Genomic DNA, 72089 nt, shown 5'->3' with positions numbered 1-72089 from the left:
ATAAATGTAGTTGATTAGGTTACATTTATCCCAGCTTACGATTACATAACTGCCCAGGTTTGACTGTAGTGCTCAACATCCGATGACTCTTATTATTGTTCTTCTTGTGATACTTTTGTTCGAGTGTTTAGGTTTTGGATGTTATTATACTTTGGTAAAATATGGTTATATTTTAAAGTATAATTCTTGGTCAGAGTGTTTTATCCCATTGCGTTTATAGGTTGTATATCTTTTATGAATTGATATACTTAGCTCACTATAAACAATGCTCTGATACCAATCTGTCACACCCCAAAACCGGAACGGCGGAAACGTTCTGGGGTGGATGATGTCATGTCAAGTATCACAACACATGCATATAATAATCAAAGTACAACAAAACATTGCATAAATAGTAATAGTTTTACATGGTTACATTACAATACACAAAAGTAATACAAGTAATACAGACAGATATATATATATATATATATATATATATATATATATATATATATATATATATATATATATATATATATATATATATATATATATATATATGTATATATGTACAGCGAGGCACCAAGCCATCTTCATCAACAGCTCCGAGATGTACCTGTCTAATGCTAACCTGAGAATACAAGTTATTTGAAAAACGAGTATCAGCATTTTTACAAATGCTGGTGAGTTCATAAGCATTTAGTGACGTTTTCATTCAAATAACTTTAATAAAAGTAGTAGTTTAAGTGTTTACTGTGTATTAGAGTTCTTTCCAGAAAATCCTATATTGTCTTTAATAGAGCAGCCTTCTACCAAGACTGGTCAGTGTTATGTGATAAAAGTAGTTTTCCCTAAGTTGCTATCATTATCAAAATACTGAATTTGATTATTGAGGAAAGCAAACGACATCAGGGAATATCATATGCCTCAGCAGTGAGGACTGCTGACTAAGGCAAGGAACCATAGACTCCAGGAAAGTATCAAACGAACGACACGCCTGGTTCAGTCTAACAAGTGGAGACACAGACCCCAGAAGGTACCAAATGAAAGGTACAACTAGTAAGGTCTAAAACAGTGAACACAGTGAATACAGTGGATTCTTTGAATACAGTGGATACAGACCCCAGACAACATCAAATGAAAGATACGTCTTGTAAGGTCAAAACAGAGGAGACAGACCCCAGACAGTATCAAATGAAAGATATGTCTTGTAAGGTCAAAACAGAGGAGACAGACCCCAGACAGTATCAAATGAAAGATACGTCTTGTAAGGTCAAAACAGAGTGATTCTGAAAATGAGTTACCAACATACAGTGTAAATTGATGGTGAAATACCATTACCTTAAAGCCAATGAATTATAAGGTAACCCGGGATACTCGTAACCATACTGAATAGAGTACCAGACGCCCTATAAGCGTCTAAGATGTGACATTTGTCACCCGTTGGCTTGGTAGGCCGAGACTGTAGCTAGCAGTCTGGGTGCGGGGTTGTCAATCCCGTATAGATCTATACACACAATGTCCACTCTCCCTACAGGAGACTCTGGTTACCAACTAGACGACGGAGGAGGCCGTGTCCTGAAGATGCATCCCAAATAGTGGGTAGAGACTTCCAACTAGTGCGTTTCTAATGTAAGTGCTGAACTAGAGGTAGAGACTCTTAACTGAATTGACTGAAGTAAACCCGTATGTCCATGCTTGTGTACATAATATATAACTAATGAATCAAACGACCTTTGGATGGACATCCGATCCCACCAGACCACATCTCAACGAAGAAAAGGAAATAGGGCGGACAAGCCTTCCTAAGTCCTTCAACCATTATTTATATGCATCTATACAAGCACATACATACATCCAAGGTTCTAAAAAGCTCGCCATGGCGCACCATGGCTCCAAGGCTTGCACCTGCCGCCAAGCTTTGCCAAAACGCCGCCGTAAATCATATATGTGTATAAAAATGAATAATAGTTGAAGATACATATAAAAATATTAATTATATAGAAAATTGCCGCCTTAAGTAACGCCTTACAGACGCTGTGACTCGCCAAGGCTCGGAAAAACTTGAGGCTTGACATTGCCGCCAAGTCACGCCTTACGTTATTTAGAACCTTGCATACATCTAACTACGCTTGAGTGGGTATCAAGTAAAAGTGATTCTCGTGAAGTAGGAGTGTCTAACAAGTGAAGTAAGAGCGGTCGCAAGTGAAGTAGGAGTGTCTAACAAGTGAAGTAAGAGCGTATCAAGTATAAGTGAAGTAAAGGCGATATCAAGTATAAGTGAAGTAGAATCATATCACTAAGTAAGAGAGTGAATAAGTATAAGCGTTCATCAGGTATAAGTGTATCACGAAAGAAATGCGTTATCAAGTAGGAGTTTACAATAAGTGAAAGCGAAGCAGCGATAACTAACAAGTATAAGTATTTGACGTGAAAGAGAAATTTGAAGAAAACCTTTATATTTAGGAAAAACCGCATTTTGTATTCTTTGGTAAAATTAGTGTGAAAACCTTTAGAAATCTTTGGAAGCTTTATAAATCGGTTTGAAATGATTTTGAATAAAACAATATAAGTAAGAGTTTGAAACAATTGAAAGCCATTATAGTGTCCTACTCAGTAAAACAGTGTACAGTGGTAAAATCTTGTGCATGCGGGTTATCAATCACATGTGATTGATATGATAACTGGAATGTTTAACTTGTATTCCCCCCTATAAAACATGTAAAAACATTGAAAAGGTTCATTCAGGGGTATGAACTCACCTGGTGTAAGTAGGTCCGACGAAGGTGCCGTTTGGGCGTTCGGTGTCACGCAAGGACTTGAACACACACAATGACCTATTTAACATATGATAACATATGTTCACATACAATTAGCATATTTAATACTAATTAAACAAATATACGTGCTCACAGGAGCGGAAAACACTTTGGTTAAGTGTTTGGGTGTCCCGGGTAGCGTTTAAGGGTGTGAATGGCTAAGGAATGGAGCTTGCTATCCAAGAGTACACTCCCAATGTTGTGTTTACGGCCCAAGGACATCTCACCATGAGTTTACGGCCGTAAACTCATGGTGATGGGTTCTAGGGTGTTTAAGGCTTCTAGCTTGTTCATGGGATTTTTCTAAGTACTTTTCATAAAAGGCATGAGTGGTTTTAAGGCTTATAAGGGAACCTTATAGGAGTTTACGACCGTAAACTCTCAATCTTAGAGTTAAGTGAAGTTTTAAGCCCCTATTACCTTTCTAGCAATTTCTAATGGAGTGTGATGCCATTTTGGGGGATTAAAACCATCATTTGGATGTGTTTTGGGGAGTTTACGGCCTAGAAACTTGCTTGGGCCGTAAACTCCTTTTTATCCCTCCATTTCTTGTGTTTAAGCCCTTAATTCAATCCTAGTATTTTATGGTCAATGTCTAAGGCCATTTGGGGGACAAAAACCAACATTTTGGCTTGGTTTGGGGAGTTTACGGCCTTGACACATGTCTGGGCCGTAAACTCCTATTAATCCTCCAATTCTTAATGTTTAAGTGATCTAAACCCAAGAGAATAAGCCCCTAATTTATGTGTTAAATCCTAGGGTGGTGTAGGAGTGTTTTGGAGGCATTTTGACTTAGTTTAGAGGTGTTTACGGCCTTGGCATATGCCTGGGCCGTAAACTCTCTTTTAGGCCTCAAAATGATTGTTTTAAATGTGCAAACACTCCTAGGCTAATTCCCATATTTAGTTCCAAGCTTTTGGGGACTTTTGGGGGTCATTTTGGCCTCATTTTAGGTGTTTACGGCCTAAGGAGGAGCTTAGGTCGTAAACTCCTTTTCAACAGCTTCTAGGTTCGATTTCTAAGCTATAAACATGAATCAATATGTTTAGAATAGGCTAGGGTAAGCGGACTTACAATTTGGAAGCGTTTGGTTGTGGATTCGAGGCGAAAACGGGTCTAGAGAGAGTATAGAGAGAGAGGGTGGAAAAGCTCCAAATGGAGTCCACTCACCCTTTTATAGGGTTTTGAGTCGGGGCTAAATGGAATTCTACCCAATACTGCCGTTAAACGGGGCTTTTGGTCGCACCCGATTTAGTGGTCGTAATAATAAAAACTAACTTTTCCAACTAAATGGAAATGTGTAATACGAGTTTTTATTTTCTTTTATCACGACTTAACGGCATGTTAAATGTAAACAAATGGAATGTTTACTAAATTGACGCCCTCTAATTAACGGAACTTTTATACAGTGGAATATTCCGTTAACGGTAACGGGGAAATGTAACGGGACAACTTGGGTTGTCACATCATCCCCCCGTTAGAGGGAATTTCGTCCCGAAATTCAAGTCTAAGCAAGGAAGTAGGTATGAATGGCCAAGTAGAGGTAAGATAGTACTTCCTATACGGTTGTCCTCGCATTCCCAAGTGAACTCCAGTCTGTGTTTGTCATTCCGACAGACCTTCACGTACGGGATGCGGATTCCGTCTAGTGTAGCTAGTGGGTTCCAACTGGTGTATCTACAAGGTTAGGGTTCTCAATGGATTATATCAAGATGAGTGAGGCATGAAGAGTGTTGTCGGGAAATCACGTATCAAGTCTAAGGAGTGGATCGATCAGGTGTGAAGCTTGCGGGGTATCCGAAGGTAGTAGCGGCCTGAAAAGGGTTGGACCAAATCTCCATAAGGATTCTCATATGGTCCTAAGCTCTCAGAATGGGTAGAGCTTTTCAGTACTAAGTACATAGTGTACTTCTATGGCAAGATCATCACTGGTGTGATCGCCATTCCGAAGTTCCTAACGTTCTCACTCGTACTGTGTGTGTAGTCCTTCAGGTTGGTTCTTAGAAATCTCAAGTGCTCTTTGGTTTCGCGTTTCCTGTCAACTGGCTGATAGAGACTTTCTAGATCGTCGAGTGGGTTGCGTGACTATGGTTATCGATTTGCTATAGAGGGTCTATCCCAAACTCGTGCAAAATGGACCTGCACTAACGATGCTTGAGATACGAAAACCCTGAGGGTCGTGGAGATAGGGTTTCACTAGACGAGTGTTGGACTATCTTGGGAGGTGGTTCTTCTATCTCAGCGTGAGATAGTATTCATGGAACACCTAATAGTTCAAGGAATCTCTAAGACTGTGGTTTATTCTAGCGTGGAAAGTGCATGTTCCAGCATAACCCTTCGACTAACACCAGGGCTGGTGTCAAGCCTATGATCTCTTTGGGATATGGGTCAAGAGGCTTAACGTAACTACTTTCGTACATGGCCAAGTATTCTTGGCTGCGAAGGTTATCCTGTGGTTCTCGGTATCCTAGTGTTCAATTCGGAAAGTGTAATTCATCGTCAACAGGGCGACGACGATTTCCTCCTTGCGAGAGGGTGGAGGATGATAAGCACCACTTGTCTATAACTGGGTGGACGAGGTGCATGAGTAGTGCGAGCATCTACTGCAACTACTCTTCCGAAGGTTCTGAGTTTTCTCGGTCTAGGTCAAAGCTAGTGGGTATAGAGTCTTCATCACTCGGAAATTTACTGGCTCAACTCGCAGTGATTCTCTTGACTCCGACTCCTATGTTATGGAATAGGGTGAGAGTGTTTTGCGAAGAGGTCCGTGGTAGAGCTCATGCTTGGCTTAACCGCCAATACTTGATGTATGCCAACAGTATACCTGGTTATAGTGGTCAGCCTTATGAGTTCTATTCTCTGGGTTCACGAACCTGATGTGCGAGGTGCGAAGGGTCTCTCGGGGGATTCTACGGAGTATGCTTCGGATGGTGGTCGTCTTCTTAGAGTATCTGCAGTTCCTTTCGCTTCGGTGTTTATCTGACTACGAGGGGTCGGTCACAGTGTACGGTACCCTCCCTTGGGTACTTCGGAAGGTTTGAGATAAGGGGAACGATTGACGGATCGCATTATGTTTGATTATTTGAGTTAGGTTTAGGTTCGGAAGAACCTTTATTTGCCGACATGGCTATGGAGAAAGTTCTTTTACACAACACTAAGAATGTACACATGGTTGCACGAAGTCAAACCATGATCAATAGAGTCGTCGAAGTTGGCACACTCCGACATGATGTAAAGTGAAGATCGATAGAGTCATGTGCCGAACAGGCACACAAGTTCTAGGCGTCTCGGGTTTCGTCCTATGTATCACTACCGCGGATACTTGGACCGATAGAGTCGACGCAGAACTACAGAGAGTCCTAAGTGTTTCCGAATAGAGTATCTTTTCATGAACGGATTCTCACGAGGCATTTCTATAATCGCCTCACATATACTAGTCATGTATATTTAAGGTGGGGAGGACTGTTGACTGAGCGACCCCGCCCTAAATCCACAACCAAACGAGGAACAGGAAATGAGGCGGCATTCGCTCACTCCAGGTCTGTCCATCTTAAATATACATGGCCGTAACGTATATGTTTAGCCATTATAGTTTTACCTAATGAATTTTAAATTTTATAACAGTGCTGCGACTTTTGCCTTACTGGGAAGAATTTACATTTGAATTAGTCTTTTATTGTTCTTAGCTTAGTTATCCGAGATTGAGAGACGTACCAAAATCTAATGAGTTCCTTGCCGCTTCTCCCTAAGCAGTAGTGTCATGCTCCTTCTGTGTCTTTGTCTTTCCCTCCGGTTGGGCAGTCCTTCTTGAAGTGTCCCACTTCACCGCATAGGTGGCAAACTGCACGTGTCGCCACATTGGTGGTTGATGTAATACGCTCCACCGGAGTTCTGCATACGCGAGCAGTATGTCCCTTCATGTTGCACCTAGCACAATAGAGTTCCCGGCAGGCACCATGATGATGGTAGCTGCACTTGCTGCAGTGGGGAAGGTCTCCTAGGTATGGTCTTCTTGAGGTCGGGAGGGAAGGATTGCATTGGCGGTGTTAGCATTCAGGTGAGCCATGACAGCTGCTACGGCTGCTGAGACTGCAGCTTGGAACGTAGCTTCATCGAATAAGAGTGTAGGTTTCTTGCTTGTGGATTGGTTACGCTTCTTCAGTGGCATGGCTTTTTTTTCTACATGGAAAGGAATAGAAGATAATGAGAGACGATGGTTAACCCTGGACATTTTTGTCCTGAACGTAGTAGGCATAAACTTTTCCCGTGCCTTGGGTACTGATCGTCTGAGTGTCGACCTACATCCCTATGATGTAGTCCTGGTAATCGAAGTGGGTGTATGAGTATCGGAAAAAGGCCATAAGATACGAGTCGTTCCTACTAAGTTACCTTTATACTGGAAAAGGTTTCACTCTCCCGCCTGGAGAGATTTGAGAACGGATCGGAACGAAACTGCGGAAAGAGAGGCTCACAAGGGCAGATGGCTAAAATTCTCTCAATAGAGATGCGGGGATCCGACCTAATCGTGTATCTAGCAACGGGAAACGACGATTTACCTAACACATAGCGTGAGTAGTGTAACCACTAACTCACTAAATTGTATCATTTTAAGGGTGAATTATCGTGACGAATACGAGGAAAAGACAATTCCCGGGTTCCATATACTGGCTCCCTCGGTCTTCCCCGTATCTTTGACTGGAACCGACGTTGGTTTCCTTCGGGTAGTTTCCTAGGGTTCTCTTCTCGTATGGACATATTGAATTTCTACTCCGCCTTCCTTCTGATTCCGACTCTGGGTGTCACCGCTTCATGATGGATGACTGGAATCTCGGAAGTTTAGGCAAATTTCTCACCAATGTCCTTAAAAGAATACGGGCACTTGGTGCATTCAATAGTCTCGACCCAGTTCATTTATTTCCGAACAGGAAATCTTCTCGATGAACCTCCTCGGGGTCGGAATCAACTCTTCTGTCAAGCACTGAAGTGGGTTTTTCTACAGGGTTCGCGCGAGAATGGAAATGTCTAAATAATCCTAAGAGATTATTAACATTTTACTGTATGATCCATATCGAGTCCTGCTACGATTACACAGGGTATACAAATCATATATAGCTTAGATCCGATAGGCCTTCGAATTTGTGATACTACTCTAGAACCACATCCCAACGAGGAAAAGGAAATAGGGCGAAACCACACATTCTTAGCCTATGGGATCCTTATTATATATAACCTTGGGAGTATACCCTCTGTAGTTGTAGGTATATCAATAAGGATCTTTTTAGTTATTCACGCAAGGTTGTTTATGTGTCCTAAAATACCCGTATGGTATTTTAATTCTTGTTTGATTCTTATCTTCTGATTATGATTCTGGGATTAGTGTGAATCTTTTAGCGTTCTAAAATACTCCTATAGTATTTTAACTTTATGTATGGCCCTAAGCCATCTTCATCAACAGCTTCAAGATTTTTTATTTGTTAATATTTAAACTTGAAAAACTTATGATTATAATTTTTAGAAACAAAATGATAATTTATTTATTTATTATATTTTTTTTTCAAAGTTACGATTTATAAATTCTAATAAGATGTTGATGGTGGGGTTTTTTAATACTATTATATTTATGATGCAGTCAGAGAATTAAAAACTTTTTTGACATATGAAATGTGTTTCTAACTTCTTGGTACATAGTCATAATTGTAAAAAAACTTCTACCGACATATGTTTAAATTGTAGGTGGATAATAATATTTGATTTTAATAATGAGTTTATAACTTATAACGATGAATGTCTGTAACGATGAATATTTATAAGAATATATATGATGATGCATGATGAACATATATTCATATGAATGAAAGATTTAATATTCAAAATAATAGTAAGAACGTTACTTAGCTCTTATACCAAATTTAAAATAACATGATGATGGATTAATTGCTCTGATACCAAATTTAACAACATGACGGAATTAAGAAAGATTAAGATAAGATTATACCTAAATGATGCGGTGGATTATATTGATGATGGATTATGTTGAATATTTGGATGATTATGTGGATAATTTGGATAGAACTCTACTATTCAGAAATAGAACAACTATTTCAACATAGAAGACAATTGAGATCAACTCAAGTCTCAAACACTCAAACTTAACTTGTTTATTTCATATATGCGAAAACCCTATTTATAGGCTCAAGAGAGCCGGTTACAATTATTGTTGCAATCGTTTGATTGCAATACGACATACATATTTACATTATAGCCCCCTAGACTATTGAGGGTTTCACACTTTATGTTACATCACAAATAATACAACCGACACTTAATAATTATCCTACCGACAAATACAAATAATTCTACCAACACTTTACATAATTAAAAATATAATAATCCCTTCCACATTGAAAAGACAGGTGTCTTCAATAATGGCTTTTTACGTCATTGATTACGTCATTAGGTGTCTTCAATAATGTCTTCAATAATGGCTTTTTACGTCATTGCTTACGTTATTCCTCCCGTTAATCTTCAATAATGGCTTTTTATGGCATTGCTTGCGTGATTCCTCCCGCCTCCAAAAAAGCAGATATTTTTTAATTCTTGTGTTAGTCTTCCATGAATAGTGTTGCTTCTTATCTGGGTTGCTTTATGATGGCTTCCATTCTCTTGTTAGTGTGTCTGCTATATGGTTGTTGGCACTTTTGATATACTTGAGGTATGGGTGAGATTGATGTAATTGTAATTGCCAAACTTAAAGTGTGTAACCCTCAATAGTCTAGGGGGCTATAATATAAATATGTATGTCGTATTGCAATCAAACGATTGCAACAATAATTGTAACCGGCTCTCTTGAGCCTATGAATCGGGCCTTTGCCCATATGAAATAAACAATTTAAGTTTGAGTGTTTAAGACTTGAGTTGATCTCAATTGTCTTCTCTGTTGAAATAGTTGTTCTATTTCTGAATAGCAGAGTTCTATCCAAATTATCCACATAACCATCCAATTATTCAACATAATCCATCATCAAGATAATCCACCGCATTATTCAGGTATAATATTCTCTTAATCTTTATTAATTCCGTCATCGCTTTAAATTTGGTATGAAAGCAATTAATCTGTCATCATGTTATTTTAAATTTGGTATCAGAGCTAAGTAACGTTCTTACTATTATTTTGAATATTAAATCTTCCGTTCATATGAATATATGTTCATCATGCATCATCATATATATTCTTATAAATATTCATCGTTACAAACATTCATCGTTATAAGTTATTATCATAAACTCATTATTAAAATCAAATACTACTATCCACCTACAATTTAAACATATGTCGGTAGAAGGTTTTTTACAATTATGACTATGTACCAAGAAGTTAGAAACACATTTCATATGTCAAAGAGGTTTTTAGTTCTCTAACTTCATCATAAATATAATAGTATTAAAAAACCCCACCATCAACATCTTATTAGAATTTATAAATCGTAACTTTGGAAGAAAAAATAAATTATCATTTTTAAAAATTATAATCATGAGTTTTTCAAGTTTAAATATTAACGAAGAAAAAATCTTGAAGACAAAATAACAAGAATAATTTATTAAATATGTCTCAAGAAATAAAATATACACCCATCATTATTAATAACGAAGAAAATGAACTGGGATACTCTTTTGATGCTCAAGAGAGCCGGTTACAATTATTGTTGCAATCGTTTGATTGCAATACGACATACATATTTACATTATAGCCCCCTAAACTATTGTGGGTTACACACATTATGTTACATCACAAATAATACAACGGACACTTAATGATTATCCTACCGAGACTTCTATTTAATTACGTAAAAATAACAATCCCTTCCACGTTGAAAGGACATGTGTCTTAAATTAAGGATTGTTATTTTTACGTAATTAAATAGAAGTGTCGGTAGGATAATTATTAAGTGTCGGTTGTATTATTTGTGATGTAACATAAAGTGTGTAACCCTCAATAGTCTAGGGGGCTATAATGTAAATATGTATGTCGTATTGCAATCAAACGATTGCAACAATAATTGTAACCGGCTCTCTTGAGCCTATAAATAGGGCCTTTGCCCATATGAAAGTGTTTAAGACTTGAGTTGATCTCAATTGTCTTCTCTGTTGAAATAGTTGTTCTATTTCTAAATAGCAGAGCCCTATCCAAATTATCCACATAATCATCCAATCATTCAACATAATCCAGCATCAATATAATCCACGACATCATTCATGTATAATCTTCTCTCAATGAGTTATATTTAAAATTATGTTTTTCAGATAGTGTAAAATTTAATTTTCTTATAGCATCTTTATTAATATTATTTTTATTAATTAGAGCATCAAAAGTGTATCCCGATTCATTTTCTTCGTTATTAATAATGATTGGTGTATGTTCTATTTCTTGAGACATATTTATAAATTATTCTTGTTATTTTATTTTCAAGATTTTTTATTTGTTAATATTTAAATTTGAAAAACTTATGATTATAATTTTTAGAAACAAAATGATAATTTATTTATTTATTATATTTTTTTTCAAAGTTACGATTTATAAATTCTAATAAGATGTTGATGGTGGGGTTTTTTAATACTATTATATTTATGATGCAGTTAGAGAATTAAAAACTTTTTTGACATATGAAATGTGTTTCTAACAGTCATAATTGTAAAAAAAACTTCTACCGACATATGTTTAAATTGTAGGTGGATAATAATATTTGATTTTAATAATGAGTTTATAACTTATAACGATGAATGTTTGTAACGATTAATATTCATATGAATGAAAGATTTAACATTCAAAATAATAGTAAGAACGTTACTTAGCTCTGATACCAAATTCAAAATAACATGATGACGGATTAATTGCTCTGATATCAAATTTAACAACATGACGGAATTAAGAAAGATTAAGATAAGATTATACCTGAATGATGCAGTGGATTATATTGATGATGGATTACGTTGAATAATTGGATGGTTATGTGGATAATTTGGATAGAACTCTGCTATTCAGAAATAGAACGACTATTTCAACAGAGAAGACAATTGAGATCAACTCAAGTCTTAAACACTCAAACTTAACTTGTTTATTTCATATGGGCAAAGACCCTATTTATAGGCTCAAGAGAGTCGGTTACAATTATTGTTGCAATCGTTTGATTGCAATACGATATACATATTTACATTATAGCCCCCTAGACTATTGAGGGTTACACACTTTGTGTTACATCAAAAATAATACAACCGACACTTAATAATTATCCTACCGACAAATACAAATAATTCTACCAACACTTTACATAATTAAAAATAAAATAATCCCTTCCACATTGAAAAGACAGGTGTCTACAATAATGGCTTTTTACTTCATTGCTTACGTCATTAGGTGTCTTCAATAATGGCTTTTTACGTCATTGCTTACGTTATTCCTCCCGTTAATCTTCAATAATGGCTTTCTATGTCATTGCTTACGTCATTCCTCCCGCCTCCGAAAAAGCAGATATTTTTTAATTCTTGTGTTAGTCTTCCATGAATAGTGTTGCTTCTTATCTGGGTTGCTTTATGATGGCTTCCATTCACTTGTTAGTGTGTCTGCTATGTGGTTGTTGGCACTTTTGATATACTTGAGGTATGGGTGAAATTGATGTAATTGTAATTGCCAAACTTAAAGTGTGTAGCCCTCAATAGTCTATGGGGCTATAATGTAAATATGTATGTCGTATTGCAATCAAACGATTACAACAATAATTGTAACCGGCTCTCTTGAGCCTATAAATAGGGCCTTTGCCCATATGAAATAAACAAGTTAAGTTTGAGTGTTTAAGACTTGAGTTGATCTCAATTGTCTTCTCTGTTGAAATAGTTGTTATATTTCTGAATAGCAGAGTTCTATCCAAATTATCCACATAACCATCCAATTATTCAACATAATCCATCATCAATATAATCCACCGCATCATTCATGTATAATCTTCTCTTAATCTTTATTAATTCCGTCATGTCTTTAAATTTGGTATGAGAGCAATTAATCCTTCATCATGTTATTTTAAATTTGGTATCAGAGCTAAGTAACGTTCTTCCTATTATTTTGAATATTAAATCTTTCGTTCATATGAATATATGTTCATCATGCATCATCATATATATATTCTTATAAATATTCATCGTTACAAACATTCATCGTTATAAGTTATTATCATAAACTCATTATTAAAATCAAATACTACTATCCACCTACAATTTAAACATATGTCGGTAGAAGGTTTTTTACAATTATGACTATGTACCAAGAAGTTAGAAACGCATTTCATATGTCAATGAGGTTTTTAATTCTCTAACTGCATCATAAATATAATAGTATTAAAAAACCCCACCATCAACATCTTATTAGAATTTATAAATCGTAACTTTGAAAGAAAAAATAAATTATCATTTTGTTTCTAAAAGTTATGATCATGAGTTTTTCAAGTTTAAATATTAACAAATAAAAAATCTTGAAGATAAATAACAAGAATAATTTATTAAATATGTCTCAAGAAATAGAAAATACGCCAATCATTATTAATAACGAAGAAAATGAAGTGGGATACACTTTTGATGCTCAAGAGAGCCGATTACAATTATTGTTGCATTCGTTTGATTGCAATACGATATACATATTTACATTATAGCCCCTAGACTATTGAGGGTTACACACTTTATGTTACATCACAAATAATACAATCGACACTTAATAATTATCCTACCGACACTTCTATTTAATTACGTAAAAATAACAATCCTTTCCACGTTGAAAGGACATGTGTCTTAAATAAAGGATTGTTATTTTTACGTAATTAAATAGAAGTGTTGGTAGGATAATTATTAAGTGTCGGTTGTATTATTTGTGATGTAACATAAAGTGTGTAACCCTCAATAGTCTAGGGGCTATAATGTACATATGTATGTCGTATTCCAATCAAATGATTGCAACAATAATTGTAACCGGCTCTCTTGAGCCTATAAATAGGGCCTTTGCCCATATGAAATAAACAAGTTAAGTTTGAATGTTTAAGACTTGAGTTGATCTCAATTGTCTTCTCTGTTGAAATAGTTGTTCTATTTCTGAATAGCAGAGCCCTATCAAAATTATTCACATAATCATCCAATCATTCAACATAATCCAGCATCAATATAATCCACCGCATCATTCATTTATAATCTTCTCTCAATGAGTTATATCTAAAATTATGTTTTTCAGATAGTATAAAATTTAATTTTCTTATAGCATCTTTATTAATAATATTTTTATTAATTAGAGCATCAAAAGTGTATCCCGATTCATTTTCTTCGTTATTAATAATGATTGGTGTGTGTTCTATTTCTTGAGACGTATTTATAAATTATTCTTGTTATTTTATTTTCAAGATTTTTTATTTGTTAATATTTAAATTTGAAAAACTTATGATTATAATTTTTAGAAACAAAATGATAAGTTTTTTTCTCAAAGTTATGATTTATAAATTCTAATAAGATGTTGATGGTGGGGTTTTTAATACTATTATATTTATGATGCAGTCAGAGAATTAAAAACTTTTTTGACATATGAAATGTATTTCTAACTTCTTGGTACGTAGTCATAATTGTAAAAAAACTTCTACCGACATATGTTTAAATTGTAGGTGGATAATAATATTTGATTTTAATAATGAGTTTATAACTTATAACGATGAATGTTTGTAACGATGAATATTTATAAGAATATATATGATGATGCATGATGAACATATATTCATATGAATGAAAGATTTAATATTCAAAATAATAGTAAGAACGTTACTTAACTCTGATACCAAATTTAAAATAACATGATGACGGATTAATTGCTCTGATACCAAATTTGAAGACATGGCAGAATTAATAAAGATTAAGAGAAGATTATACCTGAATGATGCGGTGGATTATATTGATGATAGATTATGTTGAATGATTGAATGATTATGTGGATAATTTGGATAGGGCTCTGCTATTCAGAAATAGAACAACTATTTCAACAGAGAAGACAATTGAGATCAACTCAAGTCTTAAACACTCAAACTTAACTTGTTTATTTCATATGGGCAAATGCCCTATTTATAGACTCAAGAGAGCCGGTTACAATTATTGTTGCAATCATTTGATTGCAATACGACAAACATATATTTACATTTTAGACCCCTAGACTATTGAGGGTCACACACTTTATGTTACATCACAAATAATACAACCGATACTTAATAATTATCCTACGGACACTTTACATAATTAAAAATATAATAATCCCTTCCACATTGAAAAGACAGGTGTCTTCAATAATGGCTTTTTACGTCATTGCTTACGTCATTAGGTGTCTTCAATAATGTGTTCAATCATGGCTTTTTACGTCATTGCTTACGTTATTCCTCCCGTTAATTTTCCATGAATGGTGTTTCTTCTGTGTTTTCTGAACAGTGACTGCAATGGTGTCTTGGTGCATGCATAATATGTTTACAAAGTTGTTTTTTGATATCAGCATGTAATTCAGCTAATTATTGAGAAAACTTTTCGAAAGGTTGTTCGAAGGTTTCAATTGATTTCATTGCTTCCGGAGTGATTTCACTGTCTGTTAACGAATAGATGATGAAAGTTTTACTAGCGTAATTCACTCTGATTCTTGACTTTTGATCTTTACTGTTGCCTATGCGTGATGATGCTAAATAGACACCGGCGAGTGCAAAAATTAGATGATCCTGTGTTGGTGATTCCAAATTTAAAATAACATGATGATGGATTAATTGCTCTGATACCAAATTTAAAATAACATGATGACGGATTAATTGCTCTGATACCAAATTTGAAGACATGACGGAATTAATAAAGATTAAGAGAAGATTATACCTGAATGATGCGGTGGATTATATTGATGATAAATTATGTTGAATGATTGGATGATTATGTGGATAATTTGGATAGGGCTCTGCTATTCAGAAATAGAACAACTATTTCAACAGAGAAGACAATTGAGATCAACTCAAGTCTTAAACACTCAAACTTAACTTGTTTATTTCATATGGGCAAAGGCCTTATTTATAGGCTCAAGAGAGCAGGTTACAATTATTGTTGCAATCGTTTGATTGCAATACAACATACATATTTACATTATAGGCCCCTAGACTATTGAGGGTTACACACTTTATGTTACATCATAAATAATACAACCGACACTTAATAATTATCTTACCGACACTATTTTAATACAAACGACAAATACAAATAATTCTACCGACACTTTACATAATTAAAAATATAATAATCCCTTCCACAATTAAAAGACATGTGTCTTCAATAATATCTTCAATAATGGCTTTTCACGTCATTGCTTACGTCATTAGGTGTCTTCAGTAATGTCTTAAATAATGGCTTTTTACGTCATTGCTTACGTTATTCCTCCCGTTAATCTTCCATGAATGGTGTTCCTTCTGTGTTTTCTGAACAGTGACTGCAATGGTGTCTTGGTGCATGCATAATATGTTTACAAAGTTGTTTTTTGATATCAGCAGGCAATTCAGCTAATTGATGAGAAAACTTTTCGAAAGGTTGTTCGAAGGTTTCAATTGCTTTCATTGCTTCCGTAGGGATTTCACTGTCTGTTAATGAATAGATGATGAAAGTTTTACTGGCCTAATTCACTCTGATTCTTGACTTTTGATCTTTACCGTTGCCTATGCGTGATGATGCTAAATAGACACCGGCGAGTGCAAAAATTAGATGATCCTATGTTGGTGATTCTCGTGGTAGATCATCTTTTGTTGGTTTTGAGCCGTTGCTTATTCCCATGTTTGCGAAAGTAATATTTGGGACAATTAGTTGAGAGTCTTCATCAAAAATTGGATAGCTAGAATGCATTTTAATGAATAATCCTCTTTCCTGTTTTGCAAATCGTATTTTATAATTTATGATGATAGTTTGCATAGCAGAAGGGAACTCGCCGATGCAGTGTAAATTGGTGCCTTCTAGATAGATGGTGTCGATGAATCCATGAATAAAATAATCCCATAAAGTCATAGGATCTGATAAGTCAACTAAGAAAACTGCTTTAGGACCTGGGCGTCTGGTTACTGGGTAAAAGCCCATCAAAGAATGGACTTCGGTGTATGAAATGAGGTTGTCCCATAATTCAGCAAATTTTTTGGCAGATGGTTTTTTCATTGCTTCTTTTTCTTTAGTTGATAGAATGGATTCAAGGGCAATTTTTGCATTTAATTGGTTAAGGGATATTGGGATGGATACAGGTTTTTGTGGTGTGAAGTTGGATATAGGTTTTTGTGGTGTTAGGAGAACTGTTTTTGAACATTCGACGTTATCTTTTATTACTGCTTTGTATGCTTCGTTGTATGCGCTTTCTGCTTCATTTTTCGTTCTGTAACTTTTGTGAAAGATATTTTTTTTCCAAGAATATATGAACTGGCGACTTCCCAATCGTCATATACTCCTTTGTTTTCTCCGTTGAAAAATACGTACAATTTCTTCATATTTTTATGATCTGTTGTAGTGGTGGATACTCCTCCTGGTTTGGCGTCATGGTTTGTTTTTCTGTTTCGAGTGCTATTTGTGGTTGACTTTCATCGGATGATATTTCTTGAATTTCTTCTTTTGGTTGCTTTGTTGTTGAGCTGCTGGCTGCTTCTTCTTTAGATGCTGGATAAGATGATAGAGTTTGTATTGTTTGTTGTAGTTGCTCTTTTTCACGTTTGACTACTTCAAGTTGTCTGATTAATGATGCTTCTTGCTCCTCTTTTTGTCTGAACTGGTGTTTGACTTGCTTCATGATGGCTTCCATTTCAATATTTCTGCTGAATGAATATTTGCGCATTTTGGGTACCTGAATAATTGCTGAATGATGTTTGCTTTTAATGATGATATGAGAATTTTCATATCAATGTACGCTTTGGTGATATTTTCATATCACTGTATACTTTATCATTGTTTACTTTGGATGGTATTTTCATACCAATATATGCTTTAGCAATGTATACTTTGGATAGGTTAGATATGAGGTTTCCGTCATGTTCTAAACCCAATAATGTTGTCTTCATAGGACTTATTTATCTGAATCAGAATCAGTATCAGTTGTATATGCATAAATATCTATATCTGAATCTATTCTTGAATCTTCTATAGGTTCATACCCGAGATCATATGCAATTTTTAATAAGTTTGTTTCTTTTTCTTTATTAGTCTTTTTTGGACATTCGTAGGCTTTGTGTCCGTCTTCTTGACATATCCAACATTTACAATCTTTTTTATTAAATGGACAGTAATTTGTGTTAGATTGATATTTTTTCTTATATCGTTTTCTGTCTCGAAAATATTTTCTTTCACCTTGTTTATAATATTGTTTATATTTAGGTTTATAAATTTGTTTTTTCCAATTTTTCTTTTTATATTTTTGTTTTTTATTATCTTTACAACCATATTGATTAACTTTACCGGATAAGGTATCACAGCATAAATCAATTCTTGCATCTTGTGTTGTTTTTTTCTCTAAACATTTTTTCTGCATCCATGCTTTTAATCTACTTATCCTTGCTCCTAAGGTATCTGCAATTTTATTTTGTTGTAATGCTTCTTGGAAATCTTTTATTACACTTTGACTTACTAATGATGGTAATTTTTGGTAAAACATGTCTAATGCTATCTTTTTTCTAGTAAAATCTAGATTATAATAATGTTCAGAATACTCGCATATAAATGGGTCTAAATAACACATGTTACAAATTCGTAAGTTAGTTAGATGCCATAATGATTCTAATTGAAAAGCTTCTTGAGATGTTTTATCTTCTATTTGTTTTCCTATGAATTCTTGAATAAGCCGATTTAATACATTTTTAAATGTTTCCATAGCGTCAGTGGTTGCTATCATCATCGTCTCTGTTTCATCGAGAGATGAAAGGAAACGATATGTATTGCCCTGTGTTTTATGTATAATATAATTAAGAAATTTTTTTGGATGTAGATTTCTTAATTCTTCAGTTAGTTGAATTTGAATTCCTATTTTATTACTCCATTCTTGAATTTTTGCTTCGGGATTTTGCTCACAATCAATAAAAAGAATATCTGAATTTGTTGGAAAAGTAAATAGTTTAGGTATATATTTTGGAGGTATTTTTTCCCATTTGTTTTGTTTATTTTTGACCATTCCTTGTCTATATAAAAAATTTTCTTCTAACGAAGGTGGTCCATAAATATATTGACTTTGATAATTATCTTCAACATATGATTGTTTTCGTTTTAATCCAAAATTATTTTGCGATTCTTTACATGGTTTTGAATAAGGGTTTTCATCATCGGATGAAAAATCGTATATCACTTCTGCATCGTTATTATTTTCTATTTATGTGCTATTTTCTTGAATTTCGGATGGAATTTCTAGTGCTGCGAATAATTTAGTTAATGTATCTACTTTTTCTTGTAAAGTTTCCATATTAATAAATTTTTAGTTTCTTTTTATTAGCGGAGTAGTTATTATCGGTTGAAAATTAGTTTCATTTAAAATTCTATTATTAGTCATATTTGGTGATTCAAGTGATAATAAAGGTGTAAATAGTTTATCTATATAAATTCTATCTTCTGTTTTAAATGTAATACTATGATGAGAATTTGTTAATGCATAATTTATTTGATATGTAATAGTAAATGGATGATTCCCTTTTAACATAAAATTTTGTCTTAATAATTTATATCGTACGGTAATACTATTACTTAAATTTTTATCTTTTAGACTTAATCCTAGTTGTATATTAATATCAAATTTTATTTTTCCTTCAATTAAATTTCCTTTTCCTTGTGCAATAATACTTTCTTGATTATTAATTAGACGGTCATCTCTAATTTCTAATTCTATTGGTGTGTCTAAATCGCTAAAAGTACTTTTTAAAATTATTTGAATAGTTGATATATGAATATAAGCGATTTTTGTTCTATCTGGTTCTTTAATATTAGATAATCTATTTCTAATTTGTTGTTTATTTAATATAGGTATAATAATATTTCCTTGAGTTGACTCCATAGGTATTGGTTATTCTCCTAGAATTTTTCCATAATATATAATATTTTTTCTAGAAAAGAAATTTTTCAATGAGTTATATCTAAAATTATGTTTTTCAGATAGTGTAAAATTTGATTTTCTTATAGCATCTATATTAATATTTTTATTAATTAGAGCATCAAAAGTGTATCTCGATTCATTTTCTTCGTTATTAATAGTGATTGGTGTATTTTCTATTTCTTGAGACATATTTAATAAATTATTATTGTTATTTTATCTTCAAGATTTTTTATTTGTTAATATTTAAACTTGGAAAACTCATGATTATAATTTTTAGAAACAAAATGATAATTTTTTTTTTCAAAGTTACGATTTATAAATTCTAATAAGATGTTGATGGTGGGGTTTTTTTAATACTATTATATTTATGATGCAGTCAGAGAATTAAAAACTTTTTTGACATATGAAATGTATTTCTAACTTCTTGGTACATAGTCATAATTGTAAAAAAACTTCTACCGACATATGTTTAAATTGTAGGTGGATAATAATATTTGATTTTAATAATGAGTTTATGATAATAACTTATAACGATGAATATTTATAATAATATATATGATGATGCATGATGAACATATATTCATATGAATGAAAGATTTAATGTTCAAAATAATAGTAAGAACGTTACTTAACTCTGATACCAAATTTAAAATAACATGATGACGGATTAATTGCTCTGATACCAAATTTAAAATAACATGATGATGGATTAATTGCTCTGATACCAAATTTGAAGACATGACGGAATTAATAAAGATTAAGAGAAGATTATACCTGAATGATGCGGTGGATTATATTGATGATGAATTATGTTGAATGATTGGATGATTATGTGGATAATTTGGATAGAGCTCTGCTATTCAAAAATAGAACAACTATTTCACCGGTTACAATTATTGTTGCAATCGTTTGATTGCAATACAACATACATATTTACATTATAGCCCTCTAGACTATTGAGGGTTACACACTTTATGTTACATCACAAATAATACAACCGACACTTAATAATTATCCTACCGATAAATACAAATAATTCTACCGACACATTACATAATTAAAAATATAATAATCCGGGGGGGGGGGGGGGGGGGGGGGGGGGACACATGAATAATGGTGACACAAGAAATCTAAGTAATGACACCGTAGTAAAAAAATATTAAAAAAAAAAAGCCCCTGTTTACAACTATAATTTGATCTAAACTTATTTTGGCTTGTTACTTAAGATGTCCAACTAATATACTTTACAACATCGAAACGATATGGAAAATTCCAATAAAATTAATTACGATTTATTTATCTAGAATGAAAAAGTAAAAATTGTAAAATATGTGTTACGAGACAAACTGGGCATATGTACCAAGATGAAAGATAAATCCACAATAACTTTTCATATTGTAAACGAAAATTGTTTTGAGTCTGATGTGAAATTCGTACAAAGTTTAGTGGCTATTTTGAAAATTAAACATACATGATTTAAATAAGCCTAAGGCGACCACCAGCACTTGCTCTCTTCTTCAACAGGCGGACTGCAAAAGATCTTACAAGTTATATACCCATCGGCGACGAGTTATCTCTGCGAAGAACCAACCTCCCTAATCCCTATAGACCTCATTTGTTTTGGTTGCTTTATAGGTGTAAAATCTCTGGTATGATCCCTTAAATTCATATACTTAAACGTTGCAGCTGCCCAATTCGTTTAAATGTTGTAAAATTCACTTTTAGTTCGTATAACTGTTATACACATTTCATTTGATAATCATATGAACACGGCCATCGTCTATTGTGGGTTATTCGATGGTTGTTCTTTCATGCTTTGCACTATTCGGCAGATAGAAACAGAAACCCCAAATGAACACCAGGTGTTCGATGAAATTCCCAAAAGAAACATCTTTCATTTTTTTTTTAATCCCTGTTAACAAATGTTCATTTTAAAGGAGAAAGTCGTTCTGTTTTTTGGTTTATTCAATTGCATTTCAAGAAATTGCTGTAAAATCACATGTTCATCTTAAACAGCGACGATGTTACCACAACGGATGAAGAAGGGTATCATGGATAACCCGAAGAAACTTGCAACCTTGATTGATCTTGTTAACTTGCCTTCGACACTTAGGGAATTTGTTGGACAATCTCAAAGTTCTAGATTAGGTTGTTTTCGGCGTGTTTGGTCCTACATAAAAGACAACAATCTCCAGGTATTACTTACTAATCTTCTTAATTTCCAACACTTTCTTTTGTCTTTTCCTTTTAATTTCATAAATAGTTAAATATGTCATATATGATTACAAAAACTATTACTAGATTAATGTTACTACTGTTGTTTCTTGCTATTAAAGATTGGAATTTTTTTATTTGTGTGGTTTGATTTGTAATCATTAACCAAATTGTTGAGTTAATTTTTTTTTTCTTATGATGGTATTTTTGTAATTTAGGATCCAAAGAACAAGAACATAGTCCATTGTGATGAAAAACTGAAGAGTATTCTATTGGGAAAAACTCAGGTGGAGCTAGAGGAACTTCCTATGTTGATCAAGCTGCATTTTCCTAAGAACCAAAAGTGATTAATGTACTAAAGATGATTAAAAAAATAGTACTATTAAAATAATAGTAACCAAGTTTTATAGTATATGTTTACCCCAAAACTTTTTTTAAGAAATTTTGCTACTAAAGTTTCCTTTCTGCTCAATTTTTATGAAATCGTGTTAAAACTATATAACCTGCTTGACTGATGACGAGGCAATGATATGATAATGATCAGACAAATAGTTTAAATATTATTAAGGGGGTGTTTGGGATTGCTTATTTGAAGTGCTTATTGACTTAAATAAGGAGTTTTTGACACATGAGTTTTTAGCGTTTTAGTGTTTGGATAAAAAGATTTCATAAGCATTTATTGACTTAAATAAAGAGTTAATAAATTGGTTATTATACATATAAGCTTTAAAGGATACTACTTTCTCATCAAAATCATTTATCTCATCAAAATCATTTTACAACTCAAATATTTTTTCTTAAAATCTCTTATTCATCATCTTTATCGGGCATGTTTGATGCCCTGTTTGAAACGACCATAAATGTCAATCTGGAGGCGGAACAGAAGATCGTTGAACTACGACAACAAAATGCGGATAATGCATGCCCGAGGAAGAGAAGATACATACAAAAATATCGTGAGGTGGCTAATGAATGACTCATGCATGATTACTTTGTTGAGGACGCCACGTTTCAAGGATATTATTTCAGTTGTCGGTTCTGTATGCATAAAACTCTGCTTTTGCGTATCATCAACGACATCATGGCAGCATGTCCATTTTTTCAGCAAAAACGGGATGCTAGAGGTACAATTGGTTTTTCTCCTATACAAAAATGCACCGTTGCAGCTTGTCAATTAGTGCATGCCATTTGCTCTGATGCACTAGATGAGAATCTTAGGATGTCCGAATGTACTGCATGAACTAGCCTTCACAAATTTTGCAAGTATGTAATGAGATTATATGGTCCACGATATTTACGCAAACCTACTTGTAGTGATATCCAACAGTTGTATGTTCATCATTCAAATGTGTACAACTTTCCTGGAATGTTTGGAAGCCAAGATTGCCTCCACTGGGCATAGGGTGGTTGTTCGAATGCCTATAAAGGGCAATACATCCGAGACGATCATGGTTATCCAACCATCATAATTGACGAGGTGGCCTCACAAGATTTGTGGATATGCCATGCATTCTTTGGCTCTACTGACTCCCTCAATGACATTAATATTTTTAACATGTCTTTCTTATTTGACGACATATATAAAGGGACTGCACCAGATTCTTCCTTTCAAGTATCTGGAACATCGTATAGGAACGAGTATTATCTTGTCGACATGATCTATCTGGAGCATGCTTGTTTTGTGACATCATTATCTTGTCCAAATGATCGCAAAAGGTTGAAGTTTAAGAGAGCTCAAGAGAAGGCGAGAAAGGATGTCGAGCAAACATTTGGGGCTTTAAAAAAACGTTGACATATTCTTAAATATCCCGTGCCTTATTTGGAGAAGAAAATTAGTGAGATGATGTATACTTATATCATATTGTATAATATGATTATCGAAGACGAATGAAATTCAATATGTGAGTATAACGAAAACGAGATCGTTCCACCGACACAAGCTTTTGAGGTTGGAAGCCCGGAGTACTCGGTGAGGAGAGCAATAATTCATGATGTTGAGACGCATCATGTTCTTTGTAGGGACTTGACGGAACATATTTGGAACGTCGACCATATCGATCTTAACGCGGAACCGGGCGACGATTTGGAAGGTCAATTTTCTGATGAAGATGTCCTTTAGATCTATCTAGGTTTGGTAATTTTAGTTTCTAGGTTTTTTATTTTAAACTCTTAAGTGTTTTTTTTTGTACTTTTTGTTGAATTTTAATGAAATTGTAGTTTTATATTAAGTTAGTTTAATTGATTATTTTTAATATAAATTAATTAAAAAAAATTGCAAGTGTGGCAAATATGATGTGACGCTGATGTGGACCTTGACAAGTGTGGCACCACACCCACTAATCTTATTTGAAAGGGGAACCTTAAACCCTAAACCATATGACACCTCTAGAATGTAAATAGCATAAAATTCCACCCAATTATAGCATTCTACTTGCAGTTTATTTCATGAAATTATTAGAAAGGGGAAACCTTAAACCCTAAACCATGACACCTCAAGAATGTAAATAGCACCTAATTCCACCCAATTATAGCATTCTACTTTCAATTTATTTCCTACTGAGACTATAAAAATCGACAAAATTGCTATTGTCATCGAAACAATAATATCACAAGAAGAAAAAATAAAAGTAAAATGCCATAACAAACAAACAAATAAAAATAAATTGCTATTTCTCACATTCAATAAAAATAACAATTTCATTGTTCAATTATCATCATCCCCTTCACTTTTCCTCTCAAAGCTCACACTTCTAAGACTCTTTCTATACTGAGGAGATGTTAACCTCCTTTCTAATGGCGTTTTCCTCTTACTTACAACAAACCGATTCACCCCTTTTCTCATTGGCATAATCGATGGAAAATCTTCATCAGGAATTTGACTTAATTCAGAAATATCCTTAATCTGTGCAACACGTCTGAACCACCTTTCTGCCTTAGCCTCTTCAGACATATCCAACGGATCAGATTCAATCACTGCTGACCCCTCCAAACTTCTTAACTTGTTACCTGATGAACCGGTATTATTTGTAATCGTATCTTCACTTACTAGGGTTTTGTTCCCAATTGATGACCTGGAATCCACGTCATCAGTTCCTGTTTCTTTCACACATGTGTTACTGTTATCATCTTTCTTGGCAAAATAGTTTGGTGGAAATGGGACGAAAGGAACATAGGTGCTAGAACTTGGTTGGTGTCGTTTAGGAGAAAAGGGTATTTCTGTCTTTTTGTTTTCTTCATGAGAAACAGAAGTTTTTGGGTCTGTGACATTGTGCAAAATTTTCATCTTTTTGAACCATGTTTCTACTTTTTCTTCTTTATCAGGGTCTTGAGTCTGCTTGCTCTGAAGATAATTGGAATTGTTGCTGTCTATGGTGACAGGAGAGGGAGCATTTCTGTCATTTTGTCCTCTTTCGATTGTCTTGGTATATCTTGAGTTATCAACTGGTCTGAGCTCCTCACATTCAAGGCATTTAGTATTTCTTGCAAAGTTCATGAAGTTGCATCTGCTCAAAAAGAAAAACTCTATCTGTTCACATGTGTAAATCAAGAATTCCTGTATAATGAATCAAAACATGAAGTGTAACTTACTTTGGGCATATCCAATCACCTTTCTTCATGGTAATATTTGGTCCGAGATTTCTTGGAATTTGTTCTTGATACTGCTCTGGTGATCCAACTTTACAGCTTATATTAGCCATTTCTTGTAACAAGTTTCTGACAAATGATACAGTAGCTTCCTTAATGTTTCTTTCAGGATAAATGATAGGATTGCTTGCATAACTTACTATGCACTTCATCAAGTCTACTGGTCTTGCTTGGAATGATCCCCCTGCCTTCAATTTGATATAACAAATAAGATCACAAGCAATTTGTTATGACTGAATGACGAACACGACAAACACTATCAGGAGGGAACCTGTAAGAAAGACCTAATTCTTCTCTCGGTTTCATGGGCATCTTTGAACAGAAATGGATAGCAATCAGTGATAAGCACCTCGATGTCCTCTCTTCGAAGCCACCTGAAAGATGATTCGAATGAACAATTAAGATGTCGAAATTGTTCTCGGTTTCATTTTTGCAATTTGCATGGGAGCAAATGAAGTAGAAATCTAGGGTTTATAATTCCATGAGATTGGTATGATATGATGTATAAAGATATGATATTTAAAAAAATAGAAAGAAGTTCGAATTACAAACCCTAAGATTAAAGGTCTATCACGAGCAAAGGCCAAACAGGAATTCGCAGCAGCGACAAACTCCATTGATAATTTCTCATTCGCAACAATTTCATCCTCGATGTTACTGCTCCAGTTAAAGTAACCTAAAATGGATAGAGATTCAAGTAGGCGGTGCCACTCCGGCCATGGATGAGACAGTGAGACTTGGTAGTCATTAGCGGGAATATGATTGTAATCTTGCCAGGTATTATCAGTCGCTCTGGAGTAAAAACTATGCGCGAAATTGATCGGAATAAGTGAATTGGTGCGAGAGAAATGTAGGAGGTGGTTGGGGGCAGCGTACAGGGTTGCAACCGGGAAGGCCGGAGAATGACGACGAGCCAGGCCGAAGATAGCGAAAGGGCAGTGATGAAGGAGAGATTTCGGATTGGTTAAGTGATAGAGCAGTCTTGACGAAGCTCTAACCATTTTCTCGGCGGACTGGGAACAGCCGGCGACTACCATCGATGGAAATGATGGGCCGGAGGAGAGTATCTGGTAGTTAACCTAACACAGGTCACAGACTCACAGGGTATCCACCCGGAGTACCGGAAAACCCGATATTTATTCTTTACCACCGGGTCAGAGGCCCAATTTGCTTCGTCAAAAGCCCAATAAAAGTTGTTCTTAGCCCTAATTCTATATTTATAATTATATCCGAAGTAAATTGGGAAAACGACTTAGGAGGGTAAGTACCTTTTATCTGTGTTTACATATTGACAATTTCTTTTTTTTTTTTACATAATAAAGCAACTAACTTGTTTTACCTGTTTAAATTACACCAATATTACCGGCTAATACATGTTTTAACTGGTAATTCAAAGGGAAAATGACTTTGTAACATCCGGATATCTAGGCATGGAAATTTGAATATTTTATTATGGGATATGAAGAGACTCGGCGATTTGATGCCTCAACTCGTCGAGTAGGATCGCGACTTGGTGACCTGTTTAATGAAGGGACTCGACGAGTCGGGTATCTGGACTCGCCAAGTCAGTGTTGTTAAGGAAAACCCTAATTGTCAGGGTTTGAGACCTATTTAAAGGACCTTATAGCCCTCTTGTGCGGCTACCAGTCCAGAGAGAGGTGGCCTAGAGAGCAAGAGCAAAGAGTGAGAGAAATAAAGCCATTTTAAGCATTCTTGGTGTGATTTTGCAAGGGAGAAGTCATTTCCAGCAAAGGGAGGTCAAGGGAGTTGTTGATTCCGAGTTCCTGAGCTCGTATCTTCATTTTAGAGGTATCAAATTGATTTCCCTATTCTGTTTTAGTTGGGATTGGTGATTTTAGAGTTTTTACACCTTCCTATGGCTTGTAGTGATGAGTATAGGGTCCCTTTGTGTGAGAGATCCTAGATCTAGACCCATAGAGGTCCATAGGGCCTCATTGTGTATGATTTATGTTGGTTCATTGAGAGAATGAGACTTTGATGTCATTCTTGGAGCCATTTCTCCAAGGAAAGCCTTGTGAGCTTTGCATGTATGTCAAGCCTCGACCTTTATGTGGTTATTGGTCGTAGGGAAGCCATATCTATGGATTAGAGGAACAGATCTGACCTCAGAAGGTCTTTTCAGTGTTGCCATGGAGGGAACTCGCCGAGTCCATATGGGGACTCGACGAGTCGAGTCGGGTTGCCCCGCGATTCGTGACTAGTGGTAACCCGTTGAGTGAAAGGTTAACTCGACGAGTCGAGTGAGGCTTTTGAGGATTCAGAGGACACGAATGGACTCGCCGAGTCACTCGAGTGCACGAGTCTGGTTAGAGTTGACCGTTGACTTGAGTTGACTTATGTTGGCTTTGGGGTTTTGGTCAACATAAGTAATAGAGATCGTAAAGGGATAAAATGGTCTTTTACCCACTACCCGATTGGAGAGGGAAAGAGGAGTTCTCGGTTTAATTAGAGATATTTGCCTTATGTGTTAGGCGGTGGCGAGTTCGAGATTCAAGTGTAAGGATAACTGCTTGTTGCTTTCAGGTGAGTCTTCTCACTATACTTTACCTTGAGTAGGTAACCAAAGTTATGAGACAGAGTATCTTGTATGTTATGTATGTTATGTGTTGTACTGTATTATTTCTATGTGATTTATGTTGTGCATGTTCCTGAGTTTACAGAGTTAGGACTGGAAGGTCCACAGAGTTAGGACCAGAGGGTCCACATAGTTAGGTCCAGAGGGCCCACAGAGTTATAGCCTCGAGTGGCTAGTATGTGTTATATGTGGTATTTTGGGGAACTCACTAAGCTCCGTGCTTACCGTGTTATGTGTTATGTGTTTCAGGTTTTCTCAAGATCACGGGACGGCACCGACTCGATTGTACACACCAAAGGAAGAGTTATGTTTTAGAGGATCCTGGATTATTGTTTATTTGATCTTGGAGTTATGTTTTGTAATTTAAATAAAATGAGATTTTTATGAAAAGTGTTTTAAGAATTAAGCGAATTTAAATGAAAATTTTAGTCTTGAAAATTACGGTGTTACAGACTTAGGAGGGCAACTACCTCTTATCCGTGTTCACATATTGGCAACTTCTTATTTTTTGTACATAAGAAAGCAACTAACTTGTTTTAATTGTGTAACATCCCAAAAATCATGACCAAAAGTTTCGTTTTTAATTTAATACTAAAATCATAATTGTCAAACCATTAATTTAATACTCCGACATCGGGCCTCGCCCGGCATCAGGCCCCGCCTGGCATCGAGCCCCGCTTGGTATACAAATTTGTCTGTCTTAGGCTCCGCCTGTCTCCAGGCCCCGCCTGCTAAACACATATAATCATATAACATGATAACACATAAAGAAACATACTCTAATGTATCCATGTCCTAAGAAACATACTCTGCTAATAATGAGATACGGAACTTCGTCCGTACTCAGCTAGTTCCAGCCAGGGCTTCAACAGTGCAAGGTGAGTCTCCTCACTGTGTGAAGGGGTCTAAGGCCACAATGGCAGCCCATGTAGTCTATGAGTAGGAAGACCCGGGGGTTAGCCCTAGGCATTGTATGCTAGTATGTTAATCCAGACCAAGGTTTGATGACGGGCGGGTGCCCGAGGAATGTTTGCATGTTAGATTATACTTGTTGTCTGTGTGATACTTGTATGTGCTTGGTAGAGAGGTGAGTGTGGGCGAGGTCCTGTATCTCATCACTAGCTGAGTACGGATGATGTTCCGTATCTCATTATTAGCAGAGTATGTTTCTTAGGACAGGGATACAGTAGAGTATGTTTCTTTGTGTGTTAGCATGTTATATGATTGTATGTGTTTAGCGGAGGGGGGGGGGGCGGAGACAGGCGGGGCCTAAGAGAGACAGATATGTATACCGAGCGGGGCTCGATGGCAGGCGGGGCCTGATGCAGGGCGGGGCCCGATGCTGGAGTATTAAATTAATGGTTTGACAATTATGCTTTTAGTATTAAATTAAAAACGAAATTTTTGGTCATGATTTTTGGGATGTTACACAGTTAAAACAAGTTAGTTGCTTTCTTATGTACAAAAAATAAAAAGTTGCCAATATGTGAACACGGATAAGAGGTAGTTACTCTCCTAAGTCATTTTCCTTTTGACTTACCGGTTAAAACAGGTATTAGCCGGTAATATCGGTGTAATATAAACAGTTAAAACAAGTTAGTTGCTTTATTATGTACAAAAAAGAAGAAGTTGCCAATATGTGAACACGGATAAGAGGTAGTTACCTTCCTAAGTCATTTTTCTGAAGTAAATTGGGTTAATGCTATTTTAGCCCAATGAACTATCTTGGTTTAATTTTTTTTCCTAGTAGCATAAACTTCACAATATGTTAAAAAAAAGTCTCATAACATGTGATAACCTGTTTTCGTTAAATATTTAAAACAAGACAAAATTTCATAAATGGTACTACTTCAATTTTCTTTATTTTGAATATATTCTTTATAAAACAATTTTTGCATGGATAGTTTTTTTGAGCAAATCTTGCATGAAAATGATATGATTAACTTTGTTAACAGACTATATGTGAAACTCGTATACTATACGGGTTAAAGAAAATGTTAAATATCCAGGTGAAATGCCCCTGTAAAGAAACTTATCGATTCTTCCACAAAAAGAAATCTCTTCTAGATTTTCAATTAAATAACACAATTAGAATTTGAGGAAATTGTTAAAAAATTTGATCAGTGTAGTTACTTCGATTATACGCAATTCTAAAAAACATTGGTAGCTCTAATTTAAAAGAAAAAAAACCCGTTCAAACCCGACACCCTCTAAGCTTGTCTCAAGACCTTATTTTCATTAGCTTTTATCTACAACCTAGGCATGGCAGTCGATTGAGTTCGGTTTGGCGGGTTAGAAAACATAAACTCAACCAAACCCATGTAATATATGGGTTAGTGGGTTGGCGGGTTGGAAACCTCAACCCAACTCTATATAACCCATTTAAGTATTTGAGTTTACAGGTTCACATGTTAGTGTGTCGAACCCAACCCACATAACTCATTTAATAAATAAGCAATACATTTTCCAAATGAAATTTTTTAACATAAAGTCATAAAGTGGTAGAGCGAGTGAGAATGGTCAATTTGTGTGTAAATGACTTTAATCCCTTTATGTAGGGTCGGAGCACAACACATGGGCGAGTGAGCGAGAGTGGTCGATTTGTGTGTTTTTTGACTTTTCTACCGTCGGTTGGTGGTGTGTGAGATGAGTAGCCGATGAGTCGATGACAGGTGGGATAGTAGGCGAACGGTGAATTGACAATGTGCAGGTGGCGGGGTAAGGACGTGAGGAGCGGCAGACGACTAGTGCTCTGGTGGATGCGTTCTTTGTCGTGACTCGTGCGTATGAGTTTTTTGTTTTTTGATTAGGGCACCGCAAAAAACTAACCACACAATTATACGAATACAGAAGGCAAAGGAATACAATGATACAAAATATCACAGAATGAAATAAGATTTCACTAATAATTAAATATATCTATTATTTTTAAATGTAATATATATATATATATATATATATATATATATATATATATATATATATATATATATATATATATAGGTTGGTGGGTCAAAAATCTCAACCCAAATTCATTTATTTTCCGGTTAGGTCAGCGACGTAGTTTAAAATATCTCATCACCTGATGCTCCGTTTTTTTTATCGATTTTCAACATGTACTTTCAAAACAATCCTAGAGTCGTTGTTGATGTAGAAAGTTCAACTAAACTAAAGTTCATCCGCCAACTGGTAGAGTCAATGTTTTTTATTGCGAGACTGATTATGATGAGACCGATTCTGATTATGATACCGAAGAAGACACTGAAGGATACGAGGAAGATTCTGATTAAAATAGTTTTTATGTAATGCGTATTTGTAGTATAAACTTTATTTGGATTCCTAGTTTAAATATAAATGTTTATTCCTATGTTATGTGTATTTGTAATATCCCGTCGATTTCACAGTCATCACAACCACTACCACATCCAACACAAGTAAAACAAAATTATTTAATTTCAATAAATATATGTTGATTTGGTAATTTTTGTTTGTGGTGATTATTTGCTAAAAGCTTTGGTAATCGGTTTTCTGTCCCAAGTGCAAGAAATAACAATGTACTTTTGTTTTTTTTTATTTGTCTTTTTTTAAAAAATGGTAATGTACTTTGGCATCAATAAATGCATGTTGATTTGGTAATTGTGCTTTTGTCCTAAGTACAAGAAATATCAATGTACTTTTGGTATTTCTTGTATTTTAAGTGCAAGAAAATAACAATGTACTTTGATATTTCTTGTATTTAAGGTTCTTTATCACAAATAAAGTAAATTATTTAATTTCAAAGTCTCATGTATCTATATAATGATCAATAAATGCATGCTGATTTGGTAATTGTGTTTATGTTTTAAGTCCAACAAATAAAAATGTACTTTGGTTTTTTGTCCTAGTTTAAAAATAGCAATGTACTTTGGCTTCATTTAATGCATGTTGATTTGGTAATTTTGGTTTGTGGTGATTATTTGCTAAAAGCTTTGGTAATTGAGTTTTTTTCCCCATTGCAAGAAATAGCAATGTACATTGGTTTTTTGTTTTAGTTTAAAAATAACAATGTACTTTGGCATCGATAAATGCGTGTTGATTTGGTAATTGTGTTTTTGTCCCAAGTGCAAGAAATAGCAACGTGCTTTTGGTATTTCTTGTATTTAAGTGCAAAAATAGCAATATACTTTGGTAGTTTTTGTTTATGTTTGATAATTTAACTTATAAGTTTATATATGTTGTGATTTATTATGTAGTTGAAAAATCTTTGGGCAATGCTCAACGACCCGACATGTAGTGAGGAACTTTATACGGGGAAAGATCAATGAGGAAACGATGGGAACGGAGACGATGGTTCGTTGGATAATTAATTTGTGTTTTGTATGTTATATTTGTCGTGACACTTTGCTACTTGTTAGAATTGTAAAGCTTTGGTTTTTTATTTTGGTATGAAATTAATTATAACACTATTTGGTATCTAATAAGATGTTATTATGTAATTTTTTTTTTCTGGATTTAATGCTGTTATGTATCGACTTTTTTGCACCCAATTAAAAAAATAAAAATGAAAAATGATATTACCTACGACAAATATTTTTACCGGCGACATTTTGAGCAATAGTGACAAAATAGTAACAACGACTTTTTACTGGCGATGCGTGTCGCCGCTATTAGCTTTACCGACGACTCTTCTAGGCTTTAGCGGCGACTTTTGTCGGCGCTAATTCCCTTTTTTGTTGCAGTAGGTGTCAAAAAACTATAAGTTGATTAGCTCTTTTTAGTGTTTGATAAAATGATAAAAAAAATGATTTATAGAGATGTTGGAAAGCTATAAGTTATAAAGAGTTTTGATAAGTTAGGTGTTACGTTAATGACTTATAAAAAATGACTTATCTTTAGTTCGACATCGCTATAAGCTTTTTTAAAAATTAATCTATCAAAACACTTATTTTAACTTATACCGGTATGGATCCGATAAGGCTTAACAGTGTTGTACCCTGATTACCGGTGATATCCGATGTGGCTTAATTCACCGCCAATGAACACTGATCCATGACTTTAGTTTTACCGCCGGTTAAATACCGGGGGTGGGTTTCTACCGACTGCAAAAAATTGAAATTGTGATCGTTTAGGGGAAGTGAACGTTGTCAAACGGTTGCCAACGGCTATACGCCACATTGAAAAAAAATTTACTTATATAGAATTCATTTTTCCAAAATTTAAACACACTATACACTCTCTACAAACATTTTTCATTGAAAATATCTTTCAACAATCCAAACTCTTCCAAACAAAATGCTCCAAACCAAAATGTTAACAACTCTTTCGCACTTTTCGGCTACGATCTGTCATCACCACCACCTTACCAACCACAAATGGATGGTGTTCCTAGCTATTATTCACAATTCCAAATGCCCCAACAATTCCATTTCCAATCTCAACCCCAAACCCAACCATCTCAAACCCAATTTCCATCCCAACCGCCTTTCATACCTTCAACCAAAATTGTTTCTGATTCCAAACACGAAGAACAACAATAACAACCTCAACAACAAAAGAAAGGGAAGGTCGATCCGAGAAGATGGACACAAAAAAAAAAAGTTGAGTTAGCAAAGACATAAGTTGACATATCTAAAGATGGTGGCACGAGAAAGAGTCAAAATCATGATCAATTTTGGTTACGCGGAGCAATTTTGTAAAGGAATGGGTCGAGATCTAGATTATCGGACCTCCGACCAATGTAACTTGAAATGGAATCTTATGAACACACTCGTGACATATTGGAATAGAATTTACACAAACTTTGAAAAACAATGGGTTAGCGGAGAAAGTAAAACGAGTTTGTTGAAAAAAAACACATGTTACATTCCAATATGATATGCTAAAGCGTTTTAAGTTTATTGATGTGTGGGAAGTTGTCAAAAGAAACATTAGGTGGAGGGAACTTGCAACACATGAAGAAATTGCAAATCCATCAAAAAGAAACCGAACATCTTCATATTCGAGCTTACAACAAGTCTCATTGGATGATCACGTAGGCGTTAATCTTAATGATGATAACGACGACATTGAAAAAATACGTCCGCCTCCTCCCCCTATAAGATATAGGAAGGGACAAAACAAAAGTTCGAGCAATAGAAAAAGGGAAAGCGACATCTTCAAATTCGTCAGTCGGAACCGAGCGGTCAACTAGATCGAAATAAATGATGACTCAAATGGCAAGACTGAATTCAACTTTGGAGAAGCATATGACTGATATCGTCCGACTCACATAATATTTGTTGTTAATGCAAGATGTGAGACACCTCGACCCCGAAGATGCTAAAGCGGTGAAACAGTCGATTCGAAAAAAAAAGCTAAACCGCAAATGAAATTTTGATGTTATGTTTTTTTTTCTAGTTCTTATTTTTATTTTTTAGTTCACGTTTTTTTAGTTTTTTAATATAATTTTTAATTTCATGTTATTTTTTATTTTTTGGATTTCTAAAATGTAATTTTTAATTTTAGTATGGTTTTTACAAAAGTTCTTATTTTTTATTGAAATTTAAAAAAAAAACTCGTTGGTAAACCATTTATCAAACCTAGTCTATAGGTGAAAATTGTAAAATCTATAAAAATTGATGTGGCGTATAAGTAACATGTATAAGTGACATCTTTTTACCATTGGTAAAAAGATACCATACCCCTTAGTGTAATAAGTTAAAAAACTCTTTTTTAAAAGGGTTAATGACTTAGGAGGGTAATAAAGTTTTCAGTTTGTTCGTATTAGGTCACTAAAGTTTTTTTTTTGTGCGTATTAGACCAATATGGTTGTTATTACCGTTTAGAAATAGTCATTTTATCGGTTTTAACCGGTAAAAATGACTATTTTTAAACGGTAATAACAACCATATTGGTCTAATACGCACAAAAAAAACCTTAGTGACCTAATACGGACAAACTGAAAACCTTATTACATTCCTAAGTCATTAACCCTAATTATTTAGAAAACATGCTTACTAATCAATGTGACTGATTTGTTTGACTGAAAATAGTTGCTTACATTTAAACTTATCTCACAACCCTTCCAGAACTTCTAAGTCCAAAAACTCATATGATTGACGATCTTCATTACATAAATATGCAACATTTTATCAATAACTTCTTTTTTGTCATTTAAATGTTTACATGAACACATCCATATGTACAAAAACAATCTCACTTTGATACCTCTCATCAATGTCTACATTTGATAACGAATGGAAATGTAAAACCAACAGGGACTTGTAGAGGATGTCTATTATCAATTATTTTATAAAAAAGCAAAACCACAACATGAACTAAGAAACTAAAGTTGCAAAATGATTAAAAAAATCAACACATAAACAAACACATACAGACTATATACAACACATAAACAGAAGTTTATAAAGCCTGAAACTTAATGACAGGAAAAGTAAAAAACTAAAAGGAGACTTTATAGAAAGAAATATCACCCTTACTTACCCAAATGGTTGAAGACATCAACAAGAAGATCAATCTGACCATAGAATCAACATGTTGTCTGATCATGACTTCAGTAGATGAACTACTGAAACGTAAGAATTGCAATTGAACTCTATTAGCATTTGAAAAAGGAATTAGGGTTCCACAGAAGACGACAAAGGGTTAAAAAAAATTTTGGACCATTTCTCGATTTGTGTGTGTCATCCTTGCGCAGGGGCCATGCTAATCTTCTCTGCATCGTTCCAATTTTATCGGATGTCCCCAAATGGACAACTATAGATGAAGAGTTTCGCCATATAGAGGAGTAGCAGGTTATATGGGACGACGCGAGTTCTAAACGAAGTAGTTTACTGTTGATGGTCATATATTTTCAATGTCTTTAAAATTAGGGTTAATGACTTAGGAGGGTAATAAGGTTTCCATTTTTTCCGTATTAGGTCACTAAGGTTTTTTTTGTGCGTATTAGACCAATATGGTTGTTATTACCGTTTAGAAATAGTCATTTTTACCGGTAAAACCGGTAAAAATGACTATTTCTAAACGGTAATAACAACCATATTGGTCTAATACGCACAAAAAAAAACCTTAGTGACCTAATACGGAAAACTAAAAACCTTTTTACCCTCCTAAGTCATTATCCCTTTTTAAAACTTAGCCAAAGAATGAAGTTCATATTCTAATAATAACATGATATTGTAACATGAATAATTATAGAGTCAAAAAATATCAAATAGAAACAGTTTCCGATGAGTATGTTTTAAAATTACTAAGAAAAAAAATATTTCTTACCACATAAACATAAACATGCCATGGATTTTATTTTTTTGCAGAAATATAATACTAAAATGGAATAAAGTCATTTGGAATTCTCAAAAACTATTTTCACTTCACATAACTGGATTCCCGACTTTTCAATCTCAAAACCAAATTCAATGATCAGTTTCGCCTTCCGGAAGTTATTTGTGTGGATCTTGAACCCACATCTGACATCTCCTTTGTTCTTCTTACTTGAACCTCCCATGGGCCATTGGGGTGAATCCAATTACACATTCTGTAGTGGGAGCCTTCTTCGACAGTTGCCACAGTGGAGGAAGGAAAAGAGAACTTATGCCAGGGAGATGGTTGTGGTGGGTGGCAGCTGGGAACGGAGTGGCGACAGTGATGGCCAATACTACGCTTCAACAGCATCTTATCATGAAAGAGATGATACATTTCCTGGTAGAAATAATTACGCTGCGTAATTTCCGTTACCTTTTTTACTTTTAAGCAAAGAATCTTATCCTCTTCTTTGACCAAACAAGTGGCTTTTATTTCTCCACCTGTTCCCATATCTTCTTTAACTTACACTTCGAGGGTTATTCAATTCATCACATTGATCAAGTTTTTCTGCCAACTGTTTCGTATGAATTTTCTCCAACAAGATTTAATTTTATATAAGGGAATGGCGTCTTCTTCAACTTCATGCATTCCTAAGAGCTTTAAGTATGATGTGTTTTTGAGTTTTAGAGGTGAAGACACTCGTACCAATTTCACCGATCATCTTTATTCAGCTCTTCAGCAGAAAAGCATTTATACTTACAGGGATGACGAGAGAATCAAGAAAGGGAAAAGGATCAGCGATGAGCTCCTCGGATCTATTGAAGACTCAAAATTCTATATCATTGTTTTCTCCAGGAACTATGCGTCTTCTTCTTGGTGTTTGGATGAGCTTGTGAAGATAATGGAGTGTCACAAGACGACTATACATACTGCTTATCCCGTATTTTATGATGTGGAACCCACAGAAGTCCGCAAGCAGATCGGGGCAGTTGGAGAAGCCTTTGCCAAACATGAAAAAGAAGAGGGTGCTGGGAAATGGAGAGAGGCTTTGAAAGAAGCAGCCAATCTCGCAGGGTGGGAATTAAAGAAAACCGATGATGGGTAATTAATTCCTTTCACATATCTCTACAATATTCTTTTATTTTGTTTCTTTCTAACTACGTTTTAGAAGTGTTACATGGCATCTTGTGTGTATATGGTGAAATTCTAGCACCAATACGAGTCTTGTGGAAAGATTAAACAGGAAATATGATTATATGTTATAGATCTCAAAGTAATTGTTTTCATCATAAACAATTAAATCTGGGTAAACTAATTAACTCTTATTCAAATACAGGCATGAAGCTAAACTCATCAAAAGAATTGTTGAAGAGATTTCATTAGAGTTACGTTCCATCAATTTCAGCGTTGATGAAAAACTAGTTGGCATAGAGACTCGGATCAATGAGATTACATCATCTTTAGGAACTGGTTCTGATGATGTTCGCATGATTGGGATCTGGGGTATAGGAGGTGGTGGAAAGACAACTTTGGCCAGAGCTGTTTTTAATAAAATTTATTTCGAGTTTGAATGCAAAAGCTTCATTGAGAATGTTCGGGAAGTTTCGAAAGCTTCTTTGTCCGGTTTGAAGTTGTTGCAAAAGCAAGTCCTTTCACATGTCCTAAATGATCAATGCATCAACATAAGTAGTATTTATGAAGGGAAAAACATGATGAAGAAGATGATGCGTAATAGAAAGGTTCTTCTTGTTCTAGATGATGTGGACCATATAGACCAGCTTGAGGCGTTAGCTGGTGATCTTAATTGGTTCAAGCCGGGAAGTAGAATTATCATTACAACAAGAGATAAGCAAGTGCTCGTAGCACATAGGCTGAAGTTGATTCATACTGTCAATCTGTTATCAAATAAGGAAGCGATTTGCCTCTTCAGTAGGTATGCATTTGGGAAAGAGATTCCAATTCAAGAGTACGAAGAACTATCAGGACAAGTTGTATGTTATGCTGCTGGTCTTCCCTTAACAATCAAAGTTTTGGGTTCGTTTCTCTGTGGTAAAAATAAGAGTGAATGGATAGATGCCCTAGAAAGACTAAAAACAATTCCGTTAAATGAAACTCTGAAAATATTGGAATTAAGCTATATCGGCCTAGAGGAAGATTACAAGGAAATATTTCTACATGTTGCATGCATATTAAAAGGTGAGCTGAAAGGCTATGCAATCCAAGTGCTTGAAAGTTGTGGATTTCATGCTAAAAATGGTTTAAGGGTTCTTGAGCAAAAATCTCTCATAATTATTGATGATAATTATGATGATGAGCGTGTCAGCATGCATGACCATTTTGAAGAAATGGGCAAGAATATTGTCCGTCGTTCGCACCCGGATATGCCTAACAAACATAGCAGATTGTGGGATAGCAAGGAAATTGAAGATATATTGGCTAATGACTTGGTAAGGATCAAAGTTTATTTGTAAATTGGAGAAACTAACACATTTTAATTTGTTGCAACACAAGTTTTTTGATAATTACTACTTATTGGTTATAGGGTACTGAAGCAACAAGATGTATAAAATTCCACAAGGGGGGACTCGATCCGGAAACCATTATGAAAGGTCTTAGAAAGATGAAGGAACTGAGGTTTCTTGATGTGGCTTTGCGAGATTTTTACTCGATTCAAGAAACGAATAATGAACTCATGCCAAACTTTCTAAATGCTTTAGGATTTCTGTGTTGTAATTGGAAATCTAATGAAACTCCATACTTTCCAAATGCTTTACAATATCTGCGTTGGGACGAGTACTGTTTTAGGTATTTACCCAAAACATTTCAAGCAAATGAACTTGTGTCACTTGAGATTGCTGAAAGCGATATCATACAACTCTGGGAAGGGAGAGAAAGAAAGGTAAAATTGTGGTTGATTCTTGTTTTACATGATTCTCTAAATGCTACACTACTATTGATGTGTTATTAAAACAATATTCATTTTCTTGTTTTGCTTATTATGCTAGGTTCTTGACAAGCTCAGATTCCTTGACCTTAGTTATTCTATGTTGAAGACCTTTGACCTTGGGCTTACTCCAAATCTCGAGAGGTTAACTCTTAAAGGATGCAGTCATTTGGGAGCACTTTACATGCCCGTTGAATGTGTAAAGCTTAGATATCTCAAGCTTGATGGTTCAAAGCTGAGAACACTTGACCTTGGGTTGGCTCCAAATCTTGAGTTGTTAGATCTATACGATTGTTATAATTTGGTAGAACTTCATGCACCCAATGGATTCTTAAACCTCAAATACCTCAACCTCAGAGGGTCAAAGTTGAAGACCCTTGATCTGAGATTGGCTCCGAATCTTGAGACGTTGTTTCTTTTTAGCTGCAACGATTTGGTAGAGCTTCACATGCCACGTAGGTGTCTAAATCTCAGATCCCTATTACTCAATAATTCAAAGTTGAAAACCCTTAACATTGGTCTGACTCCAAATCTCGAAGTTTTAAGTCTTACAAGCTGTTACGATTTGGAAGAACTACACATGTCAGATGCATGTCAAAAGCTCACATCTCTCTTCATTAGCCGTTCAAAGTTGAGGACTCTTAACCTAGGGTTGTCTCCGAATATCACAGCTTTGCATCTTCAGGAATGTGGTGATTTGGTAGAACTTCACATACCTCGTATTTGTCTAAATCTCAGATCGATAGTACTCTATAACTCAAAGTTGAGGACCCTTGACCTTACGCTGACTCCAAACCTCAAGTCTTTATATCTCCCAAATTGTTTTCATTTGGAACAACTTCACGCTTCCATTGGATGGCTTAAAAATGTTGTCGACTTAGAGTTAAATGGTTGTTTGGGGTTTACATCCTTTTCTTTTCACATAAAAAATCACAATTCTGGCAGAGGGAATGAATCACTTGAGGTTCGTATTGCAGCTCGGTTACATTTCACCCTAGAAAGATGCCCATTTCACCCCGACAATAAATTGCCAAAGTTTGAGTTTGCATGTTTTCGTAAAGAAGAGCTACCCTCATTGACTAGAAACCTTGAGAAGCTTATTTCTATGGGATCGTGTGCGTGCACTAAACTTGAAACTTTTTCAAGAAGCATCTGTGGGTTACAACGTTAATGGATGCTTCTATTTAAAGACAGTATTCCAGATGTGCCCAAATGAGTTTATTGTCCTCGAGTTAAAAAACCTGCCATGACGTTGCAGATCCAGAAGGTGGCATTTCTTTTCCATGCATTATACAACGTCATGTCATTAATATATGGCGTTAGGTTTGATATGAATATAATACATGTAATCATCGATGGAAGTGGAACAGAAATACACCGAGGTTCTGAAGCATGTGCATGAAAGTACTGCAAAAAATGTCAAAATCATTGGATCTATTAGTTTATTTTTGGCTGACTGTTGTGCGTGATCCATCTTGCTCTGTTTATTTTGACCAGTATACGGTTTCTCTTATTCAGATTTAATATTTACTTGTTCATGCTGTTATGAGTCTCCTATCTTCCGATCGAGCTAAGTCCTGGATGGAGATCACCATGTGAAAATCTATCCGCAATCAATTATTGTGGAGGAAGACAAGAGCCCAAGTTTATTGCTGAAGAGCACAACACTACTAGAAACATGGGTTTTAGAGACTGACAAATCCGTCGCTAAATAACGTTTGCGACGGATCAACGACAAACTTACTCTATAGTCAATTAAAGTGTGGCTAATGACTTACCGAGTGATTTAGCGACGGATAAGTTTTTTCTTGCGAATAAATTAGCAACGGAATATCCATCGCAAATTAGTCACTTTACATGGTTGTTTAGGACATTGGCGACAAAACTTAATAACAATATTCCGTCTCTTATCCCTCACAAGCCTCTATACTTGTTTTTTAATTCCGTCACTAATCCCTCACAAATTTAAGATGTGATTTTTCTTTCTTTCTGTGGCTAACCCCATGCAAATATATAATATTAGATTTTTTTTATGAATCTAAAACAAAAATAATACCAAAAACATCAAATAATTATGCAATCCCAAAACAAACATTAATATTTAAATACCAAAAACATTCAAACAATTATACAATCCAAAACCAAACATTAACATTGAAATACCAAAAACATCCCATAGTTATACAATCAAAAACCAAACATTATTGTAAAAATAGTAAAATACCAAAAACATATAACTATCTAAGTTTTACCAAAACATCCAAAAACAACAAAACATCGAAGTAAAATTAATGTATCATATTTTACATTTCCACATGCATCTTCTCCAATACTTGATATTTTGTGTCCGAAAGAAGGATCATAATGGAATTGGATTCCAATTCCTATTTAATCCCATGGAATTAAGCGAACCAAGTTCTACTTACTTTTTACTGCAATGTAAGGATACTTGGTTGCTTGATTTCTTCCTGATTTTTGCTAGATTTGGGGTCCTTGATGTCTACTCATTTGAAATCAAATGCGGGACTGGAATGGAATTGAATTCTGGTTCCGACAAAAAAGTAAATAATAATATATGAAAGAAAATACCATGTTTGCAGATTGGTCTTTAGAAATTGTCTTCTTTTCTGCGATTTGATTCTTTGAATATTTGTGTTGAGTATTACGGACCATAACCACACCAAAATTAACAACAGTTTTAGCATTTATTAAAAAAAAGGCAATAATTTTAATTAGGAAGGAAATTACAGAACTAACCTTCATGGTTTCTATATCTTGCCATAGGTCATTTTCTGATTGCATGCAATTGTCTTTATCAACACTACCACCCAAGAACTCTGAAAGTTGATATAAATTAAAATTATGCAAATATATTTAAAGCTTTTATCCATGAAAATTTTTGATTTACAAATACCACCCAACAAGATGTTTAATTATAGTGACTTTTTTTATGAAAATATTTGGGTTTTCAAAAATTACATACATAAAATTTGGTTATATTGAAAATTTTCATTCCATTCTATATGATGTTTGGAAAAAAAAATAACTCGTTTCAGGAATTCCTAAAAAGTAACAAAATGGAAGGAATCTCATTCCATCTTTGGTAAAAAAAAACAACATTTTTTCATTCTTATGGAATGAACTATTCCATTCCTTTTATGGTTCATGCATACCAAACACTACTTAAGAGAAAAGAAATTAAGTAAAGAAGTTACTTGTTCTAGTTGGCGTCGGCCTTCTCCTTAACTTCTTGTAATTTTTTTATTATTGACTTGAGCCACAAGACTTTATGACTTGATAAATATTTATTTGTAAACATGCTTTTTGGAGAGAAAATTAGCTTACATCAAGGACTTGCAACACTGTGTGTGAAAAGTGTAAAACTTTCTTCCCCTGTTAGCTTCTGTGTTGGCGGTTCTCAAAACACAAGGTGCATTACAAGTAATGGAAGGAATTGGCGTATCTCCTTTGCCAAATTACCATATTACCCTTTTTATCCCAAAACTCGAGAGATAAGATTGTGGGCTAAAATTAACCCAAAAATTAAAAAAAGCAAAATCCCAAAGGTAAATCCTTTTTTAGGATTCAAAGGAGGTGCCTCGATCTCTTGTCTATGCAAAAGGCAAAAATGCCCTCCATATTGGAAAAAATTAATAAATAAAAAGATGCAAGAAATGAATACCATTTTTCGAATTGTTGAGTCTTTGAGATCTTGAAAAAATGTCCTGTTTTTTCAATCACTTGAGGAATGTCCTATTTGGTGATAATAACTGCAATTACCTGCTGATTATTATTACAATAATAATTAAAAGAAGTTTTACCCATAATCTAAAGATAAAGTTACAATAACTTTCAAGGAATAAATGTTTACTCACTGTTATCGAGTAAGAATGTTCCTTAATCAAATATATTACACGCTCTAGCTCGTTTGCTACCAAATATTCAAGAATAGTCAAACACTGGTCAACACTTAGAGAATTCACAATTAACTTAAAGGAACATCATTTATATATGAGTTTACATATGGACCAATCTAAACTTGTACACAAGGCGCCAATTTTTCCAAGTATCATTAACACGCTTCCAAATTATAGACATTATCATCTGGTATTCATGACTGCATATACATAATGAAAGGTATGACTCTTTTGAACCAAAAAGAATTTAATTTTTCATTATTTAACAAAAAAAAAGAAGTGTTTTACTATTTTCTTGGAGTGAGTGCAATATCAGTAAGAAGAGATTCATGAGGTCCCCAAGTCTTATTATTAGTAGCATCAAGAACTAACGAAAACAAAGATTAAAATGTTAATAACGTGAGGTAAATGATTAAAAAAAACAAAAAGGGAAAAGGGAAATAAAGAAAGAAAGTTACCTTATGTTCCATTGAATGAACTTTAAGAACTTTCTTGTTAACTCTACTCTTTTACTGTATGGAATCAATTATAAGATCAAACATCATGAGGGCATAAAAAATTAATTACAATCTATTGGATTAGAAATTGAACTTACATGTCCCAGACAGTTTGATCAAAGGTCATTTTCATTGTCCCCTAGAAACATGCAAACACTCTTCAACCGAAACTATTCATGCAAATCAAAAGACAACTTATCAAAACTATTCATGGAAATTCAATAAGAAATGCAAAAACGAGTCCATTAAGAACAATTATAGAGCTCATACTCATATCATAGTGTACCACTAACCAAGCAAATTGTATTATAAATTATGATTACAATAATTTATAAGAAAAATACCAAAGAGGCATATACTATGAATGTTTGGAACATCAATATATAGCTTTATCTAACAATGATTTCTTAAAATACATAAATATTTGATACCTTTCCTTGGAATACATTTCCTCCCATTATCCACTACATGAATGCTTGATTCCATAACTACACTTATAAGTGGATCCTAAAACAAGGAACCGAACTCTTGAGATATCACACAACATGAACAAATCTCTAACTCAATAGCTATATCCTTGACATAAAACTCAAACATTGATCTTACAAAGAAGATAGGAATAGAGAATAGAAGAGCATTGGAAAAAAAATATACCGATAATAGGTATAGACGACATTATGGAAATCATGATTGTTGTCGTTTTGAAACTGAGCCCCTTGTCAAATGTCTACACCCAATACCAAATTCATATTAGTTCATATCAAAAACATAATCCATATGATAATTTATATAATCCAAAATATTACAATCATCAGGAGGTAGAAATTAGGGTTTAGATAATAATCAATATGAAAATTATCATTGACTAAACATTAAAAAAAATCATAGAAATTCATCCAGAGAGACCGAGGGCTTTAAACTCTAATAGAAAAAAAAATGTCTGTAAACAATGAGAAAACCCTAGGAAAAACAAAATTAAGGAGTTAAGGAAGGTAGAGCTTAGAAAAACGAGTTGTGATTTGTGCTAAAAATGAAAGAGAAGTATACGGAAATAAAACTTACACACTACTAGAAACCAGTATGGGAAGCTGATGAAGACTAATTTAGGTTTGCTTGACTTTACGATAGAGGATATCCAAATGATCGAATGGCGTTGGCATGGAAATGGCGAGTCATCGACGAAGGTAGACGGGCATGATAAAAGCCAATGAGGATATGATTTCTATGGTTTTCCTATACATCAAAGAGGGGTGATGCAGGTGGACGGTGGTGGAGGTGATTTTCCAAGTGGAGGAGAGATTTGAGTCGACGAAGGTTTGATTAGGGCTTGGGAGAAAATCGTGTAGAGTTTGGTCAGAGGGTAGGAAAATAAAAGCGGGGAATGAAAATAAAACGAGGGAACGAAAAAAGAAAGAAAAGCGGGGAATAAAAAAAGGTGTCTTCGATTTTTTGCGACCGATTGGCGAGGGCAACAAAAAAGAGTCGTGTAATTTTTAGAAATCGAACGTTGTTCCCTCGCTAAGAGGTTTTAATTTTGCAACGGATTATCGAGGGAAAGCTTTTTTCAATAAATTCTTACCAATCCGTCTTAGATCGCTCGGTAATACCTCTCTAAAATTCTATAAGGATTTTGGTTGAAATATTTGTGTGTTTCGTCACTGATCCCTTAGTAAGCCATTACTGAATACCTACGAATAGAATCTGTCGCTAAAGGTCAGGTTGCTAGTTGTGCAAACACTCAACTAAGGAAGCAATTTGATGTCTAAATTGCTACTCAAATTATTATGTTGAATTTCAATAGATTTTTCGTTTATTAAAAGTTCATTAAATTTATATCATTCTATTACATTTAATAATTGTAAGTTCAAAACGTTAATAACTATAAAAACCAAAGAGTTTCTAGCCCAGCAGTATCAGATTTTGCCTTCTTTTATTGAGATCGAAAGTTCAAGTCTCGTCACCAAGAGCGTGCCTTCACCAAATTGGAAGATAAGAACGATGATATAACCAAACCGAGTGAGCCATTGGTCCTTCACCAAAAGTATGTCATATTTCAATACCATTATGGGTGGCACTTGGATTACATAGGTGTTTTAGGATTTGCATCCTTGATACATGTAATTTGTTCTAAAAGTTGAGAACCATGATCATATATGGAGATCTAGGGAAGCATTGTGAAATGGTTTTAGGCTTAGAACTACAAAAGGAGTCTTGTACTATATTAAATGTACTTTGTATTTGTTAGACGTATATTTTATATATCCTTTTAGTTATGTTGTATTGGATTGATTTCTTTGTAAAGGTACATATGGCTCGTATAGTCTAGCTACCCTAACTTTCCTGTTATTTCTTGTATCTTTTATATTTATATGGTGAGAAGGCAATCAAAGTTTTTATGGGAAAATAGATTATTAACATGGTGTTAGACCTTTTGTTCTAAACCCTACCCCTACCGATCCTTCTGGCTTTTCTCTTCCGGTAGATATCTTCCCCTATCTCTCTTCTTCTATTATTTTCTTCTCAATAGCCAATGACAAGATATATGGAATCACCAACATCAAATCCTATTTTCCCCTTATTTTGGATTCACAAAATTGCAAAAATGGTCCTTGTGGTATGCAAATTTTTGGGGTTTTAGTCCAAACAGTGACTTTTTTGGTTTCGTAGTCCTTTTGGGCTACTTTCATTTTAGAATTGGTCCATGATAATCTTGAAAAGACTATTTTGCCCTTTTAATTTGTTTTTTCCATTTACTTAAATATTTTTTCTTTTATTTAATTATAAATGTTAAATCAAATCAAAAATGGGACCCACCTGCCCCCTCTCTCTCTCTCTCTCTCTCTCGTGAAATCAAGAACATACCATTTATTATTGCATCTTCACATCCCCACCACTCATCTCCCCTTCTTCGCTCATCTGCTCATCTTCTCTGATTTCCAGTAGGGAAGACACCCAAATCACCGATGATACTACACGCAAATCTTGATTTACGGTGGTGCTACAAACAGAATGAAAGCTTCATCCCTACTGACTCACGATTCCACCCTTCTTGCTTCCACCGCCGCTCCTACTACCGCTGACCGGCCATACTCCTTTCGTTCATTTGGTGCAGGAGAATGAAAGCAAACGACACCACCACCATCATTTTTGTCTTTGTTGTTTCTCCTAATCTATTGGTATCGCCGGAATCAATTGAAGTCACAAACAAATTAGAGGCTTTCAGAGGATTTCATCATTTGTGCTTAGATGTTTCTCCTTCCCCCATTAAAACTCGGGAGGAAAAGGAAGCTAGATATGATTTCTTCTCCTCTCTACTGATTAGTTTTATATCCTTTCTTCTTCCAGTGTTTATTTTTTTCTTTATTTTTTCTGAAAATGGTCTAATAGATGGATTTGGGTGGGTCGATGGTTGATTAGTTGAAGGTGATGGATTTGTATTTCAATTACTCTTTTTTCGAATTTGATCTGTAAGATGGATATAGGTTTTAAGTTGAATCTGATGAGTGTATGTGATTTCAAAAAAACAAAAACCTAGAAAATCTAATGTGTTTTTCTTGTTGCTATTTCTCTTACGATTTTTGTTTAGTTTTTGCAATTGATGGTTCGGAAACTGCATTTTGTTGCTTATGTCAAATCGTGTGATCTCAGGAGCAACTCCAAGAGGATGGATTATAGCGTTGGTGATGATTTTGAAGACGCCGGAACAAGGACCTCTCTTTCTTCAATCGCTGATGCATTTGAGGAAATTTCGAATCTGATTATAGCAGGAAGAAATGGTGATTTTGCTGTTTTGAAATTTCGGATCTGATTATTGTATCTTTAAATGTTATTAAAAGAAAATCATGTTTGGAGATAGGTTTTAATGTAGGTGTGATGGATTTCCCTTTTGATTTTATGTTATTTGGGTATTATATGTTTGTTGAATCTGAACCCAGATCTTCATACAGTTCATCCCACTATCTGGGTTTGTATTATCGTATTAATTGGAGAGAGAGAGAGAGAGAGAGAGAGGTGGGCCCTTTTTTATTTTTTTAATTGTTAAAATAAATAAATAAATATTAAATTTCAAGAATAATGAAAGAAAAATGAAAAATAAATACGCCAAGGGTATTATAGTCATTTCAATTTTCAGAGGGACCATTTTCACATACAAACCACTCCAAAAGGACTACGAAACCAAAAAAGTCACCGTTTAGATTAAAACCCCAAAAAATTGCATACCACATGAACCATTTTTGCAATTTTGTCTTTTGGATTTAGATCGGTTGAACTACGACTCGTGGAGAGAGCTTTTTAAAACCCATTACATTGGGTATTCCGTCTTTGATCATCTCGATGGCACAAATCACAAACCTACTGATGAAGAATGCTGCAAAGTGGATTGTATTGTCAAACAATGGTTATATGGTACGTTATATCAAACCCTTCTCCAAGTGAACTTGAAAAAGGACTCTACTGCTCATGAGGTTTGGCAAACCATTGAAGATCTTTTCCAAGAAAATAAAAAAGCAAAAGCGTTGGAACTTGATAACGAGCTTCGCTATATAGTTATCGGTGACTCCACTATCATGGCGTATTGTTCTCGCACCAAAGCTATTTCCGACTTGCTCACCAACATCAAGGCCCTTGTTACGGAAAGAAATCTTGTCACCTATGCTAACGGACTGTCCCCTAAGTACGATGTTATTGCTACTACCCTTCGCCACCGATCTCCATTCCAGTCGTTTATAGAGATGTGATCCATCCTCACCCTTGAAGAACCATACATGATTCAAAATCAAAATCGATTGGTTCATGTTCCTCACTCTGACTTATCTTCTTCCCCTACTGTTCTTAATGCCAATCATAATTTCCGGGATCAAAATTCAAATCGTGGAAATTTTAATTCTCATACCGGTCACAACAGTAGGAGAGGAGGTGGACGCAGTGGCGGAGGCAATGCATAAGAAGTGGGGTGCATGATCCCCACCTAGATGTGAGTTACAACCAGAATAGATTTAGAAATAAATAAATAAATATTATTGTTATATTTGTAATGGTTGGTCCCCACATAAGTGTTTGGTTGTACCCAGTAGATTTTGAATCCATCTCCTTCCGTTCTCAGCTTCTTTTTTTTCTTTGTCTTTCTTAACAGTTGTGAAGTTTGGGAAGAGTTAATGACAATTAATGGACTATGTATATATATGTAACAGGCATCTCTAATATTGTGTGCAGTGTGTATCATTAATAAAAGACTGCACTACTGCACAAAAGATCATCTTCTTCCATGTTCTTTCGTGTTTCAAAGTTGTATGCATATTAGATGTTGTTTCTTGGGTTTAATCCCATCGGTTAGAAGTTCTACGGTCAATGGTTGACTAGTCAACGGTCAAGGTTCGAGTGTGCACCCCAGTTAACTTCCTGGTTGGATCCGCCACTGGGTGGACAACGTGGTAACAGAGGTGGTAGAGGCGATGGCCGGAAGCAACCTGGCGGAGCTGTTTTTCCTCCGGTGACTAATGGCAGCAGATGGGGAACCTGCTTTTTTCAGACGGCGATGTTTCCTTCTTCGACTCTACAACAACGAAATAATATTCATGCTGGTCTTCTTCCAGCACCAAGTCAAATGACCCAATGCCCAGTCAAAGTCAGCAAAAACGACAACATCGGCCATGGGCTTTTCCTGTTCTAGTAGCTCAACAACCTTTTTTCTGTCCCATCAGCCCAACAGCAACAAGCATTATTTTCTGGGCAGCCCAATGCTTCATAGTGGTTTAATTTTCCTGCTACAACCAATCAAGCTATGAATCTTCCGCAAAATTTTAGTACCATGAATTTCCAAGACCGTGGCAATGCTGATTGGTACATGGATACCGGTAAAATAACACATCTTCATGCTGACTCGGGTATTCTAAAGTCTTTTAGGGATAAGTGCAATAAATTTTCAGTTATAGTAGGAAATGGATCTCATATTCATGTCACTCACACAAGTACAAACACTCTTAGCCAAAATACTTACCGCACTTTATCATTAAAAAATGTTCTTATTACACCTTAGATTATTAAAAATCTTATCTCTGTACGACAATTTACTCATGATAATAAATGCACTATTGAATTTGACGAGATTAGATTTTCTGTGAAGGATTACCGGACCCACCAAATCCTCCTTCGATGTGACAACATGGGCGATCTATATCCCGTGACAACCCCATCTCCTCAAGCGTTTCTATATATTAGCTCTTCTATTTGGCATCAAAGACGTGATCATCTCGGATCTCAACTCTTTAGTCATTTAGTTTCCAAAAAAATTATTGCATGTAATAAAAAGGATTCACCTTTACTTTGTCATGCGTGTCAACTTGGCAAGCATGTTCATTTGTCTTTTAATTTATCTCAAACTATTGCTAGTTATCCTTTTCATGTTATTCATTTGGATGTTTGAACTTCTCCATTACAAATTCACAGTGGTATTAAATATTATGTCATATTCCTTGATCCATTCTCTCACTTTGTTTGGGTTTATTCGTTATGATAAAAATATGAGGTGTTGTAACGTCCTGGAAATCCAAGGTATATTTTTTTCATTTTTAAAACAGTAAATCATACAAACGAGTTGTTCCAAAACCGATCAAAATGAATATATCATTTAAACATCAGAGTAATATCAATAATTGATAATGCGGAAAACTCTGTGGGATGTTCTACAGTCACGCCGAGCCCTTCCCTTTCGAATCGAAGTACCTGAAACGATAAATATGAAACCGTAGGCACAAAGCTTAGTGAGTTCCCCAAAATACCACAAACCAAAACATACAAGTGTCATGGGCTACCCCCATGGTCTTTGCTTGCAATTCCGGGGACAAATCCTGGTCTTACATACAAGTGTCAGGGACAGATCCTGGTCTTTCACACAACTGCTAGGGGCCAGATCCTGGTCTTTCATACAATTGTCAGAGGCCAAATCCTAGTCTTTCGTACAATTATCAAGGGCCAAATCCTGGTCTTTCATCCAAGCATCACATAGACAACTAGCATTCCACATAACAAGTAATGGGTTGGCATTGGTGCCTTTGACCCATTGATATAGAGAGAAAACTCACCTCACAGTCTGAAAGAATAACTGCACCGATGATTACTCTAAAAGTTATCTCTATCAGTCACCTATACAATTAACAGGAACCAAAATCTCAAACAATAAATCAAATTAACCAAAATACCCTTAGGTCAAACTTGGTCAACCCTGGTCAAAGTCAAAGTCAACGGTCAAGGTACAAAAGTCAATATTTCTTCCCATCGGAGTATGCCCTACGTACCAAGAGAGTACGCCCAACGTACTCTAATGTTGACCAAAAGTGGGGCGCTGACCGCGTACGTGGATCGTACCACCAGGTACGCCCAGTGTACTCAGCCCAATCCCAAAACTCCATTAAGAGCTTATTCCATTAAGCCCGCACGTCCAAAAGTTAAATCCAAGCCCAAAATGATGTATTAAGTCATAAAGTTTCCAACTTTATGACTTTGCATGGCTACAAAGTGCTTAATGTCCAAAACCCTAAGTTCTTAACCCAATAAGACATCACAATTCTTGTATGGAGAGGATAGAAGGGCCAAGATACATTTTTATGGTTCATAATAGCTCCATAATGGATAAAGTTTCCAACTTTATCCAGTAAAATGGTCCCAACATACAAGATCTAGTCTTTAAGTCTCAAAGGGACCCAAAAGTGCATCTTTTTCAACTTAATTTATTAAGTACAGGTCTCCAACCTTCAGATCTAAATCAAAATGATGTTTAGATAGATAAAGTTTCCAACTTTATCCATAACAAGGTCACAAAATTTCAAGATCTAAACTATATGCACTTAAAGTGACCAAAAGCTCATAACACCAAAAACTAGCTAGATCTAACAATTTCATCTTCAAGATTCAAACTTTATACCTCTAAAAGAAAGATCAAGGTAAACAAAGTCTGGATCTACAAGCTCTAATGCAACCAACACTTATTTAATGAGTTCCTTCTTCTCCAAGGTGAACCAAGAACACTCCAAAGCACTTAAAAGTACATTCTTTTTGCTCAAAAGGATCAATCTAGGGTTAGGGTTACAAGAGAGGGTGTTAAAGAGGTGGATGTTGAGAATGGAATGAGTTTAGGGGGAGTTAAGGAGCTTAAATCGTGCTCGAACCACGAAAATAGGGTTTGGGCACTGATCACGTACGTCCAACATACTCAATTTACACCCAACGTACTAGGGATGCCCTAGTATGCCCAGCATATGCAGCTCAACCCAAAACCACCCTAACTTCGAACGGTTATAACTTCTTCATGCCAACTTCGTTTTCGAAGATCTTTATATCCATGGAAAGGTATTCAAGAGCTCTACAATATTACCTAAATATCTTAGACTAAAAAAATTCTTGAACAAAAATCCATATTTCATGCAAGAACCCGACCTATGACTTTTTCTGTTTTACCCTTTGACTCCAAAACACAATTCAAAGGTTTATATCTCATAACCATCATTACCTCCTTCCAAAAGATCTAAACATCACCTCTTTAAGGCCCAAAAGCCTTTACGCAATCTACTTTCGGCCCTCGGCCCTGAATCACAGTATGATCCCAAACAAGATGTTACATGTGTTTTCCAAATTTGTACAATTTCGTTCCTATGTAAAAACTCAATTCACAACCGAAATTAAAACCTTTCAATGTGACAACGGAAAAGAATTTGAAAACCATCACTTTCATCAACTATATGACACCCACGACATTCACATGCGTTTTTCTTGCCCTTGCACTGTTGGATTTAGTGTCTAAGCCCATAACTACAATTGGTATGTACTTGACCCGAGAGTAGCATGGTCCTTTTGGGTTGCCTTCATCAATGCAAATTGATAGGATGGATTTTTGAGAATAAGGTTAGTTGTGATTTGTTAATATATTACAAGTATAATATCTTAATATGAAATCATATTATTTAATTAGTATTGATCAAGAATTAATTTGGTGATCAAAAGAGACTAATTAAATATACGGAGACTGATTTGGTAAATCTGTGACTCTTGTAGTGTTGGCCAATGATCCATGGTTATTTCGGTGGGCTAAGCCAACATGGATAGTCCATGGATGTTAACCCATGGAGCCTAAGTAAGATGAAGAGTCATGGTGCATTATGGTTTACATGGATGTAACCCTAGCACTTGCCACACTATAAATAGACACCCCTAGAAGCCAAAATCGGTTACACCTATCATTCTTAGAGTTTGATATTGATTTTTAGCTAAGAATGTAACAGCCCAGAATTCCAGGTATCGTTATATTTATGATTTTTGGGTGTTTTAAGAGGGGACTCGGCGAGTTGGAGCTCAGACTCGCCGAGTAGGATCGCGGATCTGGTCGCGGGTTCGCGACTGGACTCGACGAGTCCGGATATGGACTCGGCGAGTCTGCGCTGTTTAGCGAAACCCTAACCGTCCAGGTTTGGGACATATATAAGGGGTCTTATGGCCGTCATTGTTCATCCTAGTCCTCTGATAGAAACCCTTATTCGATTGTGAGCATCTGGAGCAAGGTAGAAGACCATTATTGATCTTGGAAGCGTTATTTTGCAAGGAGGAGGAGGCTTGGTTAAGGGAACAACAAGAGAAGCCACATTCTGAGGAGTTGGGGACACAGAGCAACGTTATTCAGGTAATATTTTCGAGTTGCATTCTTCTATGTTGATGTGTATATGGATTTAGGGTTTATTGAACCCTTTTGTGGCTAGATTGAGTGTTTCCTTAGTCCCCCAAGCGATTGGAACCCTATATTGGGACCCTTAGAAGTCCAGAATGTCCCATGCCTGAGCATTTCGGGAATCAATGGAGGTTTTGGATTGGAATCCTTATGCCTTAGGTCAAAATGTAAATTATGAGTCTTGGGGTGTATTATAAGCACCGAAATGAGGGCTTTACGTGATGAACCAGTTTAGGAAGGCCATACCTGTGAATTGTCGGAGCAGATCTGACCTTAGGAAGCAGTTTGAGCGGTTGCATGGCATGGACTCGCCGAGTCCGATGAACAGACTCGGCGAGTAGCTTGAAGATTAACTGGGACTCGCCGAGTTGTTCTTCAGACTCGGCGAGTTGAGTCGGGGTGGCCCTGCGATTCTTCCAGGAGGAACTCGTCGAGTTAAGGGGGTACTCGATGAGTAGAAAGGGAATCTTAGAGAATTGGTGAGAACGTGTAGACTCGCCGAGTCGCCCTAGCACTCGCCGAGTCCGGTCAAAGTTGACCGTTGACCAGAGTGGACCTGTGTTGACTTCTTAGGGATAGTCAACATTAGAGATATAAAGTGTTAACTAGGGACATTATGATGTTATAGGAGGATTAGAGCTCTGAGAATCGGGCACGAGGGATTCCCAGGTTGTGAGATATCGAGACACGCGAGGTGAGTCTTCTCACTATACTTTACCTTGAGTAGGTAACCAGAGTTATATGATAGAGTATTTGTATGCTATGTATGTTATGTGTTGCACTGCATTCTTCTATGTGATTTATGCTATGCTTGTTACAGAGTTAGAACCTGAGGGTTCACAGAGTATGGGTGCACGGACCCACAGAGTTATAGCCTCGAGTGGCTAATATGTATTATATGGTATTTTGGGGAACTCACTAAGCTTTATGCTTACAGTGTTGGTGTTATTTGTTTCAGGTACTAGTGAGGATCGCGGGAAGGCGCCGGCCTGATCAGTGCACACACGCGGGATTTTTATATTATGTGATCTTGGGGTTTTTTATATATGTTATGAAATGAATTACAAACAATGATGTTTTTATGAATATTAAATGAAGTTTGTCCTTATTAAATGCGAAAAATTATTTTTAAATTCTTAGTGTTACAATTTGGTATCAGAGCCTTGGTTTGAGGGATTCGAGTACACCTTCGGGCGTATTTGGACTCAAACTGAGGATTGAGATGTAATTTTCAAAAGATTAAAAGATTTTTAAAAGACGCAGAGCAAGAGATGTGTGTACGATCAGCCCGCGCCCGAACGGTGATTTCCCAAAATACCCTTACATTATGTGATATTAATATTGATATGTTGTACCTGCATGCTAGAGTAGGCTAGGCATTGCTACTAGGAATAGATTGGCCTGATTTGTGATGCCTTAGTCTAGGGAGAGGTGAGCTGCTATGAGATGCTTGAGAGTGAGTAGGTAGCAGCGAGGGACTTATGATAGATATATTAGAGAGTGGTCTACGCATGATAGAGTACTTGAGACCTGGAATCCGAAGAGGAGGACTTGGAGTGTATTATGGTGCGGTGCGGACAGTAGTATTGGGCCCGTACTACTGGAAGCACCGGAGCGGGGTGCAGCCCAAGTAAGAATCTTTGGAATGCCAAGAATCAAGGAGGAAAGAGTTGACGAGTGTGATTGTGTTCGTGGGGATTCTAAATTTATTGTATGTCGTATTTCAGCGGTAGATCATGGTGAGGACACGTTTCACATCCGAGAGCAGTGGTACCAGTGAGGAGGATATCCGCCGGATCATCCAGGAGGAGGTAGTTGCGGCCATCAGGGCCGAGATTCCGGAGATGTTTGGGTCCATAAAGACCACACTGATTGAGACGTTCGACGAGCGTTATGCTGCTCTTACTGAGGCTGCTGCTGCAGCGGCTACCGCAGCGGTGACTGCTACAAGGCCGCAGGGTGGGGACACGTTACTATTCTGGGAATTCAGCAACACAAAACCACCAGAGTTCGATGGGACCCCGGGTCCGGTGGCAGCGATGAGGTGGATATCTGATATTGAGGGGTGCTTCTTCACTTGCTCGTCTCCTGAGCATTTGAAGGTCCGATTCGCGCTGAACCAGCTTCGCTTGGGAGCGAAGGACTGGTGGAAGTTTGCAACGGCGCATTATACGCCTGCCGAGCTTTCTGCGGTGACCTGGGAGAGGTTCACCACCATGTTTTGAGATGAGTACGTTCCCCAGGTGGAGAGGGAGCGTTTAGCACAGGAGTTTCTGACCCTCAAGCAGGGTACTGAGTCTGTTACAGCAATCACGAGGATGTTCCACGAGAGGGCGATGTTCTGCCCTGAGCACGTGCCCACTGAGCAGGCACGTATGAGCCGCTACTTGAGTGTCTTGAGGCGGGATATTCGGGAGTTCGCTGCAAACTCCTCGTACCGGACATTTGCCGAGCTTCAGGCAAATGCCCGGAAGAGGGAGATCGAGCTTGAGACTCAGGCCAGGGAGGAGGCGGAGTCTCAGGGGAGGGATCGACGACCGGCACAGTCGCAGCCGGCCGCCAAGCGGGCCAAGCCTGTTGATCCCAGACCAGGGAGCCAGAAGGGCCGCACTTGCGGAAAGTGCGGCAAGGGGCATGACGGAGTTTGCCGAGCGGGGTCTTGCTACAAATGTGGCAAGGAGGGGCACATGGCCAAGGACTGCCCCAAGGGATTTGCAGTGTGCTTTCACTGCAACCAGACTGGACACCGGAAGGCTGAGTGTCCGCAGCTGCGCAGAGCACCTCAGGGATCTGCTCCTGCCGCCATCAGAGCTACAGAGAGTCGGCCTATGAAGACCGAGGCACCGAGAGCTCGAGGGAGAGCCTTCCAGCTGACTGCGGAGGAAGTCCGCGCTGCGCCCGATGTGGTGACGGGTACGTTTCCTTTCATGTATTTATATTGATGTTGAAATATTATGCTTATATTAGGTTATGCGTAGGTACCTTCCTTGTGAATTCTGTGCCTGCTTTAGTGTTACTTGACTCGGGTGCGAGTCGGTCTTTTGTATCTCTGGCCTTTAGTCAGCATATCAGTGCTAGTCGTGAGGCATTGAGTCGGCCTCTAAGAGTTTCCATAGCTGATGATAGAGTGATTTGTGCCACGGGGGTTTTCCGGGGATGTGTGTTAGAGATTTTTGGGGTTGAGTTTCCGATTGACCTAATTCCTATCGCGATGGGTGATGTCTGTGTCATTGTGGGCATGGACTGGTTGAGCCGATTCAGCGCAGTCATCGACTGCGAGCGTCAGCTGGTGACTATACGAGACCCTAGTGAGGGAGTTCTTTCGGTGTACGGCGAGGGTACGCGTTCGGGATCAGCCTTTTGTTCGGCCGCCAGAGCGAGGCAGTGTCTACAGCAGGGCTGTAAGGGTTTTGTGGCGTATGTGATGGATACGCGAGCGACTTCCGAGAGACCGAGTTCAGTTGAGGAGGTACCGGTGGTGCGTGAGTTTCCAGATGTTTTTCCCGAGGAGCTGCCGGGAGTACCTCCTGTGAGGCAAGTGGAGTTTGGTATTGATTTGATTCCGGGAGCCGCGCCTATCGCTAAGGTGCCTTGTCGTCTTGCACCCCCAGAGATGCAAGAGTTATCCTCGCAGCTTCAGGAGTTGCTGGGGAAGGGATTCATTCGGCTGAGTAGCTCACCGTGGGGAGCACCTATTCTGTTCGTCAAGAAGAAAGATGGTTCACACCGGATGTGCATTGATTACCGGGAGTTGAACAAGTTGACGGTCAAGAACCGTTACCCATTACCGAGGATCGACGATTTATTTGATCAGTTGCAGGGAGCATCTTGGTTTTCCAAGATCGACTTGAGGTCGGGATATCATCAAGTGAAAGTGCGGGATGAGGACGTACAGAAGACAGCATTCAGGACGCGATATGGGCATTATGAGTTTGTGGTGATGCCTTTTGGGCTCACCAACGCCCCTGCTGTATTCATGGATCTCATGAACAGGGTATGTAGGCCGATGCTGGATCGGTCAGTGATTGTATTTATCGATGATATTTTGGTGTATTCGAGATCTAGAGAGCAGCATGAGGAACATTTGAGGGAGGTCCTTGGGGTTTTGAGATCGGAGAAGCTTTATGCAAAGTTCTCCAAGTGTGACTTCTGGTTGCGGGAGGTCCAATTCCTAGGACATGTTGTTAATCAGGAAGGGATATTGGTCGATCCGGCCAAGGTTGACGCAGTGATGAGTTGGGAGGTGCCGAAGTCACCCTCTGAGATCAGGAGTTTCCTTGGATTGGCAGGGTATTATCGGAGATTTATTAAGGACTTCTCCAGAATTGCAGTGCCACTTACTAGATTGACCCGAAAGGGGGTTGCATTCTCATGGGGACCCGAGCAGCAAACCTCTTTTGAGACACTTCGCCAGAGATTGTGCGAAGCCCCGGTGTTAGCTCTCCCAGAAGGGATGGAGGATTTTGTAGTTTATTGTGATGCATCTATTTCGGGGTTGGGTGCAGTTCTGATGCAAAGAGGGCATGTAATAGCATATGCATCGAGGCAGCTGAAGCCTCACGAGACGAGATATCCCACACATGATCTAGAGCTGGGGCAGTAGTGTTCGCCCTCAAGATTTGGCGTCATTACTTGTATGGAGTTCGTTGCACGATATACACTGACCATAAGAGTTTGAAGTACTTGATGGACCAGCCCAACCTAAACATGCGTCAGAGGAGGTGGTTGGATGTGGTCAAGGATTATGATTGCGAGATCCTGTACCACCCGGGCAAAGCTAATGTGGTAGTAGATGCGTTGAGCCGTAAGGGGGAGAGCACTCCACTACGAAATGTATGTTTGAGGTTGACCGTGATAGCTCCAGTACTGGATGCCATTCGTGGAGCACAGTCTGAGGCTATGCAACCGGAGATGCAGAAGAGGGAACGGGTCGTTGGTTTGGTTTCAGAGTTCGTTACTGATGATCGAGGGTTGATGACCTTTCAGGGTCGGATTTGGGTACCGTTTGTGGGCGGTACGCGTACTACTTTGATGGAGGAGGCACATCGATCGAAATTCTCGATCCATCCCGGGGCTACAAAGATGTATTTGGATTTGAGGAGAGAATATTGGTGGCCCTGCATGAAGAGGGACGTCGCGTGGTTTGTCGAGAGGTGCTTAACCTGCCGTAGGGTTAAGGCCGAGCACCAGAGACCACATGGCAAGTTGCAGCCATTGGAGGTTCCCGAGTGGAAGTGGGAACAGATCACTATGGATTTCATCACCAAATTGCCGAGGACTGACAGAGGAGTTGATGCAATTTGGGTGATTGTAGACAGACTGATGAAGAGCGCTCACTTCCTTGCCATTAGTGAGAGTTCTTCAGCAGAGAAATTGGCGGAGGTGTATGTGAGAGAAGTAGTATCTCGGCATGGGGTGCCGATCTCGATTGTTTCAGATCGTGATGTGCGTTTCACTTCTAGGTTCTAGAAGAAATTTCATGAGGAGTTGGGTACTAGATTGCATTTTAGTACCGCATATCATCCCCAGACAGACGGTCAGAGTGAGCGGACGATTCAGACGCTCGAGGACATGCTTCGGGCGTGTGTGCTGGATTTTGGGGGTAGCTGGGATGCGTATTTGCCCTTGGCGGAGTTTTCCTACAACAACAGCCATCATTCGAGCATCGGTATGCCGCCCTTTGAGCTGTTGTATGGTAGGAGATGTCGGACCCCCATTTGTTGGGGAGAGGTGGGACAGAGAGTGATGGGCAGTACAGAGATCGTGCTTCAGACGACAGAGCAGATTCAGCAGGTTAGACAGAGGTTATTGACCGCCCAGAGCCGACAGAAAAGTTATGCAGACAGACGCCGGTCTGAGCTTGATTTTCAGGTCGGCGACTTCGTACTCCTGAAGGTCTCTCCTTGGAAAGGAGTGATTCGATTCAGGAAGAGGGGCAAGTTGGGGCCCCAGTATATTGGGCCTTTTCGTGTGATTGCGAGGGTAGGCCGGGTGGCCTACCGTTTGGAGTTGCCAGCGGAATTGAGTCAGATCCACGACACTTGTCATGTGTCGCAATTGAGAAAGTGTATAGCCGATGGGTCGGCAGTGGTTCCATTAGAGGACATTCAGGTGGATGCGAGCCTGAATTATGCCGAGAGACCAGTGGCCATCAGAGATCGGAAGATCAAGGTTCTGAGGAATAAGGAGATACCTCTGGTGTTAGTTCAGTGGCAGCACCGGAAGGGATCGGAAATGACCTGGGAGCCGGAGCGTGAGATGCGGGAGCAGCATCCGGAGCTATTTTCAGAGTGAGACTTCGAGGGCAAAGTCTAGTCCTAGTGGGGGAGAGTTGTAACAGCCCGGAATTCCAGGTATCGTTATATTTATGATTTTTGAGTGTTTTAAGAGGGGACTCGGCGAGTCTGCGCTGTTTAGCGAAACCCTAACCGTCCAGGTTTGGGACATATATAAGGGGTCTTATGGCCGTCATTGTTCATCCTAGTCCTCTGAGAGAAACCCTAATTCGATTGTGAGCATCTGGAGCAAGGTAGAAGACCATTATTGATCTTGGAAGCGTTATTTTGCAAGGAGGAGGAGGCTTGGTTAAGGGAACAACAAGAGAAGCCACATTCTGAGGAGTTGGGGACACAGAGCAACGTTATTCAGGTAATATTTTCGAGTTGCATTCTTCTATGTTGATGTGTATATGGATTTAGGGTTTATTGAACCCTTTTGTGGCTAGATTGAGTGTTTCCTTAGTCCCCGAAGCGATTGGAACCCTATATTGGGACCCTTAGAAGTCCAGAATGTCCCATGCCTGAGCATTTCGGGAATCAATGGAGGTTTTGGATTGGAATCCTTATGCCTTAGGTCAAAATGTAAATTATGAGTCTTGGGGTGTATTATGAGCACCGAAATGAGGGCTTTACGTGATGAACCAGTTTAGGAAGGCCAGACCTGTGAATTGTCGGAGCAGATCTGACCTTAGGAAGCAGTTTGAGCGGTTGCATGGCATGGACTCGCCGAGTCCGATGAACAGACTCGGCGAGTAGCTTGAAGATTAACTGGGACTCGCTGAGTTGTTCTTCAGACTCGGCGAGTTGAGTCAGGGTGGCCCTGCGATTCTTCCAGGAGGAACTCGTCGAGTCAAGGGGGTACTCGATGAGTAGAAAGGGAATCTTAGAGAATTGGTGAGAACGTGTAGACTCGCCGAGTCGCCCTAGCACTCGCCGAGTCCGGTCAAAGTTGACCGTTGACCAGAGTGGACCTGTGTTGACTTCTTAGGGATAGTCAACATTAGAGATATAAAGTGTTAACTAGGGACATTATGATGTTATAGGAGGATTAGAGCTCTGAGAATCGGGCACGAGGGATTCCCAGGTTGTGAGATATCGAGACACGCGAGGTGAGTCTTCTCACTATACTTTACCTTGAGTAGGTAACCAGAGTTATATGATAGAGTATTTGTATGCTATGTATGTTATGTGTTGCACTGCATTCTTCTATGTGATTTATGCTATGCTTGTTACGGAGTTAGAACCTGAGGGTTCACAGAGTATGGGTGCACGGACCCACAGAGTTATAGCCTCGAGTGGCTAATATGTATTATATGGTATTTTGGGGAACTCACTAAGCTTTATGCTTACAGTGTTGGTGTTATTTGTTTCAGGTACTAGTGAGGATCGCGGGAAGGCGCCGGCCTGATCAGTGCACACACGCGGGATTTTTATATTATGTGATCTTGGGGTTTTTTATATATGTTATGAAATGAATTACAAACAATGATGTTTTTATGAATATTAAATGAAGTTTGTCCTTATTAAATGCGAAAAATTATTTTTAAATTCTTAGTGTTACAAAGAAACTTATTCTCTCAACCCTCATTTTTCACTTGGTGTATGTGACACATTAGAGGCATCACATTTGAGGTGCTAAAGCTTTTGAAGGCCAAGAACTACAAGTCCTACTAAGAGGTAAGTTATCTAACTAGTTGTCCTGTTCAATTGTTAAAACTGTATGCTGGTTAGGATAATGCTTTGGAAAATCAAATTGCATGTATAATTAGAGAGAACATAGATCCAAAGCATTTAGGGTTGCATGTGCACCATAAGGTTGTCAGAGTGCTCAAAACCCATCAGTGGTATTAGAGCTTAGGATTGTTTTCTGTTATACTTGATGCTTATTGGTTTTCAAACTTGAAAAAATCGATTTTCTGGCTTCTGTCTGGTGAACTCGCCGAGTCCACTGGCTAACTCGATGAGTCCACTCAGTAACAGACCAACTCGACGAGTCATGTTCATGCACTCGCCGAGTTGATGGCCTTGGGTGTTGGATTTTGAGTTTTTGGCCAGAACTGGATTATGATCACTACCCCAAACTGTTTTTTTGAAACATAAAATCTGTTTTCTTGATATGGTAGTAATCATGCTTATCTAATTAAAAGATAATTGTCAAAATTTCAAGATTTGTATTAGTTTATATGATTTGGCTAATTCCTTGCAAATTGTTGATATGAATTATCTTGTCTTATGAGTTTAACTAGATCATGGATGAATTATTTGATTATTGTGTTAATTAAAATATTGATCTAAATGCCTTTAATGAACTCCATAACTTGTCCTAAAGTTATGGAAAATGAAAAGTTTTTCTTTAAAAAGTTATTAAACTCATAAGTTATGGAAATGAAAAGTTTTGAAGAGTTTCAAAACTTTCCCTCAAGTTTTGGAATTTGTAAAGTCACACTTATGAATACTTTAATTCCAAACCCTAGAATTTTAAAAGTTTAAAATTTAACTCTTATAATATTATAATATTAAAGTTTAATAATTATATATATGTATAAGACAAGTCAGTCTTACCATTAGTAGACCTTAGTCACGAAGCCAGTCTACAAAGGGGTATAAGGTTAATGCCTATAAAATGGTGGTTTAATGGGTGTCCACTCTCACCCAGCGCTTCCTTGACTGGTGGAGGATCGTTAGCCAAATGGGTAGGATAGGACATTAATTCTCATTAAAAGTATAATGAAAATTATAAAGTAACTAAATGTTTTATTAAATTCCTAATCTTAGTTACTTTAGGAAAAATGTGAAATTGATGCTAATCCATGAAATTGCACTTGGCACCTTGCCAAGTCGTTAATGGAGCATGTTTAGTTAACCGACACATTAACTTGGACTAGTAAGGGTGACAAAGGGTAGCCTGATGTTTGTCATAGATCAATGGAGCATGTGTGGTTAACCGGCACATTGATTAGGTGATAAATGACATCGAGTGTACCAAGCACATTTGTATGGTTATTCACACATTGTTTGTGATACTCGGTATCCCATTCACAAAATTGAAGGGTATAATTGAGATTTAAACATGTCATTGAAAAGTTCAATGAATCTCAAAGGAATCTAATAATTTCAATCCAATTAAAACTTAATAATTAATTTTGTTTTTCATGGTGAAAATTGGTAAATCGTCATTTACCTAACTTCAAATATTTTGCAATTGGATTACGGCATCCCTCTTCCAAATTGTAAAATATTGTGTTGGGTCCCAGGCTTAATATTTCATTTGGGTGTTATATTAAGGACTCTTATCTAATCTAAACTTTGTCTTTCTTTTTCAGATGTCTTCCAACACTGCTTCTGGCTCAAACCTACTGGATCTTTCTCCCTAATGAACTTATGTGGGAGAGTTATCTTCGATGGTTCCAACTTTAATGATTGGATCAGGAACATCAGGATGGTTACTCGTTACGAGGACAAGGAATATGTCCTCGACAAAGAGCTTAAGGAAATTGATGAGTCTTCTGCTACTCCTGAGGAGATCGCTGAGTTTAGGACTCATGAGAATGATTTTACCAAGGTGTCTTATATCATGTTGGCCACTATGAAAACTGAACTCCAAAAGTCATATGAGGACTTCTACCCCTTTGAGATGCACCAAGACCTAATGGAAAGATACCATCAAATTGCTCATCAAGAGAGGTATGAAATCATCGCCTCCATGATAATAACAAAGATGAAGGATGGAGAACCCATCACGACCCACTTGCAGAAAATGCAAAGGTTTGTGGACCGCTCTCTGAAGTTGAATGTGCACTTCGATGAGGAGTTGGCCATATATATCATTCTACACTCCTTACCTCCATGTTATGATCAGTCCCGTATGACCTATCATATGAACAAGGAGGAGGTCACTCTTTTCAAGATTTAAGGACTTTTGAGAACTACTGAAAGTAGTCTCAAAGGTAAATATGTTGTTTCTGCTCCTACTGCTACTGCCCCTGTCTTGGCAATTGGACATGGGAAAGGAATGAAGAGGAAGGCTCCCTATAAGAGCCACAAGGGAAAGTCTCTTGATGGATCCTCTTCAAGTGGAACCAAAGTTGGTTCTGCTGCTCCTTCTACCATTCCAAAGGAAGCAGAGTGTTTCTATTGTCATGAAAAATGGTACTGGAAATGAAGATACCCCAAATACTTGCAGGATGTCAAAGATGGGAAGGTTAAAACCACCCATGCAGGTATTTATACTATTCTATCTAATAACTCATCACATTCTTGTTCTTGGGTCCTTGATACATGTTGTGGATTTCACATTTGTTCTGATTTGTAGGGACTAAAAAGAAGTAAGGATGTGGAGCACGGGAAGATGAACTTGATCATGGGGGATAGGAAGGTTTCACCTGTCACCAAGATTGGAGTTTATTCTTTATTGCTTAGTAGTGGGTTAGAATTAGACTTGAATAATTGTTGCTACTCATCTGAAATGGCAAGAAATATTATTTCCTTTCATGGGTTGTACAAACAAGGTTTTAGTTTTTCATTTGATAATGAAATTGGTGCTATTAATGCTTTTTATAATGATATTTTTTATTTTAATGCATTGCCTTGTAATGGTGTATATGAAACTGTGATGGTTGTAGACAATTTAGGAAATAATGTGTTGCACATTGATATTGGATTAGTGTATAATCCCGTAACCATATTTGGTAAGTACTTGACCCGGTTGTGCATGGTCCTTTTGAGTTGCCTTCACCAAAGCAACTTGACTGGATAAATAATAGAGAAAGGGTTATTATGGTTTATTAATATATTATAAGAATAACATATTAAAAGAGAAATCATATTTATTTAATTAACATTGGTCAAGAATTAATTTTGTGATCAAAATAAGTTAATTGAACTTAGGGGACTGAACTTTAATTATGTAATAGTTACAAAGTTAGGCAAGGAAGCCCTATAGGATAGGGTGGACGAAGGCCTTAGAATTCGTCCAAGATAAGGGTTCTAGAATTATCCTTTGGGCTGCTTGGTGGCTAAGCAACCAGATAAGGATAAGGACTGAAACCCTAATTCCCACACCTATATAAAGGACCCTTGGCATTAGAAATTCGGCCACTTGATCCTTAGAGTTCCTAGATCCGAATTTTTACCTCCCCCCTCTCTCTCTTGCATCTTCAATTGCTTGTGGTGTTTGTGAGCCATTAGAGGTACTACACTTGTGGTACTTGCTTTTAAAGACAAGAAGATTCAAGAAACAAGTTGTTACTACAATATAATAACAAGAGGTATGTAATCCATTCTTCCTTATGATTTTCGAAATTACTAGGAGCATGCTAGGTTTCTTTTTGTGTTCATAATGTTGTATGACTAATAGTGAAAAACATAGATTTGTATCTAGGGTTGCATGCACACATAGGGTTGTTTGTATAAACCCATCAGTGGTATCAGAGCGTTAGGTTTTGTTTTCAATTAGTTTTATACAAAAGTATGAATTTGACATATTAGAGTTTATAGCAAATAAACCCTAAAGGCATGATTTTCGAAATTAGGGTTCGTAAACCCTAGATTTTGAAATTTGATAGGGTTTCCCAAACCCTTTCCTTAGCCTCCAAGATTTCAAATTTTTGGGTTATCCAACCCTAGGGTTTCGAAATTGCCTCCTCCCCGAGATAAGATCCCTAAATTTTAAGGATTTGGATAATTCCATATCTTGTAATTATCCCTTTAATTGTTTAATATGGTAATTAAATATTTTTGAATTATCCCATCCCAATTTTCGATTTTTAGGGGATTTAAGGGATTAGGTTAAATTAATTGTTTAATTTAATAAATAATCATTTAAGATTTGATAATTCAAATTAATTTTTTAATTTTGGGATAATTATTAAATCAAAGTTTTAATATTTAAAATTTTGAATTAAAAGGTTTTAAATTTTATAAATTTTAAATTTGATTAAAACCCTAGCATTTTGAAATGTTTAAAATACAGCCTATACTATTATAATATTACAAGATTAATATGTATATATGTATAACTTAAAATGCTAGTCTTACCGTTAGTAGGCCTCATTCACGAAGCTGATCTATAAGGGGGTATAAGGTTATGACCTATAAAATGGCCGTTTATTGGGTGTCCACTTTCACCCACCGCTTCCTTGATTGGTGGAGGGTCGTTAGCCGAACGGGTAGGATAGGACAAAACCTTTCATCATTAAAAGTATAATCAATTATAAAAGTAACTAAATGTTTTTCAAACAATTCCCAATCTTAGTTACTTTAGGAAAAAGTGAATTGATGTAATTCCACGAAATTATACTTTGTACCTTTGCTAAGACGTTAGTGGAGCGTGTGTGGTTAACCGGCACACTAATTGGGCTAGAAGCAAAGGTAGCAAAGGGTGACTCATTGTTTGTCATAGTTCGATGGAGCGTGTGTGGCTAACCGATACACGAATAGGTGACTGTAACAATGAGGGCACCATGTACATTTGCATGGTTATTCACACCCGCTTTGTGATCCTCGGCATCCCAGTCACAAACTAGAAGGGCATATCGAGATTTAAACATGCCATTGAAAAGTTCAATAAATCTCAAAAAGAATCTAGGAGTTTTCAATACATTTAAAACTTAATCTCTTTTTCGTTTTTCATGGTGGAGAATTAGTGAATTGTCATTCACTTACCTTCAAATTATTTTCATGTTAGATTACGACATCCCTATTCTAATTTGTAAATAATGTTGTTGGTTCCTAGCCCTAATTTCTCAGTGGGTGTTTAATTGGGGATTCATTTCTAATCAAACTTTGTTCTTTTCTATTTTAGATGTCGAACGTCAACAACAATGCTTCCAGCTCGAACTCCTCCGGCTCGTTCTCACTCATGAACTTGTGTGGGAGAGTGATATTAGATGGGTCCAACTTCAATGATTGGATCCGTAACATCCGAATGGTCACTTGCTGTGAGGACAAAGAGTATGTCCTTGATGAGAAGCAGAAGGAAATCAACGTCAATACTTCCTCTCCCGATGAGATCATTGCCTTTGAGGCCCACGAGCGTGATGCCACGAAAGTCCATTGCATCATGCTAGCAACCATGACTGCTAAACTCCAAAAGTCCTATGAGGACATGTACCCCTATGAAATGCATCAAGACTTGTTGGACCGGTACCACCAAAGCACTAGGCAAGAAAGGTAAGAGATCATAACTTCGATGATCACTGCTAAAATGGGTAATGGAGAGTCCCTTACCGCGCATCTGCAAAAGATGCAGAGATATGTTGATCGCCTACTGAAGTTAAATGTTAACTTCGATGAAGAGCTGGAAATCGGCATCATCCTTCACTCCTTGCCTCCCTGCTATAATCAGTTATGCATGACCTACCACATGAATAAGGAAGAGGTCACCTTGAGCAATCTTCAAGGCTTGTTAAGGACTGTTGAGAGAAATCTCAAGGATAAGTCTGTTGCATCGACTCCTATTCCCGCTGCTGCCCCTGTCTTGGCAATAGGGAAAGGGAAGGGTAAGAAGAGGAAGACTCCCTCAAAGAGCCACCACAAAGGAAAGTCCCAAGATGGTACCTCTTCTAGTGGAACCAAAGTTGGTTCTGCTAAACCCAACTCTAACCCTAAGGAGGCAGAGTGCCACTACTACCACAAGATAAGGCATTGGAAGAGAAGTTGCCCAAAATATTTACAAGCTATCAAGGATAGGAAGATCAAGCCGTCCTTCGCAGGTATTTACACTATTAAATCTAATGATTCATCGCATGCTATTTATTGGGTTCTTGATATAGGATGTGGTTTTTACATATGTTCTGATTTGCAAGGACTAAGAAGAATTAGGGATGTGGAGCATGGAAGGATAAATCTAATCATGGGAAACAGAAGATTGTTGCCTGTCACCAAGATTGGAGTTTATTCCTTAGTGCTTAGTAATGGATTAGGTTTAGATTTAAACAATTGTTGCTATTCGCCAGATATGGCAAGAAACATCATTTCATTTCATGGTTTATATAGACAAGGTTTTAGATATTCATTTGATAATGAAAAGGGTTCTATTTATGCTTATCTTAATAGTGTTTTATATTTTGAAGCATTGCCTTGTAATGGAATATATGAAACTGTGATGGTTGTAGATAACTTAGGAAATGATGTGTTGTTTATCGATTCTTCCAATAGTTTAGATAAAGCATGCTTGTGGCATTACCGTCTTGGACATGTCAACAAGAAACACAAAGCCAACTCCAAAAGGATGGAGTGTTGGAGTCATTCGACCTTAGGGACGATGACGTGTGCGAGTCTTGTTTACTTGGAAAGATGACCAAGTGGCACTTGTGAAAGGGGTGAAGGTTTATTGGATCTCATACACACCGATGTGTGTGGGCCCTTTAGATCCACCACAAGGGATGCGAGCCACTTCTATGTGACTTTCACCGATGATTATAGCCGATATGGGTATATCTACTTAATCAGGCACAAGTCAGAAACCTTTGAAAAGTTCAAAGAGTTTAAACAAGAAGTGGAGAATCAGTTGGGCAGGAAAATCAAGATGCTTCGATCTGATCGAGGTGGAGAGTACCTAAGTCTTGAATCCATGACTACCTCAAGGAATGCGGAATAGTTTCACAATTGACGCCACCTAGGACACCAAAGTTGAATGGTGTGGCTGAGAGGTAAAATCGAACCTTGCTAGACATGGTTCGTTCCATGATGAGTCATGCTTCACTACCTATCTCATTCTGGGGGTATGCCTTAGAGAATGCCGCCCATATCCTTAACTTAGTCCCTACGAAGAAGGTTGCCAAAAAACCTCACGAGATGTGGACATGGAAGGCTCCCTTGTTAGCACATATCAAGGGTTGGGGTTGCGAGGATTTCGTAAGACGAGAGACTCACGACGAGCTTGAACCTCGTAGTGAGCGGTGTATTTTCATCGGCTACCCACATAAGTCCTTTGGATATCTCTTCTATAGACCGAGTGATAATGTTGTCTTCGTTGCGAGGAGAGGGGTTTTCCAAGAGATAGAACTCATAAGCAAAAGGGACAGTGGGAGGCAAATCGATCTTAAAGAGATTCAAGATTCGAACGATGAAGGAACCTCTAACACTGGCGTTCAACCCAAGAAGGAAACTCTAGTTGAACCGATTGACGAATCATTGCCTCTTAGACGTTCCAGTAGAGTTAGTGTTTCACCCATGTTGTATGGTTTTCATATAACAAGCGAGGGTGATACATATATTAGTGATAGTACACTAATAAATTTGGACGAACCTAACAGCTACAGGGAAGCCATGGCAGGACCGGAGTCTGCAAAGTGGAAAGAGACGATGGACAATAGGATTCATTCCATGTACGATAACCAAGTTTGGAGCTTGGTTGATCATGTACCAGGTCATAAGACAATCGGGTGCAAATGGATCTTCAAGAAGAAGACCGAAATGGATGGGAATGTGCACACTTATAAGGTGCGATTGGTTGCGAAAGGCTTTACTCAAACTCCCAAAGTTGACTATGATGAGACCTTCTCACCAGTTGCGAAGATAAAGTCTATTAGGGTGATGCTGGCCATTGTTGCATTTCATTATTATGAAATATGGCAAATGGATGTCAAACCCGCTTTCCTTAATGGGAAGTTGGCTGAGGATGTTTACATGGCTCATGTAACGACCCAATTTTCACGTCCAAAAATTTTGTTTTAAAAACAATACTTTAGAAAACGTTAATAATTTAAAACATTGTTTGGTCAAACCACATCACAACGTAAACCATGTCTAAAAGCCAAATCATACAACCAATCGAAATATCAGAGTATAAATCCCAGAGAAATCTAGTAAATGCGGAAACCAGTGTGTGTGCATGATGTGTCGCTACCGCACCAGCTCCTTCCCCTTTGATGAAGAGGTACCTGAACCAAAACTATAAACTGTAAGCACAAAGCTTAGTGAGTTCCCCCATCGTACCACATACCATACAAACACATAACATACATACTGCCAGGCTATTCTGGGGTGCCTGACTACCCGGTACAACCATTCTGGGGTGCCGACTACCCGTGCGGCCATTCTGGGGTGCCGTCCTACCCGTGTCAAGCCATTCTGGGGTGCCGACTACCCGTGTCAAGCTATTTTGGGGCGCTGACTACCCATCGGTCCTAACAACCGATCCTCGGGGACTATTTCACCCCTACTGCTACTTACACATATATCATACATAACAGACATATCTGGGGTATCTGGGCTACCCTTCGGTCCTAACAACCGAACTCGGGGACTGGTCCCCTCCTACTACCTCTATCGCATATAACATAACAAGCCAGCATACAAACATATCATCACATACGGTCAGACATTTCTGGGGTGTCTACACTACCCTTCGGTCCTGACAACCGATCTCTATTTATATAACATATCATGCTAGCATATAACATATCAGGTAGTAGCAACCTAGATGATATCACAAAGACAATCATCTAATCATACGACTCCTATTGGTGGGCCGGCATTGTGGCCGTAGACCCACTGCTACTGGAAGGTAACTCACCTTGAAGTAGCTGCTGATCTAATCGGGAACCGATTGTCTACTGCTGCTGCTGCTGCTCCGGAAATCCTCCTGCTATAATTCCCACAACATACTCAATCAAACACTGCTAACTGTCCTTTGGGTAAAATGACCATTTTACCCCTGATCATGCCCTAAGTCAAAGTCAGAGTACACTTTCAGTTGACCAGACTCGCCGAGTTGGCTCGCCAACTCGCCGAGTCCGTGTCCAATCAACTGACCTGGATTCCATTTCTACTCGTCGAGTTAGGCGTTGACTCGATGAGTTCTCCTTCCAAACTGATGTTCAAGTCTTTCATCCTACTCATCGAGTTGTATGAACAACTCAGCGAGTTCATCTTCATCCGATGAATACTTATGCTGCGACTCGCCGAGTCTGATCTTGATCTAAGGAGATTGTCTTGAACTCGCCGAGTCAGGGCAATGACTCGCCGAGTTCCTTCATGGATGAGTTCGGCTTCCAACTCACTGAGTCACACCCTGTGACTCACTACTCTACTCGACACAACGAAAAGGGGACAAACTCGGAGACCCGCGAGCAGACTCGCCGAGTCATATGAACGACTCGCCGAGTTGCTACCATGCAGTCTCTAAATGGTCGATTTTGCTTGAATCCAACTTATGCTATCCACAGATCTGGGCTCCTAGGGCCTGGTTTACACGTAAAGTTTCCAACTTTATGTGTAGATCACCACCAATAAAGGTTCTAAGGCTTAAAGTGCAACAAAAGGGGTAGATCTAGGGCTTGTGTGCAATATGACTCCATAAAGGCAATAGATCCAAGCTCCAGGGACTGAATAGGGTCTAGGTCTAAAGCCTAGCAACTTGAATCAACTAACAATGCACAACCAAGCTTGGGACATGGTTCAAGGAGGTCTTTAACGGAGTAATAAGCATAGAAACAGAGGGAAAACGAGTTATACCTCCAAGAACTACTGAGAGAACACGAAGATGCTTGGCTTCCTTCCCTTCCTCTTGATCTACTCCACTTCCTTCTCAAATTCTTCAAGAAAACACACTAAAAAGCCTCAAACTCAAAAGAACAAGTGCTAGAACGTATGGAGAGCTTATGAGGGTGAATGGGGCGGAGTTGGGGCGCAAATGGTCGTTTAAATAGGGTGCAAACCCTTGGAAATTAGGGTTTCATCAGACAGCGTGGACTCGCCAAGTCCATAATATGGACTCGCCGAGTCGCCAACTTAACCGCGCCCCAAGTCTCGTCTCTACTCGGCGAGTCGGGCCTCCAACTCGCCGAGTCCACGACCAAAAATACAAAATACTCAGATATATCTTACGTACCAGGAACCAGGTGCTACAAATCTCCCCCACTTATTTTAGACTTCGTCCTCGAAGTCTGTTGCTCGATCCTGAAACAGCTCGGAGTAATGCTCCATCATCTCTTCCACCGGCTCCCAAGTCCACTTCGATCCCTTCCGGTGCTGCCATTGCACCTTCACGAGTTCCACTTGTTTGTTCCTAAAATCCTTCGACTTCCTGTCGAGGACTGCGACTGGGCGCTCAATGTAATTCAGGT

At 37.2% G+C, this 72089-nt stretch overlaps 3 protein-coding genes, 1 long non-coding RNA gene and 1 other non-coding gene across 5 annotated transcripts; 2 read left to right on the top strand and 3 right to left on the bottom strand.

Moving 5' to 3' along the window:
* Nucleotides 1–14890: 14890 nt before the first annotated feature.
* Nucleotides 14891–15920, bottom strand: LOC145072627 (uncharacterized). Its single transcript, XR_013691080.1, has 2 exons — nt 15723–15920; nt 14891–15574 (listed from the first exon to the last, which is right to left on the bottom strand). It is a non-coding gene; the product is annotated as an uncharacterized LOC145072627 (long non-coding RNA).
* Nucleotides 15921–21428: 5508 nt separating this feature from the next.
* On the top strand, nt 21429–22558 carry LOC145074629 (SWIB/MDM2 domain superfamily protein). The gene is made up of 3 exons (XM_079020976.1): nt 21429–21581; nt 21949–22127; nt 22365–22558. Exons 2-3 carry the CDS (start codon nt 21954–21956, stop codon nt 22491–22493), a joined length of 303 nt encoding a protein of 100 aa, XP_078877102.1. The 5' UTR covers nt 21429–21581; nt 21949–21953; the 3' UTR covers nt 22494–22558.
* Nucleotides 22559–24799: 2241 nt separating this feature from the next.
* Nucleotides 24800–26888, bottom strand: LOC145074944 (zinc finger protein VAR3, chloroplastic-like). Its single transcript, XM_079021259.1, has 4 exons — nt 26344–26888; nt 26063–26165; nt 25735–25979; nt 24800–25649 (listed from the first exon to the last, which is right to left on the bottom strand). The coding sequence occupies exons 1-4, from the start codon at nt 26826–26828 to the stop codon at nt 24851–24853; spliced, it is 1632 nt and encodes a 543-aa protein (XP_078877385.1). The 5' UTR covers nt 26829–26888; the 3' UTR covers nt 24800–24850.
* A 9128-nt stretch (nt 26889–36016) lies between these two features.
* On the bottom strand, nt 36017–36119 carry LOC145077416 (U6 spliceosomal RNA). The gene has a single exon (XR_013693162.1). It is a non-coding gene; the product is annotated as a U6 spliceosomal RNA (small nuclear RNA).
* A 507-nt stretch (nt 36120–36626) lies between these two features.
* LOC145077161 (disease resistance protein RPV1-like) lies at nt 36627–41531 on the top strand. The gene is made up of 4 exons (XM_079022932.1): nt 36627–37768; nt 38004–39114; nt 39210–39566; nt 39673–41531. Exons 1-4 carry the CDS (start codon nt 37251–37253, stop codon nt 40780–40782), a joined length of 3096 nt encoding a protein of 1031 aa, XP_078879058.1. The 5' UTR covers nt 36627–37250; the 3' UTR covers nt 40783–41531.
* The last annotated feature ends 30558 nt before the right edge of the window (nt 41532–72089 follow it).

The sequence above is a fragment of the Lactuca serriola genome, chromosome 9 (genome assembly GCF_051521515.1).
Source record: "Lactuca serriola cultivar US96UC23 chromosome 9, Lser_US96UC23_V15, whole genome shotgun sequence".
NCBI classification, from domain to species: Eukaryota; Viridiplantae; Streptophyta; class Magnoliopsida; order Asterales; family Asteraceae; genus Lactuca; species Lactuca serriola.
This window is presented reverse-complemented; position numbering and strand designations above follow the sequence as displayed.

What these genes read in the sequence shown, in the direction of transcription:
- LOC145074629 (XM_079020976.1), top strand. Translation starts at nt 21,954, where the DNA reads ATGTTACCACAACGGATGAAGAAGGGTATCATGGATAACCCGAAGAAA. An exon ending in TAAAAGACAACAATCTCCAG is followed by an intron (nt 22,128 to 22,364) that starts GTATTACTTACT and finishes TTTGTAATTTAG; the next exon opens with GATCCAAAGAACAAGAACAT.
- LOC145074944 (XM_079021259.1), bottom strand. Translation starts at nt 26,828, where the DNA reads ATGGTAGTCGCCGGCTGTTCCCAGTCCGCCGAGAAAATGGTTAGAGCT. An exon ending in GATAGACCTTTAATCTTAGG is followed by an intron (nt 26,166 to 26,343) that starts GTTTGTAATTCG and finishes ATCATCTTTCAG; the next exon opens with GTGGCTTCGAAGAGAGGACA. An exon ending in GAATTAGGTCTTTCTTACAG is followed by an intron (nt 25,980 to 26,062) that starts GTTCCCTCCTGA and finishes ATCAAATTGAAG; the next exon opens with GCAGGGGGATCATTCCAAGC.
- LOC145077161 (XM_079022932.1), top strand. Translation starts at nt 37,251, where the DNA reads ATGAATTTTCTCCAACAAGATTTAATTTTATATAAGGGAATGGCGTCT. An exon ending in TTAAAGAAAACCGATGATGG is followed by an intron (nt 37,769 to 38,003) that starts GTAATTAATTCC and finishes ATTCAAATACAG; the next exon opens with GCATGAAGCTAAACTCATCA. An exon ending in GGGAAGGGAGAGAAAGAAAG is followed by an intron (nt 39,567 to 39,672) that starts GTAAAATTGTGG and finishes TTATTATGCTAG; the next exon opens with GTTCTTGACAAGCTCAGATT.